The sequence below is a fragment of the Ovis canadensis genome, chromosome 8 (genome assembly GCF_042477335.2).
Source record: "Ovis canadensis isolate MfBH-ARS-UI-01 breed Bighorn chromosome 8, ARS-UI_OviCan_v2, whole genome shotgun sequence".
Classification (NCBI taxonomy): Eukaryota; Metazoa; Chordata; class Mammalia; order Artiodactyla; family Bovidae; genus Ovis; species Ovis canadensis.
Window position 1 is genome coordinate 3949780 of NC_091252.1, and position 70865 is coordinate 4020644.

Consider the following 70865-nt stretch of genomic DNA (forward strand, 5'->3'; position numbering starts at 1 on the left):
CATTTCCGCTGAGGCTTCTCGAGGCCAATCACATCTAACCACTGGAACTTCCAAAGGGTCCTTCACACCCTTGCTGCAACTCAAGAAGTTCCCCGACAGACCCGTCTCCACTCGAGAGGAAACACGTGGTGTCCCGCACACATCCAGGGGAGCCCCGTTTCCGCCTCCTAACTCGAGATAAGGGATCCTTTCCCTGTTTCGTAGGGAAAGAATTCCCGGCGTTCCAGTCGCATCTCAAGAGGAGGCGCTCTCCACAGGAAAGGCGAGAGGAACTCCAGGGTCGTGACACCATTCCAAGAGTCCCCCAGATGTGTCAGTCCATTCCAGAGGAACCTGTTTTCCCTGCACTGCCTTGACGTTCAAGCCGAGGATCGACTCCCACCACGTGTGCACGTGGGACAGCCCTGTGGGAAAGCCTCGTGGGAAAGCCTCGAGGGAAAACCATAGATCCTTGGATCCACGTGGCGGATTGCGTGACACTGCTGCTACCGCTCTGGAGGAAAGCGCAAGTGCATGCCCGCATTCGAGACGAGGACTGACTCCCCTGGGGAGACTCCAGAAGTACCCCAAGATCCATGTCAGCACTGGAGAGGAACCCTCAGGTTCCGGCCCCGACTCCACACAAGGTCTTAGGCCCCGGCATCGACGGGAGAGGAATCCCGAGAGGCCCCCGAGGAACTCGCATGGGGACGGGCCTTTCCTGAGGCCACCAGAGCGGGTCCCTGAGGTCCCCGTCGTAAGTCGAGAGCACCTGCCGCAACTCGAGAAAATCCAGGAGGTTTTGCCCTCTTGGCGAGATGAGGCCCATTTGCGCTGAGGCTTCTCGAGGCCAATAACATCTAACCACTGGAACTTCCAAAGGGTCCTTCACAATATTGCTGCAACTCAAGAAGTTCCCCGACATACCCGTCTCCACTCGAGAGGAAGCACTTGGGGTCCCGCACACATCCAGGGGAGCCCCGTTTCCGCCTCCTAGCTCGAGATGAGGGATCCTTTCCCTGTTTCGTAGGGAAAGAATTCCCGGCATTCTCGTCGCATCTCAAGAGGAGGCGCTCTCCACAGGAAAGGCGAGAGGAACTCCAGGGTCATGCCTCCATTCCAAGAGTCCCCCAGATGTGTCAGTCCATTCCAGAGGAACCTGTTTTCCCTGCACTGCCTTGACATTCAAGCCGAGGATCGACTCCCACCACGTGTGCACGTGGGACAGCCCTGTGGGAAAGCCTCGTGGGAAAGCCTCGTGGGAAAGACTCGAGGGAAAACCATAGATCCTTTGATCCACGCGGCGGACTGCGTGACACTGCTGCTACCGCTCTGGAGGAAAGCGCAAGTGCATGCCCGCATTCGAGACGAGGACTGACTCCCCTGGGGAGACTCCAGAAGTACCCCAAGATCCATGTCAGCACTGGAGAGGAATCCTCAGGTTCCGGCCCCGACTCCACACAAGGTCTTAGGCCCCGGCATCGACGGGAGAGGAATCACGAGAGGGCCCCGAGGAACTCGCATGGGGACTGGCCTTTCCTGAGGCCACCAGAGCGGGTCCCTGAGGTCCCCGTCGTAAGTCGAGAGCACCTGCCGCAACTCGAGAAAATCCAGGAGGTTTTGCCCTCCAGGCGAGATGAGGCCCATTTCCGCTGAGGCTTCTCGAGGCCAATCACATCTAACCACTGGAACTTCCAAAGGGTCCTTCACACCCTTGCTGCAACTCAAGAAGTTCCCCGACATACCCGTCTGCACTCGAGAGGAAGCACGTGGTGTCCCGCACACATCCAGGGGAGCCCCGTTTCCGCCTCCTATCTCGAGATGAGGGATCCTTTCCCTGTTTCGTAGGGAAAGAATTCCCGGCGTTCCAGTCGCATCTCAAGAGGAGGCGCTCTCCACAGAAAAGGCGAGAGGAACTCCAGGGTCGTGACACCATTCCAAGAGTCCCCCAGATGTGTCAGTCCATTCCAGAGGAACCTGTTTTCCCTGCACTGCCTTGACGTTCAAGCCAAGGATCGACTCCCACCACGTGTGCACGTGGGACAGCCCTGTGGGAAAGCCTCGTGGGAAAGCCTCGAGGGAAAACCATAGATCCTTGGATCCACGTGGCGGATTGCGTGACACTGCTGCTACCGCTCTGGAGGAAAGCGCAAGTGCATGCTCGCATTCGAGACGAAGACTGACTCCCCTGGGGAGACTCCAGAAGTACCCCAAGATCCATGTCAGCACTGGAGAGGAATCCTCAGGTTCCGGCCCGACTCCACACAAGGTCTTAGGCCCCGGCATCGACGGGAGAGGAATCCCGAGAGGCCCCCGAGGAACTCGCATGGGGACGGGCCTTTCCTGAGGCCACCAGAGCGGGTCCCGGAGGTCCCCGTCGTAAGTCGAGAGCACCTGCCGCAACTCGAGAAAATCCAGGAGGTTTTGCCCTCTTGGCGAGATGAGGCCCATTTCCGCTGAGGCTTCTCCAGGCCAATAACATCTAACCGCTGGAACTTCCAAAGGGTCCTTCACACCATTGCTGCAACTCAAGAAGTTCCCCGACATACCCGTCTCCACTCGAGAGGAAGCACGTGGGGTCCCGCACACATCCAGGGGAGCCCCGTTTCCGCCTCCTAGCTCGAGATGAGGGATCCTTTCCCTGTTTCGTAGGGAAAGAATTCCCGGCGTTCCCGTCGCATCTCAAGAGGAGGCGCTCTCCACAGAAAAGGCGAGAGGAACTCCAGGGTCATGCCACCATTCCAAGAGTCCCCCAGATGTGTCAGTCCATTCCAGAGGAACCTGTTTTCCCTGCACTGCCTTGACGTTCAAGCCGAGGATCGACTCCCACCACGTGTGCACGTGGGACAGCCCTGTGGGAAAGCCTCGTGGGAAAGCCTCGTGGGAAAGACTCGAGGGAAAACCATAGATCCTTTGATCCACGCGGCGGACTGCGTGACACTGCTGCTACCGTTCTGGAGGAAAGCGCAAGTGCATGCCCGCATTCGAGACGAGGACTGACTCCCCTGGGGAGACTCCAGAAGTACCCCAAGATCCATGTCAGCACTGGAGAGGAATCGTCAGGTTCCGGCCCCGACTCCACACAAGGTCTTAGGCCCCGGCATCGACGGGAGAGGAATCCCGAGAGGCCCCCGAGGAACTCGCATGGGGACTGGCCTTTCCTGAGGCCACCAGAGCGGGTCCCTGAGGTCCCCGTCGTAAGTCGAGAGCACCTGCCGCAACTCGAGAAAATCCAGGAGGTTTTGCCCTCCAGGCGAGATGAGGCCCATTTCCGCTGAGGCTTCTCGAGGACAATCACATCTAACCACTGGAACTTCCAAAGGTTCCTTCACACCCTTGCTGCAACTCAAGAAGTTCCCCGACATACCCGTCTCCACTCGAGAGGAAGCACGTGGTGTCCCGCACACATCCAGGGGAGCGCCGTTTCCGCCTCCTATCTCGAGATGAGGGATCCTTTCCCTGTTTCGTAGGGAAAGAATTCCCGGCGTTCCCGTCGCATCTCAAGAGGAGGCGCTCTCCACAGGAAAGGCGAGAGGTCCTCCAGGGTCGTGCCACCATTCCAAGAGTCCCCCAGATGTGTCAGTCCATTCCAGAGGAACCTGTTTTCCCTGCACTGCCTTGACGTTCAAGCCGAGAATCGAGTCCCACCACGTGTGAACGTGGGACAGCCCTGTGGAAAGCCTCGTGGGAAAGACTCGTGGGAAAGACTCGAGGGAAAACCATAGATCCTTTGATCCACGCGGCGGAGTGCGTGACACTGCTGCTACCGCTCTGGAGGAAAGCGCAAATGCATGCCCGCATTCGAGACGAGGACTGACTCCCCTGGGGAGACTCCAGAAGTACCCCAAGATCCATGTCAGCACTGGAGAGGAATCCTCAGGTTCTGGCCCCGACTCCACACAAGGTCTTAGGCCCCGGCATCGACGGGAGAGGAATCCCGAGAGGCCCCCGAGGAACTCGCATGGGGACTGGCCTTTCCTGAGGCCACCAGAGCGGGTCCCTGAGGTCCCCGTCGTAAGTCGAGAGCACCTGACGCAACTCGAGAAAATCCAGGAGGTTTTGCCCTCCAGGCGAGATGAGGCCCATTTCCGCTGAGGCTTCTCGAGGCCAATCACATCTAACCACTGGAACTTCCAAAGGGTCCTTCACACCCTTGCTGCAACTCAAGAAGTTCCCCGACATACCCGTCTGCACTCGAGAGGAAGCACGTGGTGTCCCGCACACATCCAGGGGAGCCCCGTTTCCGCCTCCTATCTCGAGATGAGGGATCCTTTCCCTGTTTCGTAGGGAAAGAATTCCCGGCGTTCCAGTCGCATCTCAAGAGGAGGCGCTCTCCACAGGAAAGGCGAGAGGAACTCCAGGGTCGTGACACCATTCCAAGAGTCCCCCAGATGTGTCAGTCCATTCCAGAGGAACCTGTTTTCCCTGCACTGCCTTGACGTTCAAGCCAAGGATCGACTCCCACCACGTGTGCACGTGGGACAGCCCTGTGGGAAAGCCTCGTGGGAAAGCCTCGAGGGAAAACCATAGATCCTTGGATCCACGTGGCGGATTGCGTGACACTGCTGCTACCGCTCTGGAGGAAAGCGCAAGTGCATGCTCGCATTCGAGACGAAGACTGACTCCCCTGGGGAGACTCCAGAAGTACCCCAAGATCCATGTCAGCACTGGAGAGGAATCCTCAGGTTCCGGCCCGACTCCACACAAGGTCTTAGGCCCCGGCATCGACGGGAGAGGAATCCCGAGAGGCCCCCGAGGAACTCGCATGGGGACGGGCCTTTCCTGAGGCCACCAGAGCGGGTCCCGGAGGTCCCCGTCGTAAGTCGAGAGCACCTGCCGCAACTCGAGAAAATCCAGGAGGTTTTGCCCTCTTGGCGAGATGAGGCCCATTTCCGCTGAGGCTTCTCCAGGCCAATAACATCTAACCGCTGGAACTTCCAAAGGGTCCTTCACACCATTGCTGCAACTCAAGAAGTTCCCCGACATACCCGTCTCCACTCGAGAGGAAGCACGTGGGGTCCCGCACACATCCAGGGGAGCCCCGTTTCCGCCTCCTAGCTCGAGATGAGGGATCCTTTCCCTGTTTCGTAGGGAAAGAATTCCCGGCGTTCCCGTCGCATCTCAAGAGGAGGCGCTCTCCACAGAAAAGGCGAGAGGAACTCCAGGGTCATGCCACCATTCCAAGAGTCCCCCAGATGTGTCAGTCCATTCCAGAGGAACCTGTTTTCCCTGCACTGCCTTGACGTTCAAGCCGAGGATCGACTCCCACCACGTGTGCACGTGGGACAGCCCTGTGGGAAAGCCTCGTGGGAAAGCCTCGTGGGAAAGACTCGAGGGAAAACCATAGATCCTTTGATCCACGCGGCGGACTGCGTGACACTGCTGCTACCGTTCTGGAGGAAAGCGCAAGTGCATGCCCGCATTCGAGACGAGGACTGACTCCCCTGGGGAGACTCCAGAAGTACCCCAAGATCCATGTCAGCACTGGAGAGGAATCGTCAGGTTCCGGCCCCGACTCCACACAAGGTCTTAGGCCCCGGCATCGACGGGAGAGGAATCCCGAGAGGCCCCCGAGGAACTCGCATGGGGACTGGCCTTTCCTGAGGCCACCAGAGCGGGTCCCTGAGGTCCCCGTCGTAAGTCGAGAGCACCTGCCGCAACTCGAGAAAATCCAGGAGGTTTTGCCCTCCAGGCGAGATGAGGCCCATTTCCGCTGAGGCTTCTCGAGGCCAATCATATCTAACCACTGGAACTTCCAAAGGTTCCTTCACACCCTTGCTGCAACTCAAGAAGTTCCCCGACATACCCGTCTGCACTCGAGAGGAAGCACGTGGGGTCCCGCACACATCCAGGGGAGCGCCGTTTCCGCCTCCTATCTCGAGATGAGGGATCCTTTCCCTGTTTCGTAGGGAAAGAATTCCCGGCGTTCCCGTCGCATCTCAAGAGGAGGCGCTCTCCACAGGAAAGGCGAGAGGTCCTCCAGGGTCGTGCCACCATTCCAAGAGTCCCCCAGATGTGTCAGTCCATTCCAGAGGAACCTGTTTTCCCTGCACTGCCTAGACGTTCAAGCCGAGAATCGAGTCCCACCACGTGTGAACGTGGGACAGCCCTGTGGAAAGCCTCGTGGGAAAGACTCTTGGGAAAGACTCGAGGGAAAACCATAGATCCTTTGATCCACGCGGCGGAGTGCGTGACACTGCTGCTACCGCTCTGGAGGAAAGCGCAAATGCATGCCCGCATTCGAGACGAGGACTGACTCCCCTGGGGAGACTCCAGAAGTACCCCAAGATCCATGTCAGCACTGGAGAGGAATCCTCAGGTTCTGGCCCCGACTCCACACAAGGTCTTAGGCCCCGGCATCGACGGGAGAGGAATCCCGAGAGGCCCCCGAGGAACTCGCATGGGGACTGGCCTTTCCTGAGGCCACCAGAGCGGGTCCCTGAGGTCCCCGTCGTAAGTCGAGAGCACCTGACGCAACTCGAGAAAATCCAGGAGGTTTTGCCCTCCAGGCGAGATGAGGCCCATTTCCGCTGAGGCTTCTCGAGGCCAATCACATCTAACCACTGGAACTTCCAAAGGGTCCTTCACACCCTTGCTGCAACTCAAGAAGTTCCCCGACATACCCGTCTGCACTCGAGAGGAAGCACGTGGTGTCCCGCACACATCCAGGGGAGCCCCGTTTCCGCCTCCTAGCTCGAGATGAGGGATCCTTTCCCTGTTTCATAGGGAAAGAATTCCCGGCGTTCCCGTCGCATCTCAAGAGGAGGCGCTCTCCACAGGAAAGGCGAGAGGAACTCCAGGGTCATGCCACCATTCCAAGAGTCCCCCAGATGTGTCAGTCCATTCCAGAGGAACCTGTTTTCCCTGCACTGCCTTGACGTTCAAGCCGAGGATCGACTCCCACCACGTGTGCACGTGGGACAGCCCTGTGGGAAAGCCTCGTGGGAAAGCCTCGTGGGAAAGACTCGAGGGAAAACCATAGATCCTTTGATCCACGCGGCGGACTGCGTGACACTGCTGCTACCGCTCTGGAGGAAAGCACAAGTGCATGCCCGCATTCGAGACGAGGACTGACTCCCCTGGGGAGACTCCAGAAGTACCCCAAGATCCATGTCAGCACTGGAGAGGAATCCTCAGGTTCCGGCCCCGACTCCACACAAGGTCTTAGGCCCCGGCATCGACGGGAGAGGAATCCCGAGACGCCCCCGAGGAACTCGCATGGGGACTGGCCTTTCCTGAGGCCACAAGAGCGGTTCCCTGAGGTCCCGGTCGTAAGTCGAGAGCACTTGCCGGAACTCGAGAAAATCCAGGAGGTTTTGCCCTCCAGGCGAGATGAGGCCCATTTCCGCTGAGGCTTCTCGAGGCCAATCACATCTAACCACTGGAACTTCCAAAGGGTCCTTCACACCATTGCTGCAACTCAAGAAGTTCCCCGACATACCCGTCTCCACTCGAGAGGAAGCACGTGGGGTCCCGCACACATCCAGGGGAGCCCCGTTTCCGCCTCCTAGCTCAAGATGAGGGATCCTTTCCCTGTTTCGTAGGGAAAGAATTCCCGGCGTTCCCGTCGCATCTCAAGAGGAGGCGCTCTCCACAGGAAACGCGAGAGGAACTCCAGGGTCGTGACACCATTCCAAGAGTCCCCCAGATGTGTCAGTCCATTCCAGAGGAACCTGTTTTCCCTGCACTGCCTTGACGTTCAAGCCGAGGATCGACTCCCACCACGTGTGCACGTGGGACAGCCCTGTGGGAAAGCCTCGTGGGAAAGCCTCGTGGGAAAGACTCGAGGGAAAACCATAGATCCTTTGATCCACGCGGCGGACTACGTGACACTGCTGCTACCGCTCTGGAGGAAAGCGCAAGTGCATGCCCGCATTCGAGACGAGGACTGGCTCCCCTGGGGAGACTCCAGAAGTACCCCAAGATCCATGTCAGCACTGGAGAGGAATCCTCAGGTTCCGGCCCCGACTCCACACAAGGTCTTAGGCCCCGGCGTCGACGGGAGAGGAATCCCGAGAGGCCCCCGAGGAACTCGCATGGGGACTGGCCTTTCCTGAGGCCACCAGAGCGGGTCCCTGAGGTCCCCGTCGAAAGTCGAGAGCACCTGCCGCAACTCGAGAAAATCCAGGAGGTTTTGCCCTCCAGGCGAGATGAGGCCCATTTCCGCTGAGGCTTCTCGAGGCCAATCACGTCTAACCACTGGTACTTCTAAAGGGTCCTTCACACCCTTACTGCAACTCAAGAAGTTCCCCGACATACCCGTCTCCACTCGAGAGGAAGCATGTGGTGTCCCGACACATCCAGGGGAGACCCGTTTCCGCCTCCTAGCTCGAGATGAGGGATCCTTTCCCTGTTTCGTAGGGAAAGAATTCCCGGCGTTCCCGTCGCATCTCAAGAGGAGGCGCTCTCCACAGGAAAGGCGAGAGGAACTCCAGGGTCGTGCCACCATTCCAAGAGTCCCCCAGATGTGTCAGTCCATTCCAGAGGAACCTGTTTTCCCTGCACTGCCTTGACGTTCAAGCCGAGGATCGACTCCCACCACGTGTGCACGTGGGACAGCCCTGTGGGAAAGCCTCGTGGGAAAGCCTCGTGGGAAAGACTCGAGGGAAAACCATAGATCCTTTGATCCACGCGGCGGACTGCGTGACACTGCTGCTACCGCTCTGGAGGAAAGCGCAAGTGCATGCCCGCATTCGAGACGAGGACTGACTCCCCTGGGGAGACTCCAGAAATACCCCAAGATCCATGTCAGCACTGGAGCGGAATCCTCAGGTTCCGGCCCCGACTCCACACAAGGTCTTAGGCCCCGGCATCGACGGAAGAGGAATCCCGAGACGACCCCGAGGAACTCGCATGGGGACTGGCCTTTCCTGAGGCCACCAGAGCGGGTCCCTGAGGTCCCCGTCGTAAGTCGAGAGCACCTGCCGCAACTCGAGAAAATCCAGGAGGTTTTGCCCTCCAGGCGAGATGAGGCCCATTTCCGCTGAGGCTTCTCGAGGCCAATCACGTCTAACCACTGGAACTTCCAAAGGGTCCTTCACACCCTTGCTGCAACTCAAGAAGTTCCCCGACATACCCGTCTCCACTCGAGAGGAAGCACGTGGGGTCCCGCACACATCCAGGGGAGCCCCGTTTCCGCCTCCTAGCTCAAGATGAGGGATCCTTTCCCTGTTTCGTAGGGAAAGAATTCCCGGCGTTCCCGTCGCATCTCAAGAGGAGGCGCTCTCCACAGGAAAGGCGAGAGGAACTCCAGGGTCGTGACACCATTCCAAGAGTCCCCCAGATGTGTCAGTCCATTCCAGAGGAACCTGTTTTCCCTGCACTGCCTTGACGTTCAAGCCGAGGATCGACTCCCACCACGTGTGCACGTGGGACAGCCCTGTGGGAAAGCCTCGTGGGAAAGCCTCGAGGGAAAACCATAGATCCTTGGATCCACGTGGCGGATTGCGTGACACTGCTGCTACCGCTCTGGAGGAAAGCGCAAGTGCATGCTCGCATTCGAGACGAAGACTGACTCCCCTGGGGAGACTCCAGAAGTACCCCAAGATCCATGTCAGCACTGGAGAGGAATCCTCAGGTTCCGGCCCCGACTCCACACAAGGTCTTAGGCCCCGGCATCGACGGGAGAGGAATCCCGAGAGGCCCCCGAGGAACTCGCATGGGGACGGGCCTTTCCTGAGGCCACAAGAGCGGGTCCCGGAGGTCCCCGTCGTAAGTCGAGAGCACCTGCCGCAACTCGAGAAAATCCAGGAGGTTTTGCCCTCTTGGCGAGATGAGGCCCATTTCCGCTGAGGCTTCTCCAGGCCAATAACATCTAACCGCTGGAACTTCTAAAGGGTCCTTCACACCATTGCTGCAACTCAAGAAGTTCCCCGACATACCCGTCTCCACTCGAGAGGAAGCACGTGGGGTCCCGCCCACATCCAGGGGAGCCCCGTTTCCGCCTCCTAGCTCGAGATGAGGGATCCTTTCCCTGTTTCGTAGGGAAAGAATTCCCGGCGTTCCCGTCGCATCTCAAGAGGAGGCGCTCTCCACAGAAAAGGCGAGAGGAACTCCAGGGTCATGCCACCATTCCAAGAGTCCCCCAGATGTGTCAGTCCATTCCAGAGGAACCTGTTTTCCCTGCACTGCCTTGACGTTCAAGCCGAGGATCGACTCCCACCACGTGTGCACGTGGGACAGCCCTGTGGGAAAGCCTCGTGGGAAAGCCTCGTGGGAAAGACTCGAGGGAAAACCATAGATCCTTTGATCCACGCGGCGGACTGCGTGACACTGCTGCTACCGTTCTGGAGGAAAGCGCAAGTGCATGCCCGCATTCGAGACGAGGACTGACTCCCCTGGGGAGACTCCAGAAGTACCCCAAGATCCATGTCAGCACTGGAGAGGAATCGTCAGGTTCCGGCCCCGACTCCACACAAGGTCTTAGGCCCCGGCATCGACGGGAGAGGAATCCCGAGAGGCCCCCGAGGAACTCGCATGGGGACTGGCCTTTCCTGAGGCCACCAGAGCGGGTCCCTGAGGTCCCCGTCGTAAGTCGAGAGCACCTGCCGCAACTCGAGAAAATCCAGGAGGTTTTGCCCTCCAGGCGAGATGAGGCCCATTTCCGCTGAGGCTTCTCGAGGCCAATCATATCTAACCACTGGAACTTCCAAAGGTTCCTTCACACCCTTGCTGCAACTCAAGAAGTTCCCCGACATACCCGTCTGCACTCGAGAGGAAGCACGTGGGGTCCCGCACACATCCAGGGGAGCGCCGTTTCCGCCTCCTATCTCGAGATGAGGGATCCTTTCCCTGTTTCGTAGGGAAAGAATTCCCGGCGTTCCCGTCGCATCTCAAGAGGAGGCGCTCTCCACAGGAAAGGCGAGAGGTCCTCCAGGGTCGTGCCACCATTCCAAGAGTCTCCCAGATGAATCAGTCCATTCCAGAGGAACCTGTTTTCCCTGCACTGCCTTGACGTTCAAGCCGAGGATCGACTCCCACCACGTGTGCACGTGGGACAGCCCTGTGGGAAAGCCTCGTGGGAAAGCCTCGTGGGAAAGACTCGAGGGGAAACCATAGATCCTTTGATCCAAGCGGCGGACTGCGTGACACGGCTGCTACCGCTCTGGAGGAAAGCGCAAGTGCATGCCCGCATTCGAGACGAGGACTGACTCCCCTGGGGAGACTCCAGAAGTACCCCAAGATCCATGTCAGCACTGGAGAGGAATCCTCAGGTTCCGGCCCCGACTCCACACAAGTTCTTAGGCCCCGGCATCGACGGGAGAGGAAACCCGAGAGGCCCCCGAGGAACTCGCATGGGGACGGGCCTTTCCTGAGGCCACCAGAGCGGTTCCCTGAGGTCCCGGTCGTAAATCGAGAGCACCTGCCGCAACTCGCGAAAATCCAGGAGGTTTTGCCCTCCAGGCGAGATGAGGCCCATTTCCGCTGAGGCTTCTCGAGGCCAATCACGTCTAACCACGGGAACTTCCAAAGGGTCCTTCACACCCTTGCTGCATCTCAAGAAGTTCCCCGACATACCCGTCTCCACTCGAGAGGAAGCACGTGGGGTCCCGCACACATCCAGGGGAGCCCCGTTTCCGCCTCCTAGCTCGAGATGAGGGATCCTTTCCCTGTTTCGTAGGGAAAGAATTCCCGGCGTTCCAGTCGCATATCAAGAGGACTCGTTCTCCACAGGAAAGGCGAGAGGAACTCCAGGGTCGTGCCACCATTCCAAGAGTCCCCCAGATGTGTCAGTCCATTCCAGAGGAACCTGTTTTCCCTGCACTGCCTTGACGTTCAAGCCGAGGATCGACTCCCACCACGTGTGCACGTGGGACAGCCCTGTGGGAAAGCCTCGTGGGAAAGCCTCGAGGGAAAACCATAGATCCTTTGATCCACGAGGCGGACTGCGTGACACTGCTGCTACCGCTCTGGAGGAAAGCGCAAGTGCATGCCCGCATTCGAGACGAGGACTGACTCCCCTGGGGAGACTCCAGAAGTACCCCAAGATCCATGTCAGCCCTGGAGAGGAATCCTCAGGTTCCGGCCCCCACTCCACACAAGGTCTTAGGCCCCGGCATCAACGTGAGAGGAATCCCGAGAGGACCCCGAGGAACTCGCATCGGGACTGGCCTTTCCTGAGGCCACCAGAGCGGGTCCCTGAGGTCCCCGTCGTAAGTCGAGAGCACCTGCCGCAACTCGAGAAAATCCAGGAGGTTTTGCCCTCCAGGCGAGATGAGGCCCATTTCCGCTGAGGCTTCTCGAGGCCAATCACATCTAACCACTGGAACTTCCAAAGGGTCCTTCACACCATTGCTGCAACTCAACAAGTTCCCCGACATACCCGTCTCCACTCGAGAGGAAGCACGTGGGGTCCCTCACACATCCAGGGGAGCCCCGTTTCCGCCTCCTAGCTCGAGATGAGGGATCCTTCCCTGTTTCGTAGGGAAAGAATTCCCGGCGTTCCCGTCGCATCTCAAGAGGAGGCGCTCTCCACAGGAAAGGCGAGAGGAACTCCAGGGTCGTGCCACCATTCCAAGAGTCCCCCAGATGTGTCAGTCCATTCCAGAGGAACCTGTTTTCCCTGCACTGCCTTGACGTTCAAGCCGAGGATCGACTCCCACCACGTGTGCACGTGGGACAGCCCTGTGGGAAAGCCTCGTGGGAAAGCCTCGTGGAAAGACTCGAGGGAAAACCATAGATCCTTTGATCCACGCGGCGGACTGCGTGACACTGCTGCTACCGCTCTGGAGGAAAGCGCAAGTGCATGCCCGCATTCGAGACGAGGACTGACTCCCCTGGGGAGACTCCAGAAGTACCCCAAGATCCATGTCAGCACTGGAGAGGAATCTTCAGGTTCCGGCCCCGACTCCACACAAGGTCTTAGGCCCCGGCATCGACGGGAGAGGATTCCCGAGAGGCCCCGGAGGAACTCGCATGGGGACTGGCCTTTCCAGAGGCCACCAGAGCGGGTACCTGAGGTCCCCGTCGTAAGTCGAGAGCACCTGCCGCAACTCGCGAAAATCCAGGAGGTTTTGCCCTCCAGGCGAGATGAGGCCCATTTCCGCTGAGGCTTCTCGAGGCCAATCACGTCTAACCACTGGTACTACCAAAGGGTCCTTCTCACCATTGCTGCAACTCAAGAAGTTCCCCGACATACCCGTCTCCACTCGAGAGGAAGCACGTGGTGTCCCGCACACATCCAGGGGAGCCCCGTTTCTGCCTCCTAGCTCGAGATGAGGGATCCTTTCCCTGTTTCGTAGGGAAAGAATTCCCGGCGTTCCCGTCGCATCTCAAGAGGAGGCCCTCTCCACAGGAAAGGCGAGAGGAACTCCAGGGTCGTGCCACCATTCCAAGAATCCCACAGATGGGTCAGTCCATTCCAGAGGAACCAGTTTTCCCTGCACTGCCTTGACGTTCAAGCCGAGGATCGACTCCCACCACGTGTGCACGTGGGACAGCCCTGTGGGAAAGCCTCGTGGGAAAGCCTCGTGGGAAAGACTCGAGGGAAAACCATAGATCCTTTGATCCACGTGGCGGACTGCGTGACACTGCTGCTACCGCTCTGGAGGAAAGCGCAAGTGCATGCCCGCATTCGAGACGAGGACTGACTCCCCTGGGGAGACTCCAGAAGTACCCCAAGATCCATGTCAGCACTGGAGAGGAATCCTCAGGTTCCGGCCCGACTCCACACAAGGTCTTAGGCCCCGGCATCGACGGGAGAGGAATGCCGAGAGGCCCCCGAGGAACTCGCATGGGGACTGGCCTTTCCTGAGGCCACCAGAGCGGGTCCCTGAGGTCCCCGTCGTAAGTCGAGAGCACCTGCCGCAACTCGAGAAAATCCAGGAGGTTTTGCCCTCCAGGCGAGATGAGGCCCATTTCCGCTGAGGCTTCTCGAGGCTAATCACGTCTAACCACTGGAACTTCCAAAGGGTCATTCACACCCTTGCTGCAACTCAAGAACTTCCCCGACATACCCGACTCCACTCGAGAGGAAGCACGTGGGGTCCCGCACACATCCAGGGGAGCCCCGTTTCCGCCTCCTAGCTCGAGATGAGGGATCCTTTCCCTGTTTCGTAGGGAAAGAATTCCCGGCGATCCCGTCGCATCTCAAGAGGAAGCGCTCTCCACAGGAAAGGGGAGAGGAACTCCAGGGTCGTGCCACCATTCCAAGAGTCCCCCAGATGTGTCAGTCCATTGCAGAGGAACCTGTTTTCCCTGCACTGCCTTGACGTTCAAGCCGAGGATCGACTCCCACCACGTGTGCACGTGAGACAGCCCTGTGGGAAAGCCTCGTGGGAAAGCCTCGTGGGAAAGACTCGAGGGAAATCCATAGATCCTTTGATCCACGCGGCGGACTGCGTGACACTGCTGCTACCGCTCTGGAGGGAAGCGCAAGTGCATGCCCGCATTCGAGACGAGGACTGACTCCCCTGGGGAGACTCCAGAAGTACCCCAAGATCCATGTCAGCACTGGAGAGGAATCCTCAGGTTCCGGCCCCGACTCCACACAAGGTCTTAGGCCCCGGCATCGACGGGATAGGGATCCCGAGAGGCCCCCGAGGAACTCGCATGGGGACTGGCTTTTCCTGAGGCCACCAGAGCGGGTCCCTGAGGTCCCCATCGTCAGACGAGATCACCTGCCGCAACTCGAGAAAATCCAGGAGGCTTTGCCCTCCAGGCTAGATGAGGCTCATTTCCGCTGAGGCTTCTCGAGGCTAATCACGTCTAAACACTGGAACTTCCAAAGGGTCCTTCACACCCTTGCTGCAACTCAAGAAGTTTCCCGACATACCCGTCTCCACTCGAAAGGAAGCACGTGGTGTCCCGCACACAACCAGGGGAGCCCCGTTTCCGCCTCCTAGCTCGAGATGAGGGATCCTTTCCCTGTTTCGTAGGGAAAGAATTCCCGGCGTTCCCGTCGCATCTCAAGAGGAGGCGCTCTCCACAGGAAAGGCGAGAGGAACTCCAGGGTCGTGCCACCATTCCAAGAGTTCCCCAGATGTGTCAGTCCATTCCAGAGGAACCTGTTTTCCCTGCACTGCCTTGACGTTCAAGCCAAGGATCGACTCCCACCACGTGTGCACGTGGGACAGCCCTGTGGGAAAGCCTCGTGGGAAAGCCTCGTGGGAAAGACTCGAGGGAAAACCATGGATCCTTTGATCCATGCGGCGGACTGCGTGACACTGTTGCTACCGCCTGGAGGAAAGCGCAAGTGCATGCCCGCATTCGAGACGAGGACTGACTCCCCTGGGGAGACTCCAGAAGTACCCCAAGATCCATGTCAGCACTGGAGAGGAATCCTCAGGTTCCGGCCCCGACTCCACACAAGGTCTTAGGCCCCGGCATCGACGGGAGAGGAATCCCCAGAGGAACTCGCATGGGGACTGGCCTTTCCTGAGGCCACCAGAGCGGGTCCCTGAGGTCCTTGTCCTAAGTCGAGAGCACCTGCCGCAACTCGAGAAAATCCAGGCGGTTTTGCCCTCCAGGCGAGATGAGGCCCATTTCCGCTGAGGCTTCTCGAGGCCAATCACATCTAACCACTGGAACTTCCAAAGGGTCCTTCTCACCATTGCTGCAACTCAAGAAGTTCCCCGACATACCCGTCTCCACTCGAGAGGAAGCACGTGGTGTCCCGCACACATCCAGGGGAGCCCCGTTTCCGCCTCCTAGCTCGAGATGAGGGATCCTTCCCTGTTTCGTAGGGAAAGAATTCCCGGCGTTCCCGTCGCATCTCAAGAGGAGGCGCTCTCCACAGGAAAGGCGAGAGGAACTCCAGGGTCGTGCCACCATTCCAAGAGTCCCCCAGATGTGTCAGTCCATTCCAGAGGAACCTGTTTTCCCTGCACTGCCTTGACGTTCAAGCCGAGGATCGACTCCCACCACGTGTGCACGTGGGACAGCCCTGTGGGAAAGCCTCGTGGGAAAGCCTCGTGGGAAAGACTCGAGGGAAAACCATAGATCCTTTGATCCACGCGGCGGACTGCGTGACACTGCTGCTACCGCTCTGGAGGAAAGCGCAAGTGCATGCCCGCATTCGACACGAGGACTGACTCCCGTGGGGAGACTCCAGAAGTACCCCAAGATCCATGTCAGCACTGGAGAGGAATCCTCAGGTTCCGGCCCCGACTCCACACAAGGTCTTAGGCCCCGGCATCGACGGGAGAGGAATCCCGAGAGGCCCCCGAGGAACTCGCATGGGGACTGGCCTTTCCTGAGGCCACCAGAGCGGGTCCTTGAGGTCCCGGTCCTAAGTCGAGAGCACCTGCCGCAACTCGAGAAAATCCAGGAGGTTTTGCCCTCCAGGCGAGATGAGGTCCATTTCCGCTGAGGCTTCTCGAGGCCAATCACATCTAACCACTGGAGCTTCCAAAGGGTCCTTCACACCATTGCTGCAACTCAAGAAGTTCCCCGACATACCCGTCTCCACTCGAGAGGAAGCACGTGGGGTCCCTCACACATCCAGGGGAGCCCCGTTTCCGCCTCCTAGCTCGAGATGAGGGATCCTTCCCTGTTTCGTAGGGAAAGAATTCCCGGCGTTCCCGTCGCATCTCAAGAGGAGGCGCTCTCCACAGGAAAGGCGAGAGGAACTCCAGGGTCGTGCCACCATTCCAAGAGTCCCCCAGATGTGTCAGTCCATTCCAGAGGAACCTGTTTTCCCTGCACTGCCTTGACATTCAAGCCGAGGATCGACTCCCACCACGTGTGCACGTGGGACAGCCCTGTGGGAAAGCCTCGTGGGAAAGCCTCGTGGGAAAGACTCGAGGGAAAACCATAGATCCTTTGATCCACGCGGCGGACTGCGTGACACTGCTGCTACCGCTCTGGAGGAAAGCGCAAGTGCATGCCCGCATTCGAGACGAGGACTGACTCCCCTGGGGAGACTCCAGAAGTACCCCAAGATCCATGTCAGCACTGGAGAGGAATCCTCAGGTTTCGGCCCGACTCCACACAAGGTCTTAGGCCCCGGCACCGACGGGAGAGGAATCCCGAGAGGCCCCCGAGGAACTCGCATGGGGACTGGCCTTTCCTGAGGCCACCAGAGCGGGTCCCTGAGGTCCCCGTCGTAAGTCGAGAGCACCTGCCGCAACTCGAGAAAATCCATGAGGTTTTGCCCTCCAGGCGAGATGAGGCCCATTTCCGCTGAGGCTTCTCGAGGCCAATCACGTCTAACCACTGGAACTTCCAAAGGGTCCTTCACACCCTTGCTGCAACTCAAGAAGTTCCCCGACATACCCGTCTCCACTCGAGAGGAAGCACGTGGGGTCCCGCACACATCCAGGGGAGCCCCGTTTCCGCCTCCTAGCTCAAGATGAGGGATCCTTTCCCTGTTTCGTAGGGAAAGAATTCCCGGCGTTCCCGTCGCATCTCAAGAGGAGGCGCTCTCCACAGGAAAGGCGAGAGGAACTCCAGGGTCGTGACACCATTCCAAGAGTCCCCCAGATGTGTCAGTCCATTCCAGAGGAACCTGTTTTCCCTGCACTGCCTTGACGTTCAAGCCGAGGATCGACTCCCACCACGTGTGCACGTGGGACAGCCCTGTGGGAAAGCCTCGTGGGAAAGCCTCGAGGGAAAACCATAGATCCTTGGATCCACGTGGCGGATTGCGTGACACTGCTGCTACCGCTCTGGAGGAAAGCGCAAGTGCATGCTCGTATTCGAGACGAAGACTGACTCCCCTGGGGAGACTCCAGAAGTACCCCAAGATCCATGTCAGCACTGGAGAGGAATCCTCAGGTTCCGGCCCCGACTCCACACAAGGTCTTAGGCCCCGGCATCGAAGGGAGAGGAATCCCGAGAGGCCCCCGAGGAACTCGCATGGGGACGGGCCTTTCCTGAGGCCACAAGAGCGGGTCCCTGAGGTCCCCGTCGTAAGTCGAGAGCACCTGCCGCAACTCGAGAAAATCCAGGAGGTTTTGCCCTCTTGGCGAGATGAGGCCCATTTCCGCTGAGGCTTCTCCAGGCCAATAACATCTAACCGCTGGAACTTCTAAAGGGTCCTTCACACCATTGCTGCAACTCAAGAAGTTCCCCGACATACCCGTCTCCACTCGAGAGGAAGCACGTGGGGTCCCGCCCACATCCAGGGGAGCCCCGTTTCCGCCTCCTAGCTCGAGATGAGGGATCCTTTCCCTGTTTCGTAGGGAAAGAATTCCCGGCGTTCCCGTCGCATCTCAAGAGGAGGCGCTCTCCACAGAAAAGGCGAGAGGAACTCCAGGGTCATGCCACCATTCCAAGAGTCCCCCAGATGTGTCAGTCCATTCCAGAGGAACCTGTTTTCCCTGCACTGCCTTGACGTTCAAGCCGAGGATCGACTCCCACCACGTGTGCACGTGGGACAGCCCTGTGGGAAAGCCTCGTGGGAAAGCCTCGTGGGAAAGACTCGAGGGAAAACCATAGATCCTTTGATCCACGCGGCGGACTGCGTGACACTGCTGCTACCGTTCTGGAGGAAAGCGCAAGTGCATGCCCGCATTCGAGACGAGGACTGACTCCCCTGGGGAGACTCCAGAAGTACCCCAAGATCCATGTCAGCACTGGAGAGGAATCGTCAGGTTCCGGCCCCGACTCCACACAAGGTCTTAGGCCCCGGCATCGACGGGAGAGGAATCCCGAGAGGCCCCCGAGGAACTCGCATGGGGACTGGCCTTTCCTGAGGCCACCAGAGCGGGTCCCTGAGGTCCCCGTCGTAAGTCGAGAGCACCTGCCGCAACTCGCGAAAATCCAGGAGGTTTTGCCCTCCAGGCGAGATGAGGCCCATTTCCGCTGAGGCTTCTCGAGGCCAATCACGTCTAACCACGGGAACTTCCAAAGGGTCCTTCACACCCTTGCTGCATCTCAAGAAGTTCCCCGACATACCCGTCTCCACTCGAGAGGAAGCACGTGGGGTCCCGCACACATCCAGGGGAGCCCCGTTTCCGCCTCCTAGCTCGAGATGAGGGATCCTTTCCCTGTTTCGTAGGGAAAGAATTCCCGGCGTTCCAGTCGCATATCAAGAGGACTCGTTCTCCACAGGAAAGGCGAGAGGAACTCCAGGGTCGTGCCACCATTCCAAGAGTCCCCCAGATGTGTCAGTCCATTCCAGAGGAACCTGTTTTCCCTGCACTGCCTTGACGTTCAAGCCGAGGATCGACTCCCACCACGTGTGCACGTGGGACAGCCCTGTGGGAAAGCCTCGTGGGAAAGCCTCGTGGAAAGACTCGAGGGAAAACCATAGATCCTTTGATCCACGCGGCGGACTGCGTGACACTGCTGCTACCGCTCTGGAGGAAAGCGCAAGTGCATGCCCGCATTCGAGACGAGGACTGACTCCCCTGGGGAGACTCCAGAAGTACCCCAAGATCCATGTCAGCACTGGAGAGGAATCCTCAGGTTCCGGCCCCGACTCCACACAAGGTCTTAGGCCCCGGCATCGATGGGAGAGGAATCCCGAGAGGCCCCCGAGGAACTCGCATGGCGACTGGCCTTTCCTGAGGCCACCAGAGCGGGTCCCTGAGGTCCCCGTCGTAAGTTGAGAGCACCTGCCGCAACTCGAGAAAATCCAGGAGGTTTTGCCCTCCAGGCGAGATGAGGCCCATTTCCGCTGAGGCTTCTCGAGGCCAATCACATCTAACCACTGGAACTTCCAAAGGGTCCTTCTCACCATTGATGCAACTCAAGCAGTTCCGCGACATACCCGTCTCCACTCGAGAGGAAGCACGTGGTGTCCCGCACACATCCAGGCGAGCCCCGTTTCTGCCTCCAAGCTCGAGATGAGGGATCCTTTCCCTGTTTCGTAGAGAAAGAATTCCCGGCGTTCCCGTCGCATCTCAAGAGGAGACCCTCTCCGCAGGAAAGGCGAGAGGAACTCCAGGGTCGTGCCACCATTCCAAGAATCCCACAGATGGGTCAGTCCATTCCAGAGGAACCTGTTTTCCCTGCACTGCCTTGACGTTCAAGCCGAGGATCGACTCCCACCACGTGTGCACGTGGGACAGCCCTGTGGGAAAGCCTCATGGGAAAGCCTCGTGGAAAGACTCGAGGGAAAACCATAGATTCTTTGATCCACGCGGCGGACTGCGTGACACTGCTGCTACCGGTCTGGAGGAAAGCGCAAGTGCATGCCCGCATTCGAGACGAGGACTGACTCCCCTGGGGAGACTCCAGAAGTACCCCAAGATCCATGTCAGCACTGGAGAGGAATCCTCAGGTTCCGGCCCGACTCCACACAAGGTCTTAGGCCCCGGCATCGACGGGAGAGGAATCCCGAGAGGCCCCCGAGGAACTCGCATGGGGACTGGCCTTTCCTGAGGCCACCAGAGCGGTTCCCTGAGGTCCCCGTCGTAAGTCGAGAGCACCTGCCGCAACTAGAGAAAATCAATGAGGTTTTGCCCTCCAGGCGAGATGAGGCCCATTTCCGCTGAGGCTTCTCGAGGCCAATCTCATCTAACGACTGGAACTTCCTAAGGGTCCTTCACACCATTGCTGCAACTCAAGAAGTTCCCCAACATACCCGTCTCCACTCGAGAGGAAGCACGTCTGGTCCCTCACACATCCAGGGGAGCCCCGTTTCCGCCTCCTAGCTCGAGATGTGGGATCTTTCCCTGTTTCGTAGGGAAAGAATTCCCGGCGTTCCCGTCGCATCTCAAGAGGAGGCGCTCTCCACAGGAAAGGCGAGAGGAACTCCAGGGTCGTGACACCATTCCAAGAGTCCCCCAGATGTGTCAGTCCATTCCAGAGGAACCTGTTTTCCCTGCACTGCCTTGACGTTCAAGCCGAGGATCGACTCCCACCACGTGTGCACGTGGAACAGCCCTGTGGGAAAGCCTCGTTGGAAAGCCTCGTGGGAAAGACTCGAGGGAAAATTATAGATCCTTTGATCCACGCGGCGGACTGCGTGGCACTGCTGCTACCGCTCTGGAGGAAAGCGCAAGTGCATGCCCGCATTCGAGACGAGGACTGATTCCCCTGGGGAGACTCCAGAAGTACCCCAAGATCCATGTCAGCACTGGAGAGGAATCCTCAGGTTCCGGCCCCGACTCCACACAAGGTCTTAGGCCCCGGCATCGACGGGAGAGGATTCCCGAGAGGCCCCGGAGGAACTCGCATTGGGACTGGCCTTTCCAGAGGCCACCAGAGCGGGTACCTGAGGTCCCCGTCGTAAGTCGAGAGCACCTGCCGCAACTCGCGAAAATCCAGGAGGTTTTGCCCTCCAGGCGAGATGAGGCCCATTTCCGCTGAGGCTTCTCGAGGCCAATCACGTCTAACCACTGGTACTACCAAAGGGTCCTTCTCACCATTGCTGCAACTCAAGAAGTTCCCCGACATACCCGTCTCCACTCGAGAGGAAGCACGTGGTGTCCCGCACACATCCAGGGGAGCCCCGTTTCTGCCTCCTAGCTCGAGATGAGGGATCCTTTCCCTGTTTCGTAGGGAAAGAATTCCCGGCGTTCCCGTCGCATCTCAAGAGGAGGCCCTCTCCACAGGAAAGGCGAGAGGAACTCCAGGGTCGTGCCACCATTCCAAGAATCCCACAGATGGGTCAGTCCATTCCAGAGGAACCAGTTTTCCCTGCACTGCCTTGACGTTCAAGCCGAGGATCGACTCCCACCACGTGTGCACGTGGGACAGCCCTGAGGGAAAGCCTCGTGGGAAAGCCTCGTGGGAAAGACTCGAGGGAAAACCATAGATCCTTTGAACCACGTGGCGGACTGCGTGACACTGCTGCTACCGCTCTGGAGGAAAGCGCAAGTGCATGCCCGCATTCGAGACGAGGACTGACTCCCCTGGGGAGACTCCAGAAGTACCCCAAGATCCATGTCAGCACTGGAGAGGAATCCTCAGGTTCCGGCCCGACTCCACACAAGGTCTTAGGCCCCGGCATCGACGGGAGAGGAATGCCGAGAGGCCCCCGAGGAACTCGCATGGGGACTGGCCTTTCCTGAGGCCACCAGAGCGGGTCCCTGAGGTCCCCGTCGTAAGTCGAGAGCACCTGCCGCAACTCGAGAAAATCCAGGAGGTTTTGCCCTCCAGGCGAGATGAGGCCCATTTCCGCTGAGGCTTCTCGAGGCTAATCACGTCTAACCACTGGAACTTCCAAAGGGTCATTCACACCCTTGCTGCAACTCAAGAACTTCCCCGACATACCCGACTCCACTCGAGAGGAAGCACGTGGGGTCCCGCACACATCCAGGGGAGCCCCGTTTCCGCCTCCTAGCTCGAGATGAGGGATCCTTTCCCTGTTTCGTAGGGAAAGAATTCCCGGCGATCCCGTCGCATCTCAAGAGGAAGCGCTCTCCACAGGAAAGGGGAGAGGAACTCCAGGGTCGTGCCACCATTCCAAGAGTCCCCCAGATGTGTCAGTCCATTGCAGAGGAACCTGTTTTCCCTGCACTGCCTTGACGTTCAAGCCGAGGATCGACTCCCACCACGTGTGCACGTGAGACAGCCCTGTGGGAAAGCCTCGTGGGAAAGCCTCGTGGGAAAGACTCGAGGGAAATCCATAGATCCTTTGATCCACGCGGCGGACTGCGTGACACTGCTGCTACCGCTCTGGAGGGAAGCGCAAGTGCATGCCCGCATTCGACACGAGGACTGACTCCCCTGGGGAGACTCCAGAAGTACCCCAAGATCCATGTCAGCACTGGAGAGGAATCCTCAGGTTCCGGCCCCGACTCCACACAAGGTCTTAGGCCCCGGCATCGACGGGATAGGGATCCCGAGAGGCCCCCGAGGAACTCGCATGGGGACTGGCTTTTCCTGAGGCCACCAGAGCGGGTCCCTGAGGTCCCCATCGTCAGACGAGATCACCTGCCGCAACTCGAGAAAATCCAGGAGGCTTTGCCCTCCAGGCTAGATGAGGCTCATTTCCGCTGAGGCTTCTCGAGGCTAATCACGTCTAAACACTGGAACTTCCAAAGGGTCCTTCACACCATTGCTGCAACTCAAGAAGTTTCCCGACATACCCGTCTCCACTCGAAAGGAAGCACGTGGTGTCCCGCACACAACCAGGGGAGCCCCGTTTCCGCCTCCTAGCTCGAGATGAGGGATCCTTTCCCTGTTTCGTAGGGAAAGAATTCCCGGCGTTCCCGTCGCATCTCAAGAGGAGGCGCTCTCCACAGGAAAGGCGAGAGGAACTCCAGGGTCGTGCCACCATTCCAAGAGTTCCCCAGATGTGTCAGTCCATTCCAGAGGAACCTGTTTTCCCTGCACTGCCTTGACGTTCAAGCCAAGGATCGACTCCCACCACGTGTGCACGTGGGACAGCCCTGTGGGAAAGCCTCGTGGGAAAGCCTCGTGGGAAAGACTCGAGGGAAAACCATGGATCCTTTGATCCATGCGGCGGACTGCGTGACACTGCTGCTACCGCCTGGAGGAAAGCGCAAGTGCATGCCCGCATTCGAGACGAGGACTGACTCCCCTGGGGAGACTCCAGAAGTACCCCAAGATCCATGTCAGCACTGGAGAGGAATCCTCAGGTTCCGGCCCCGACTCCACACAAGGTCTTAGGCCCCGGCATCGACGGGAGAGGAATCCCCAGAGGAACTCGCATGGGGACTGGCCTTTCCTGAGGCCACCAGAGCGGGTCCCTGAGGTCCTTGTCCTAAGTCGAGAGCACCTGCCGCAACTCGAGAAAATCCAGGCGGTTTTGCCCTCCAGGCGAGATGAGGCCCATTTCCGCTGAGGCTTCTCGAGGCCAATCACATCTAACCACTGGAACTTCCAAAGGGTCCTTCTCACCATTGCTGCAACTCAAGAAGTTCCCCGACATACCCGTCTCCACTCGAGAGGAAGCACGTGGTGTCCCGCACACATCCAGGGGAGCCCCGTTTCCGCCTCCTAGCTCGAGATGAGGGATCCTTCCCTGTTTCGTAGGGAAAGAATTCCCGGCGTTCCCGTCGCATCTCAAGAGGAGGCGCTCTCCACAGGAAAGGCGAGAGGAACTCCAGGGTCGTGCCACCATTCCAAGAGTCCCCCAGATGTGTCAGTCCATTCCAGAGGAACCTGTTTTCCCTGCACTGCCTTGACGTTCAAGCCGAGGATCGACTCCCACCACGTGTGCACGTGGGACAGCCCTGTGGGAAAGCCTCGTGGGAAAGCCTCGTGGGAAAGACTCGAGGGAAAACCATAGATCCTTTGATCCACGCGGCGGACTGCGTGACACTGCTGCTACCGCTCTGGAGGAAAGCGCAAGTGCATGCCCGCATTCGACACGAGGACTGACTCCCGTGGGGAGACTCCAGAAGTACCCCAAGATCCATGTCAGCACTGGAGAGGAATCCTCAGGTTCCGGCCCCGACTCCACACAAGGTCTTAGGCCCCGGCATCGACGGGAGAGGAATCCCGAGAGGCCCCCGAGGAACTCGCATGGGGACTGGCCTTTCCTGAGGCCACCAGAGCGGGTCCCTGAGGTCCCGGTGTAAGTCGAGAGCACCTGCCGCAACTCGAGAAAATCCAGGAGGTTTTGCCCTCCAGGCGAGATGAGGTCCATTTCCGCTGAGGCTTCTCGAGGCCAATCACATCTAACCACTGGAGCTTCCAAAGGGTCCTTCACACCATTGCTGCAACTCAAGAAGTTCCCCGACATACCCGTCTCCACTCGAGAGGAAGCACGTGGGGTCCCTCACACATCCAGGGGAGCCCCGTTTCCGCCTCCTAGCTCGAGATGAGGGATCCTTCCCTGTTTCGTAGGGAAAGAATTCCCGGCGTTCCCGTCGCATCTCAAGAGGAGGCGCTCTCCACAGGAAAGGCGAGAGGAACTCCAGGGTCGTGCCACCATTCCAAGAGTCCCCCAGATGTGTCAGTCCATTCCAGAGGAACCTGTTTTCCCTGCACTGCCTTGACATTCAAGCCGAGGATCGACTCCCACCACGTGTGCACGTGGGACAGCCCTGTGGGAAAGCCTCGTGGGAAAGCCTCGTGGGAAAGACTCGAGGGAAAACCATAGATCCTTTGATCCACGCGGCGGACTGCGTGACACTGCTGCTACCGCTCTGGAGGAAAGCGCAAGTGCATGCCCGCATTCGAGACGAGGACTGACTCCCCTGGGGAGACTCCAGAAGTACCCCAAGATCCATGTCAGCACTGGAGAGGAATCCTCAGGTTCCGGCCCGACTCCACACAAGGTCTTAGGCCCCGGCACCGACGGGAGAGGAATCCCGAGAGGCCCCCGAGGAACTCGCATGGGGACTGGCCTTTCCTGAGGCCACCAGAGCGGGTCCCTGAGGTCCCCGTCGTAAGTCGAGAGCACCTGCCGCAACTCGAGAAAATCCATGAGGTTTTGCCCTCCAGGCGAGATGAGGCCCATTTCCGCTGAGGCTTCTCGAGGCCAATCACATCTAACGACTGGAACTTCCAAAGGGTTCTTCACACCATTGCTGCAACTCAAGAAGTTCCCCAACATACCCGTCTCCACTCGAGAGGAAGCACGTGGGGTCCCTCACACATCCAGGGGAGCCCCGTTTCCGCCTCCTAGCTCGAGATGAGGGATCCTTCCCTGTTTCGTAGGGAAAGAATTCCCGGTGTTCCCGTCGCATCTCAAGAGGAGGCGCTCTCCACAGGAAAGGCGAGAGGAACTCCAGGGTCGTGCCACCATTCCAAGAGTCCCCCAGATGTGTCAGTCCATTCCAGAGGAACCTGTTTTCCCTGCACTGCCTTGACGTTCAAGCCGAGGATCGACTCCCACCACGTGTGCACGTGGGACAGCCCTGTGGGAAAGCCTCGTGGGAAAGCCTCGTGGGAAAGACTCGAGGGAAAACCATAGATCCTTTGATCCACGCGGCGGACTGCGTGACACTGCTGCTACCGCTCTGGAGGAAAGCGCAAGTGCATGCCCGCATTCGACACGAGGACTGACTCCCGTGGGGAGACTCCAGAAGTACCCCAAGATCCATGTCAGCACTGGAGAGGAATCCTCAGCTTCCGGCCCCGACTCCACACAAGGTCTTAGGCCCCGGCATCGACGGGAGAGGATTCCCGAGAGGCCCCGGAGGAACTCGCATGGGGACTGGCCTTTCCAGAGGCCACCAGAGCGGGTACCTGAGGTCCCCGTCGTAAGTCGAGAGCACCTGCCGCAACTCGCGAAAATCCAGGAGGTTTTGCCCTCCAGGCGAGATGAGGCCCATTTCCGCTGAGGCTTCTCGAGGCCAATCACGTCTAACCACTGGTACTACCAAAGGGTCCTTCTCACCATTGCTGCAACTCAAGAAGTTCCCCGACATACCCGTCTCCACTCGAGAGGAAGCACGTGGTGTCCCGCACACATCCAGGGGAGCCCCGCTTCTGCCTCCTAGCTCGAGATGAGGGATCCTTTCCCTGTTTCGTAGGGAAAGAATTCCCGGCGTTCCCGTCGCATCTCAAGAGGAGGCCCTCTCCACAGGAAAGGCGAGAGGAACTCCAGGGTCGTGCCACCATTCCAAGAATCCCACAGATGGGTCAGTCCATTCCAGAGGAACCAGTTTTCCCTGCACTGCCTTGACGTTCAAGCCGAGGATCGACTCCCACCACGTGTGCACGTGGGACAGCCCTGTGGGAAAGCCTCGTGGGAAAGCCTCGTGGGAAAGACTCGAGGGAAAACCATAGATCCTTTGATCCACGTGGCGGACTGCGTGACACTGCTGCTACCGCTCTGGAGGAAAGCGCAAGTGCATGCCCGCATTCGAGACGAGGACTGACTCCCCTGGGGAGACTCCAGAAGTACCCCAAGATCCATGTCAGCACTGGAGAGGAATCCTCAGGTTCCGGCCCGACTCCACACAAGGTCTTAGGCCCCGGCATCGACGGGAGAGGAATGCCGAGAGGCCCCCGAGGAACTCGCATGGGGACTGGCCTTTCCTGAGGCCACCAGAGCGGGTCCCTGAGGTCCCCGTCGTAAGTCGAGAGCACCTGCCGCAACTCGAGAAAATCCAGGAGGTTTTGCCCTCCAGGCGAGATGAGGCCCATTTCCGCTGAGGCTTCTCGAGGCTAATCACGTCTAACCACTGGAACTTCCAAAGGGTCATTCACACCCTTGCTGCAACTCAAGAACTTCCCCGACATACCCGACTCCACTCGAGAGGAAGCACGTGGGGTCCCGCACACATCCAGGGGAGCCCCGTTTCCGCCTCCTAGCTCGAGATGAGGGATCCTTTCCCTGTTTCGTAGGGAAAGAATTCCCGGCGATCCCGTCGCATCTCAAGAGGAAGCGCTCTCCACAGGAAAGGGGAGAGGAACTCCAGGGTCGTGCCACCATTCCAAGAGTCCCCCAGATGTGTCAGTCCATTGCAGAGGAACCTGTTTTCCCTGCACTGCCTTGACGTTCAAGCCGAGGATCGACTCCCACCACGTGTGCACGTGAGACAGCCCTGTGGGAAAGCCTCGTGGGAAAGCCTCGTGGGAAAGACTCGAGGGAAATCCATAGATCCTTTGATCCACGCGGCGGAATGCGTGACACTGCTGCTACCGCTCTGGAGGGAAGCGCAAGTGCATGCCCGCATTCGAGACGAGGACTGACTCCCCTGGGGAGACTCCAGAAGTACCCCAAGATCCATGTCAGCACTGGAGAGGAATCCTCAGGTTCCGGCCCCGACTCCACACAAGGTCTTAGGCCCCGGCATCGACGGAATAGGGATCCCGAGAGGCCCCCGAGGAACTCGCATGGGGACTGGCTTTTCCTGAGGCCACCAGAGCGGGTCCCTGAGGTCCCCATCGTCAGACGAGATCACATGCCGCAACTCGAGAAAATCCAGGAGGCTTTGCCCTCCAGGCGAGATGAGGCTCATTTCCGCTGAGGCTTCTCGAGGCTAATCACGTCTAAACACTGGAACTTCCAAAGGGTCCTTCACACCCTTGCTGCAACTCAAGAAGTTTCCCGACATACCCGTCTCCACTCGAAAGGAAGCACGTGGTGTCCCGCACACAACCAGGGGAGCCCCGTTTCCGCCTCCTAGCTCGAGATGAGGGATCCTTTCCCTGTTTCGTAGGGAAAGAATTCCCGGCATTCCCGTCGCATCTCAAGAGGAGGCGCTCTCCACAGGAAAGGCGAGAGGAACTCCAGGGTCGTGCCACCATTCCAAGAGTTCCCCAGATGTGTCAGTCCATTCCAGAGGAACCTGTTTTCCCTGCACTGCCTTGACGTTCAAGCCAAGGATCGACTCCCACCACGTGTGCACGTGGGACAGCCCTGTGGGAAAGCCTCGTGGGAAAGCCTCGTGGGAAAGACTCGAGGGAAAACCATGGATCCTTTGATCCATGCGGCGGACTGCGTGACACTGCTGCTACCGCCTGGAGGAAAGCGCAAGTGCATGCCCGCATTCGAGACGAGGACTGACTCCCCTGGGGAGACTCCAGAAGTACCCCAAGATCCATGTCAGCACTGGAGAGGAATCCTCAGGTTCCGGCCCCGACTCCACACAAGGTCTTAGGCCCCGGCATCGACGGGAAAGGGATTCCCGAGAGGCCCCGGAGGAACTCGCATGGGGACTGGCCTTTCCAGAGGCCACCAGAGCGGGTACCTGAGGTCCCCGTCGTAAGTCGAGAGCACCTGCCGCAACTCGCGAAAATCCAGGAGGTTTTGCCCTCCAGGCGAGATGAGGCCCATTTCCGCTGAGGCTTCTCGAGGCCAATCACGTCTAACCACTGGTACTACCAAAGGGTCCTTCTCACCATTGCTGCAACTCAAGAAGTTCCCCGACATACCCGTCTCCACTCGAGAGGAAGCACGTGGTGTCCCGCACACATCCAGGGGAGCCCCGTTTCCGCCTCCTAGCTCAAGATTAGGGATCCTTCCCTGTTTCGTAGGGAAAGAATTCCCGGCGTTCCCGTCGCATCTCAAGAGGAGGCGCTCTCCACAGGAAAGGCGAGAGGAACTCCAGGGTCGTGCCACCATTCCAAGAGTCCCCCAGATGTGTCAGTCCATTCCAGAGGAACCTGTTTTCCCTGCACTGCCTTGACGTTCAAGCCGAGGATCGACTCCCACCACGTGTGCACGTGGGACAGCCCTGTGGGAAAGCCTCGTGGGAAAGCCTCGTGGGAAAGACTCGAGGGAAAACCATAGATCCTTTGATCCACGCGGCGGACTGCGTGACACTGCTGCTACCGCTCTGGAGGAAAGCGCAAGTGCATGCCCGCATTCGACACGAGGACTGACTCCCGTGGGGAGACTCCAGAAGTACCCCAAGATCCATGTCAGCACTGGAGAGGAATCCTCAGGTTCCGGCCCCGACTCCACACAAGGTCTTAGGCCCCGGCATCGACGGGATAGGGATCCCGAGAGGCCCCCGAGGAACTCGCATGGGGACTGGCTTTTCCTGAGGCCACCAGAGCGGGTCCCTGAGGTCCCCATCGTCAGACGAGATCACCTGCCGCAACTCGAGAAAATCCAGGAGGCTTTGCCCTCCACGCGAGATGAGGCTCATTTCCGCTGAGGCTTCTCGAGGCTAATCACGTCTAAACACTGGAACTTCCAAAGGGTCCTTCACACCCTTGCTGCAACTCAAGAAGTTTCCCGACATACCCGTCTCCACTCGAAAGGAAGCACGTGGTGTCCCGCACACAACCAGGGGAGCCCCGTTTCCGCCTCCTAGCTCGAGATGAGGGATCCTTTCCCTGTTTCGTAGGGAAAGAATTCCCGGCATTCCCGTCGCATCTCAAGAGGAGGCGCTCTCCACAGGAAAGGCGAGAGGAACTCCAGGGTCGTGCCACCATTCCATGAGTCCCCCAGATGTGTCAGTCCATTCCAGAGGAACCTGTTTTCCCTGCACTGCCTTGACGTTCAAGCCAAGGATCGACTCCCACCACGTGTGCACGTGGGACAGCCCTGTGGGAAAGCCTCGTGGGAAAGCCTCGTGGGAAAGACTCGAGGGAAAACCATGGATCCTTTGATCCATGCGGCGGACTGCGTGACACTGCTGCTACCGCCTGGAGGAAAGCGCAAGTGCATGCCCGCATTCGAGACGAGGACTGACTCCCCTGGGGAGACTCCAGAAGTACCCCAAGATCCATGTCAGCACTGGAGAGGAATCCTCAGGTTCCGGCCCCGACTCCACACAAGGTCTTAGGCCCCGGCATCGACGGGAGAGGAATCCCCAGAGGAACTCGCATGGGGACTGGCCTTTCCTGAGGCCACCAGAGCGGGTCCCTGTGGTCCTTGTCCTAAGTCGAGAGCACCTGCCGCAACTCGAGAAAATCCAGGCGGTTTTGCCCTCCAGGCGAGATGAGGCCCATTTCCGCTGAGGCTTCTAGAGGCTAATCACGTCTAACCACTGGAATTTCCAAAGGGTCCTTCACACCCTTGCTGCAACTCAAGAAGTTCCCCGACATACCCGTCTCCACTCGAGAGGAAGCACGTGGGTCCCGCACACATCCAGGGGAGCCCCGTTTCCGCCTCCTAGCTCGAGATGAGAGATCCTTTCCCTGTTTCATAGGGAAAGAATTCCCGGCGTTCCCGTCGCATCTCAAGAGGAGGCGCTCTCCACAGGAAAGGCGAGAGGAACTCCAGGGTCGTGCCACCATTCCAAGAGTCCCCCAGATGTGTCAGTCCATTCCAGAGGAACCTGTTTTCCCTGCACTGCCTTGACGTTCAAGCAGAGGATCGACTCCCACCACGTGTGCACGTGGGACAGCCCTGTGGGAAAGCCTCGTGGGAAAGCCTCGTGGGAAAGATTCGAGGGAAAACCATGGATCCTTTGATCCATGCGGCGGACTGCGTGACACTGCTGCTACCGCCTGGAGGAAAGCGCAAGTGCATGCCCGCATTCGAGACGAGGACTGACTCCCCTGGGGAGACTCCAGAAGTACCCCAAGATCCATGTCAGCACTGGAGAGGAATCCTCAGGTTCCGGCCCCGACTCCACACAAGGTCTTAGGCCCCGGCATCGACGGGAGAGGGATTCCCGAGAGGCCCCGGAGGAACTCGCATGGGGACTGGCCTTTCCAGAGGCCACCAGAGCGGGTACCTGAGGTCCCCGTCGTAAGTCGAGAGCACCTGCCGCAACTCGAGAAAATCCAGGAGGTTTTGCCCTCCAGGCGAGATGAGGCCCATTTCCGCTGAGGCTTCTCGAGGCCAATCACGTCTAACCACTGGTACTACCAAAGGGTCCTTCTCACCATTGCTGCCACTCAAGAAGTTCCCCGACATACCCGTCTCCACTCGAGAGGAAGCACGTGGTGTCCCGCACACATCCAGGGGAGCCCCGTTTCCGCCTCCTAGCTCGAGATTAGGGATCCTTCCCTGTTTCGTAGGGAAAGAATTCCCGGCGTTCCCGTCGCATCTCAAGAGGAGGCGCTCTCCACAGGAAAGGCGAGAGGAACTCCAGGGTCGTGCCACCATTCCAAGAGTCCCCCAGATGTGTCAGTCCATTCCAGAGGAACCTGTTTTCCCTGCACTGCCTTGACGTTCAAGCCGAGGATCGACTCCCACCACGTGTGCACGTGGGACAGCCCTGTGGGAAAGCCTCGTGGGAAAGCCTCGTGGGAAAGACTCGAGGGAAAACCATAGATCCTTTGATCCACGCGGCGGACTGCGTGACACTGCTGCTACCGCTCTGGAGGAAAGCGCAAGTGCATGCCCGCATTCGACACGAGGACTGACTCCCGTGGGAAGACTCCAGAAGTACCCCAAGATCCATGTCAGCACTGGAGAGGAATCCTCAGGTTCCGGCCCCGACTCCACACAAGGTCTTAGGCCCCGGCATCGACGGGAGAGGAATTCCAAGAGGCCCCCGAGGAACTCGCATGGGGACTGGCCTTTCCTGAGGCCACCAGAGCGGGTCCCTGAGGTCCCGGTCCTAAGTCGAGAGCACCTGCCGCAACTCGAGAAAATCCAGGAGGTTTTGCCCTCCAGGCGAGATGAGGTCCATTTCCGCTGAGGCTTCTCGAGGCCAATCACATCTAACCACTGGAGCTTCCAAAGGGTCCTTCACACCATTGCTGCAACTCAAGAAGTTCCCCGACATACCCGTCTCCACTCGAGAGGAAGCACGTGGGGTCCCTCACACATCCAGGGGAGCCCCGTTTCCGCCTCCTAGCTCGAGATGAGGGATCCTTCCCTGTTTCGTAGGGAAAGAATTCCCGGCGTTCCCGTCGCATCTCAAGAGGAGGCGCTCTCCACAGGAAAGGCGAGAGGAACTCCAGGGTCGTGCCACCATTCCAAGAGTCCCCCAGATGTGTCAGTCCATTCCAGAGGAACCTGTTTTCCCTGCACTGCCTTGACATTCAAGCCGAGGATCGACTCCCACCACGTGTGCACGTGGGACAGCCCTGTGGGAAAGCCTCGTGGGAAAGCCTCGTGGGAAAGACTCGAGGGAAAACCATAGATCCTTTGATCCACGCGGCGGACTGCGTGACACTGCTGCTACCGCTCTGGAGGAAAGCGCAAGTGCATGCCCGCATTCGAGACGAGGACTGACTCCCCTGGGGAGACTCCAGAAGTACCCCAAGATCCATGTCAGCACTGGAGAGGAATCCTCAGGTTCCGGCCCGACTCCACACAAGGTCTTAGGCCCCGGCACCGACGGGAGAGGAATCCCGAGAGGCCCCCGAGGAACTCGCATGGGGACTGGCCTTTCCTGAGGCCACCAGAGCGGGTCCCTGAGGTCCCCGTCGTAAGTCGAGAGCACCTGCCGCAACTCGAGAAAATCCATGAGGTTTTGCCCTCCAGGCGAGATGAGGCCCATTTCCGCTGAGGCTTCTCGAGGCCAATCACATCTAACGACTGGAACTTCCAAAGGGTTCTTCACACCATTGCTGCAACTCAAGAAGTTCCCCAACATACCCGTCTCCACTCGAGAGGAAGCACGTGGGGTCCCTCACACATCCAGGGGAGCCCCGTTTCCGCCTCCTAGCTCGAGATGAGGGATCCTTCCCTGTTTCGTAGGGAAAGAATTCCCGGCGTTCCCGTCGCATCTCAAGAGGAGGCGCTCTCCACAGGAAAGGCGAGAGGAACTCCAGGGTCGTGCCACCATTCCAAGAGTCCCCCAGATGTGTCAGTCCATTCCAGAGGAACCTGTTTTCCCTGCACTGCCTTGACGTTCAAGCCGAGGATCGACTCCCACCACGTGTGCACGTGGGACAGCCCTGTGGGAAAGCCTCGTGGGAAAGCCTCGTGGGAAAGACTCGAGGGAAAACCATAGATCCTTTGATCCACGCGGCGGACTGCGTGACACTGCTGCTACCGCTCTGGAGGAAAGCGCAAGTGCATGCCCGCATTCGACACGAGGACTGACTCCCGTGGGGAGACTCCAGAAGTACCCCAAGATCCATGTCAGCACTGGAGAGGAATCCTCAGGTTCCGGCCCCGACTCCACACAAGGTCTTAGGCCCCGGCATCGACGGGAGAGGATTCCCGAGAGGCCCCGGAGGAACTCGCATGGGGACTGGCCTTTCCAGAGGCCACCAGAGCGGGTACCTGAGGTCCCCGTCGTAAGTCGAGAGCACCTGCCGCAACTCGCCAAAATCCAGGAGGTTTTGCCCTCCAGGCGAGATGAGGCCCATTTCCGCTGAGGCTTCTCGAGGCCAATCACGTCTAACCACTGGTACTACCAAAGGGTCCTTCTCACCATTGCTGCAACTCAAGAAGTTCCCCGACATACCCGTCTCCACTCGAGAGGAAGCACGTGGTGTCCCGCACACATCCAGGGGAGCCCCGTTTCCGCCTCCTAGCTCGAGATGAGGGATCCTTTCCCTGTTTCGTAGGGAAAGAATTCCCGGCGTTCCCGTCGCATCTCAAGAGGAGGCCCTCTCCACAGGAAAGGCGAGAGGAACTCCAGGGTCGTGCCACCATTCCAAGAATCCCACAGATGGGTCAGTCCATTCCAGAGGAACCAGTTTTCCCTGCACTGCCTTGACGTTCAAGCCGAGGATCGACTCCCACCACGTGTGCACGTGGGACAGCCCTGTGGGAAAGCCTCGTGGGAAAGCCTCGTGGGAAAGACTCGAGGGAAAACCATAGATCCTTTGATCCACACGGCGGACTGCGTGACACTGCTGCTACCGCTCTGGAGGAAAGCACAAGTGCATGCCGGCATTCGAGACGAGGATTGACTCCCCTGGGGAGACTCCAGAAGTACCCCAAGATCCATGTCAGCACTGGAGAGGAATCCTCAGGTTCCGGCCCCGACTCCACACAAGGTCTTAGGCCCCGGCAACGACGGGAGAGGAATCCCGAGAGGCCCCCGTGGAACTTGCATGGGGACTGGCCTTTCCTGAGGCCACCAGAGCGGTTCCCTGATGTCCCCGTCGTAAGTCGAGAGCACCTGTCGCAACTCGAGAAAATCCAGGAGGATTTGCCCTCCAGGCGAGATGAGGCCCATTTCCGCTGAGGCTTCTAGAGGCCAATCACATCTAACCACTGGAACTTCCAAAGGGTCCTTCACACGCTTGCTGCAACTCAAGAAGTTCCCCGACATACCCGTCTCCACTCGAGAGGAAGCACGTGGTGTCCCGCACACATCCAGGGGAGCCCCGTTTCCGCCTCCTAGCTCGAGATGAGGGATCCTTTCCCTGTTTCGAAGGGAAAGAATTCCCGGCGTTCCCGTCGCATCTCAAGAGGAGGCGCTCTCCACAGGAAAGGCGAGAGGAACTCCAGGGTCGTGACACCATTCCAAGAGTCCACCAGTTGTGTCAGTCCATTCCAGAGGAACCTGTTTTCCCTGCACTGCCTTGACGTTCAAGCCGAGGATCGACTCCCACCACTTGTGCACGTGGGACAGACCTGTGGGAAAGCCGCGTGGGAAAGCCTCGTGGGAAAGACTCGAGGGAAAACCATAGATCCTTTGATACACGCGGCGGAGTGCGTGACACTGCTGCTACCGCTCTGGAGGAAAGCCCAAGTGCATGCCCGCATTCGAGACGAGGACTGACTCCCCTGGGGAGACTCCAGAAGTACCCCAAGATCCATGTCAGCACTGGAGAGGAATCCTCAGGTTCCAGCCCCGACTCCACACAAGGTCTTAGGCCCCGGCATCGACGGGAGAGGAATCCCGAGAGGCCCCCGAGGAACTCGCATGGGGACTGGCCTTTCCTGAGGCCACCAGAGCGGGTCCCTGAGGTCCCCGTCGTAAGTCGAGAGCACCTGCCGGAACTCGAGAAAATCCAGGAGGTTTTGCCCTCCAGGCGAGATGAGGCCCATTTCCGCTGAGGCTTCTCGAGGCCAATCACATCTAACCACTGGAACTTCCAAAGGGTCCTTCACACCCTTGCTGCAACTCAAGAAGTTCCCCGACATACCCGTCTCCACTCGAGAGGAAGCACGTGGTGTCCCGCACACATCCAGGGGAGCTCCGTTTCCGCCTCCTAGCTCGAGATGAGGGATACTTTCCCTGTTTCGTAGGGAAAGAATTCCCGGCGTTCCCGTCGCATCTCAAGAGGAGGCGCTCTCCACAGGAAAGGCGAGAGGAACTCCAGGGTCGTGCCACCATTCCAAGAGTCCCCCAGATGTGTCAGTCCATTCCAGAGGAACCTGTTTTCCCTGCACTGCCTTGACGTTCAGGCCGAGGATCGACTCCCACCACGTGTGCACGTGGGACAGCCCTGTGGGAAAGCCTCGTGGGAAAGCCTCGTGGGAAAGACTCGAGGGAAAACCATAGATCCTTTGATCCACGCGGCGGACTGCGTGACACTGCTGCTACGGCTCTGGAGGAAAGCGCAAGTGCATGCCCGCATTCGAGACTAGGACTGACTCCCCTGGGGAGACTCCAGAAGTACCCCAAGATCCATGTCAGCACTGGAGAGGAATCCTCAGGTTCCGGCCCCGACTCCACACAAGGTCTTAGGCCCCGGCATCGACGGGAGTGGAATCCTGAGAGGCCCCCGAGGAACTCGCATGGGGACTGGCCTTTCCTGAGGCCACCAGAGCGGGTCCCTGAGGTCCCCGTCGTAAGTCGAGAGCACCTGCCGCAACTCGAGAAAATCCATGAGGTTTTGCCCTCCAGGCGAGATGAGGCCCATTTCCGCTGAGGCTTCTCGAGGCCAATCACATCTAACCACTGGAACTTCCAAAGGGTCCTTCACACCATTGCTGCAACTCAAGAAGTTCCCCGACATACCGTCTCTACTCGAGAGGAAGCACGTGGGGTCCCGCACACATCCAGGGGAGCTCCGTTTCCGCCCCCTAGCTCGAGATGAGGGATCCTTTCCCTGTTTCGAAGGGAAAGAATTCCCGGCGTTCCCGTCGCATCTCAAGAGGAGACGCTCTCCACAGGAAAGGCTAGAGGAACTCCAGGGTCGTGACACCATTCCAAGAGTCCCCCAGATGTGTCAGTCCATTCCAGAGGAACCTGTTTTCCCTGCACTGCCTTGACGTTCAAGCCGAGGATCGACTCCCACCACGTGTGCACGTGGGACAGCCCTGTGGGAAAGCCTCATGGGAAAGCCTCGTGGGAAAGACTTGAGGGAAAACCATAGATCCTTTGATCCACGCGGCGGACTGCGTGACACTGCTGCTACCGCTCTGGAGGAAAGCGCAAGTGCATGCCCGCATTCGAGACGAGGACTGACTCCCCTGGGGAGACTCCAGAAGTACCCCAAGATCCATGTCAGCACTGGAGAGGAATCCTCAGGTTCCGGCCCCGACTCCACACAAGGTCTTAGGCCCCGGCATCGACGGGAGAGGAATCCCGAGAGGCCCCCGAGGAACTCGCATGGGGACTGGCCTTTCCTGAGGCCACCAGAGCGGGTCCCTGAGGTCCCCGTCGTAAGTCGAGAGCACCTGCCGCAACTCGAGAAAATCCAGGAGGTTTTGCCCTCCAGGCGAGATGAGGCCCATTTCCGTTGAGGCTTCTCGAGGCCAATCACATCTAACCACTGGAACTTCCAAAGGGTCCTTCACACCATTGCTGCAACTCAAGAAGTTCCCCGACATACCCGTCTCCACTCGAGAGGAAGCACGTGGTGTCCCGCACACATCCAGGGGAGCCCCGTTTCCGCCTCCTAGCTCGAGATGAGGGATCCTTTCCCTGTTTCGTAGGGAAAGAATTCCCGGCGTTCCCGTCGCATCTCAAGAGGAGGCGCTCTCCACAGGAAAGGCGAGAGGAACTCCAGGGTCGTGCCACCATTCCAAGAGTCCCCCAGATGTGTCAGTCAATTCCAGAGGAACCTGTTTTCCCTGCACTGCCTTGACGTTCAGGCCGATGATCGACTCCCACCACGTGTGCACGTGGGACAGCCCTGTGGGAAAGCCTCGTGGGAAAGCCTCGTGGGAAAGACTCGAGGGAAAACCATAGATCCTTTGATCCACGCGGCGGACTGTGTGACACTGCTGCTACCGCTCCGGAGGAAAGCGCAAGTGCATGCCCGCATTCAAGACGAGGACTGACTCCCCTGGGGAGACTCCAGAAGTACCCCAAGATCCATGTCAGCACTGGAGAGGAATCCTCAGGTTCCGGCCCCGACTCCACACAAGGTCTTAGGCCCCGGCATCGACGGGAGAGGAATCCCGAGAGGCCCCCGAGGAACTCGCATGGGGACTGGCCTTTCCTGAGGCCACCAGAGCGGGTCCCTGAGGTCCCGGTCCTAAGTCGAGAGCACCTGCCGCAACTCGAGAAAATCCAGGAGGTTTTGCCCTCCAGGCGAGATGAGGTCCATTTCCGCTGAGGCTTCTCGAGGCCAATCACATCTAACCACTGGAGCTTCCAAAGGGTCCTTCACACCATTGCTGCAACTCAAGAAGTTCCCCGACATACCCGTCTCCACTCGAGAGGAAGCACGTGGGGTCCCTCACACATCCAGGGGAGCCCCGGTTCCGCCTCCTAGCTCGAGATGAGGGATCCTTCCCTGTTTCGTAGGGAAAGAATTCCCGGCGTTCCCGTCGCATCTCAAGAGGAGGCGCTCTCCACAGGAAAGGCGAGAGGAACTCCAGGGTCGTGCCACCATTCCAAGAGTCCCCCAGATGTGTCAGTCCATTCCAGAGGAACCTGTTTTCCCTGCACTGCCTTGACATTCAAGCCGAGGATCGACTCCCACCACGTGTGCACGTGGGACAGCCCTGTGGGAAAGCCTCGTGGGAAAGCCTCGTGGGAAAGACTCGAGGGAAAATCATAGATCCTTTGATCCACGCGGCGGACTGCGTGACACTGCTGCTACCGCTCTGGAGGAAAGCGCAAGTGCATGCCCGCATTCGAGACGAGGACTGACTCCCCTGGGGAGACTCCAGAAGTACCCCAAGATCCATGTCAGCACTGGAGAGGAATCCTCAGGTTCCGGCCCGACTCCACACAAGGTCTTAGGCCCCGGCACCTACGGGAGAGGAATCCCGAGAGGCCCCCGAGGAACTCGCATGGGGACTGGCCTTTCCTGAGGCCACCAGAGCGGGTCCCTGAGGTCCCCGTCGTAAGTCGAGAGCACCTGCCGCAACTCGAGAAAATCCATGAGGTTTTGCCCTCCAGGCGAGATGAGGCCCATTTCCGCTGAGGCTTCTCGAGGCCAATCACATCTAACGACTGGAACTTCCAAAGGGTTCTTCACACCATTGCTGCAACTCAAGAAGTTCCCCAACATACCCGTCTCCACTCGAGAGGAAGCACGTGGGGTCCCTCACACATCCAGGGGAGACCCGTTTCCGCCTCCTAGCTCGAGATGAGGGATCCTTCCCTGTTTCGTAGGGAAAGAATTCCCGGCGTTCCCGTCGCATCTCAAGAGGAGGCGCTCTCCACAGGAAAGGCGAGAGGAACTCCAGGGTCGTGCCACCATTCCAAGAGTCCCCCAGATGTGTCAGTCCATTCCAGAGGAACCTGTTTTCCCTGCACTGCCTTGACGTTCAAGCCGAGGGTCGACTCCCACCACGTGTGCACGTGGGACAGCCCTGTGGGAAAGCCTCGTGGGAAAGCCTCGTGGGAAAGACTCGAGGGAAAACCATAGATCCTTTGATCCACGCGGCGGACTGCGTGACACTGCTGCTACCGCTCTGGAGGAAAGTGCAAGTGCATGCCCGCATTCGACACGAGGACTGACTCCCGTGGGGAGACTCCAGAAGTACCCCAAGATCCATGTCAGCACTGGAGAGGAATCCTCAGGTTCCGGCCCCGACTCCACACAAGGTCTTAGGCCCCGGCATCGACGGGAGAGGATTCCCGAGAGGCCCCGGAGGAACTCGCATGGGGACTGGCCTTTCCAGAGGCCACCAGAGCGGGTACCTGAGGTCCCCGTCGTAAGTCGAGAGCACCTGCCGCAACTCGCCAAAATCCAGGAGGTTTTGCCCTCCAGGCGAGATGAGGCCCATTTCCGCTGAGGCTTCTCGAGGCCAATCACGTCTAACCACTGGTACTACCAAAGGGTCCTTCTCACCATTGCTGCAACTCAAGAAGTTCCCCGACATACCCGTCTCCACTCGAGAGGAAGCACGTGGTGTCCCGCACACATCCAGGGGAGCCCCGTTTCTGCCTCCTAGCTCGAGATGAGGGATCCTTTCCCTGTTTCGTAGGGAAAGAATTCCCGGCGTTCCCGTCGCATCTCAAGAGGAGGCCCTCTCCACAGGAAAGGCGAGAGGAACTCCAGGGTCGTGCCACCATTCCAAGAATCCCACAGATGGGTCAGTCCATTCCAGAGGAACCAGTTTTCCCTGCACTGCCTTGACGTTCAAGCCGAGGATCGACTCCCACCACGTGTGCACGTGGGACAGCCCTGTGGGAAAGCCTCGTGGGAAAGCCTCGTGGGAAAGACTCGAGGGAAAACCATAGATCCTTTGATCCACGTGGCGGACTGCGTGACACTGCTGCTACCGCTCTGGAGGAAAGCGCAAGTGCATGCCCGCATTCGAGACGAGGACTGACTCCCCTGGGGAGACTCCAGAAGTACCCCAAGATCCATGTCAGCACTGGAGAGGAATCCTCAGGTTCCGGCCCGACTCCACACAAGGTCTTAGGCCCCGGCATCGACGGGAGAGGAATGCCGAGAGGCCCCCGAGGAACTCGCATGGGGACTGGCCTTTCCTGAGGCCACCAGAGCGGGTCCCTGAGGTCCCCGTCGTAAGTCGAGAGCACCTGCCGCAACTCGAGAAAATCCAGGAGGTTTTGCCCTCCAGGCGAGATGAGGCCCATTTCCGCTGAGGCTTCTCGAGGCTAATCACGTCTAACCACTGGAACTTCCAAAGGGTCCTTCACACCCTTGCTGCAACTCAAGAAGTTCCCCGACATACCCGTCTCTACTCGAGAGGAAGCACGTGGGGTCCCGCACACATCCAGGGGAGCCCCGTTTCTGCCTCCTAGCTCGAGATGAGGGATCCTTTCCCTGTTTCGTAGGGAAAGAATTCCGGCGTTCCCGTCGCATCTCAAGAGGAGGCGCTCTCCACAGGAAAGGCGAGAGGAACTCCAGGGTCGTGACACCATTCCAAGAGTCCCCCAGATGTGTCAGTCCATTCCAGAGGAACCTGTTTTCCCTGCACTGCCTTGACGTTCAAGCCGAGGATCGACTCCCACCACGTGTGCACGTGGGACAGCCCTGTGGGAAAGCCTCGTGGGAAAGCCTCGTGGGAAAGACTCGAGGGAAAACCATAGATCCTTTGATCCACGCGGCGGACTGCGTGACACTGCTGCTACCGCTCTGGAGGAAAGCGCAAGTGCATGCCCGCATTCGAGACGAGGACTGACTCCCCTGGGGAGACTCCAGAAGTACCCCAAGATCCATGTCAGCACTGGAGAGGAATCCTCAGGTTCCGGCCCCGACTCCACACAAGGTCTTAGGCCCCGGCATCGACGGGAGAGTAATGCCGAGAGGCCACCGAGGAACTCGCATGGGGACTGGCCTTTCCTGAGGCCACCAGAGCGGGTCCCTGAGGTCCCCATCGTAAGTCGAGAGCACCTGCCGCAACTCGAGAAAATCCAGGAGGTTTTGCCCTCCAGGCGAGATGAGGCCCATTTCCGCTGAGGCTTCTCGAGGCCAATCACATCTAACCACTGGAACTTCCAAAGGGTCCTTCACACCCTTGCTGCAACTCAAGAAGTTCCCCGACATATTCGTCTCCACTCGAGAGGAAGCACGTGGTGTCCCGCACACATCCAGGGGAGCCCCGTTTCCGCCTCCTAGCTCGAGATGAGGGATCCTTTCCCTGTTTCGTAGGGAAAGAATTCCCGGCGTTCCCGTCGCATCTCAAGAGGAGGCGCTCTCCACAGGAAAGGCGAGAGGAACTCCAGGGTCGTGCCACCATTCCAAGAGTCCCCCAGATGTGTCAGTCCATTCCAGAGGAACCTGTTTTCCCTGCACTGCCTTGACGTTCAAGCCGAGGATCGACTCCCAACACGTGTGCACGTGGGACAGCCCTGTGGGAAAGCCTCGTGGGAAAGCCTCGTGGGAAAGACTCGAGGGAAAACCATAGATCCTTTGATCCACGCGGCGGACTGCGTGAAACTGCTGCTACCGCTCTGGAGGAAAGCGCAAGTGCATGCCCGCATTCGAGACGAGGACTGACTCCCCTGGGGAGACTCCAGAACTACCCCAAGATCCATGTCAGCACTGGAGAGGAATCCTCAGGTTCCGGCCCCGACTCCACACAAGGTCTTAGGCCCCGGCATCGACGGGAGAGGAATCCCGAGAGGCCCCCGAGGAACTCGCATGGGGACTGGCCCTTCCTGAGGCCACCAGAGCGTGTCCCTGAGGTCCCCGTCGTAAGTCGAGAGCACCTGCCGCAACTCGAGAAAATCCAGGAGGTTTTGCCCTCCAGGCGAGATGAGGCCCATTTCCGCTGAGGATTCTCGAGGCCAATCACATCTAACCACTGGAACTTCCAAAGGGTCCTTCACACCCTTGCTGCAACTCAAGTAGTTCCCCGACATACCCGTCTCCACTCGAGAGGAAGCACGTGGGGTCCCGCACACATCCAGGGGAGCTCCGTTTCCGCCTCCTAGCTCGAGATGAGGGATCCTTTCCCTGTTTCGTAGGGAAAGAATTCCCGGCGTTCCCGTCGCATCTCAAGAGGAGGCGCTCTCTACAGGAAAGGCGAGAGGAACTCCAGGGTCGTGCCACCATTCCAAGAGTCCCCCAGATGTGTCACTCCATTCCAGAGGAACCTGTTTTCCCTGCACTGCCTTGACGTTCAGGCCGAGGATCGACTCCCACCACGTGTGCACGTGGGACAGCCCTGTGGGAAAGCCTCGTGGGAAAGCCTCGTGGGAAAGACTCGAGGGAAAACCATAGATCCTTTGATCCACGCGGCGGACTGCGTGACACTGCTGCTACCGCTCTGGAGGAAAGCGCAAGTGCATGTCCGCATTCGAGACGAGGACTGACTCCCCTGGGGAGACTCCAGAAGTACCCCAAGATCCATATCAGCACTGGAGAGGAATCCTCAGGTTCCGGCCCCGACTCCACACAAGGTCTTAGGCCCCGGCATCGACGGGAGAGGAATCCCGAGAGGCCCCCGAGGAACTCGCATGGGGACTGGCCTTTCCTGAGGCCACCATAGCGGGTCCCTGTGGTCCCTGTCGTAAGTCGAGAGCACCTGCCGCAACTTGAGGAAATCCAGGAGGTTTTGCCCTCCAGGCGAGATGAGGCCCATTTCCGCTGAGGCTTCTCGAGGCCAATCACATCTAACCACTGGAACTTCCAAAGGGTCCTTCACACCCTTGCTGCAACTCAAGAAGTTCCCCGACATACCCGTCTCCACTCGAGAGGAAGCACGTGGGGTCCCGCACACATCCAGGGGAGCTCCGTTTCCGCCTCCTAGCTCGAGATGAAGGATCCTTTCCCTGTTTCGTAGGGAAAGAATTCCCGGCGTTCCCGTCGCATCTCAAGAGGAGGCGCTCTCTACAGGAAAGGCGAGAGGAACTCCAGGGTCGTGCCACCATTCCAAGAGTCCCCCAGATGTGTCAGTCCATTCCAGAGGAACCTGTTTTCCCTGCACTGCCTTGACGTTCAAGCCGAGGATCGACTCCCACCACGTGTGCACGTGGGACAGCCCTGTGGGAAAGCCTCGTGGGAAAGCCTCGTGGGAAAGACTCGAGGGAAAACCATAGATCCTTTGATCCACGCGGCGGACTGCGTGACACTGCTGCTACTGCTCTGGAGGAAAGCGCAAGTGCATGCCCGCATTCGAGACAAGGACTGACTCCCCTGGGGAGACTCCAGAAGTACCCCAAGATCCATGTCAGCACTGGAGAGGAATCCTCAGGTTCCGGCCCCGACTCCACACAAGGTCTTAGGCCCCAGCATCGACGGGAGAGGAATCCCGAGAGGCCCCCGAGGAACTCGCATGGGGACTGGCCTTTCCTGAGGCCACCAGAGCGGGTCCCTGAGGTCCCCGTCGTAAGTCGAGAGCACCTGCCGCAACTCGAGAAAATCCAGGAGGTTTTGCCCTCCAGGCGAGATGAGGCCCATTTCCGCTGAGGCTTCTCGAGGCTAATCACGTCTAACCACTGGAACTTCCAAAGGGTCCTTCACACCCTTGCTGCAACTCAAGAAGTTCCCCGACATACCCGTCTCCACTCGAGAGGAAGCACGTGGGTCTCGCACACATCCAGGGGAGCCCCGTTTCCGCCTCCTAGCTCGAGATGAGGGATCCTTTCCCTGTTTCGTAGGGAAAGAATTCCCGGCGTTCCGGTCGCATCTCAAGAGGAGGCGCTCTCCACAGGAAAGGCGAGAGGAACTGAAGGGTCGTGCCACCATTCCAAGAGTCCCCCAGATGTGTCAGTCCATTCCAGAGGAACCTGTTTTCCCTGCACTGCCTTGACGTTCAAGCCGAGGATCGACTCCCACCACTTGTGCACGTGGGACAGCCCTGTGGGAAAGCCTCGTGGGAAAGCCTCGTGGGAAAGACTCGAGGGAAAACCATAGATCCTTTGATCCACGCGGCGGACTGCGTGACACTGCTGCTACCGCTCTGGAGGAAAGCGCAAGTGCATGCCCGCATTCGAGACGAGGACTGACTCCCCTGGGGAGACTCCAGAAGTACCCCAAATCCATGTCAGCACTGGAGAGGAATCCTCAGGTTCCGGCCCTGACTCCACACAAGGTCTTAGGCCCCGGCATCGACGGGAGAGGAATCCCGAGAGGCCCACGAGGAACTCGCATGGGGACTGGCCTTTCCTGAGGCCACCAGAGCGGTTCCCTGAGGTCCCCGTCGTAAGTCGAGAGCACCTGCCGCAACTCGAGAAAATCCAGGAGGTTTTGCCCTCCAGGCGAGATGAGGCCCTTTTCCGCTGAGGCATCTCGAGGCCAATCACATCTAACCACTGGAACTTCCAAAGGGTCCTTCACACCATTGCTGCAACTCAAGAAGTTCCCCGACATACCCGTCTCCACTCGAGAGGAAGCACGTGGGTTCCCGCACAAATCCAGGGGAGCCCCGTTTCCGCCTCCTAGCTCGAGATGAGGGATCCTTTCCCTGTTTCGTAGGGAAAGAATTCCCGGCGTTCGCATCTCAAGAGGAGGCGCTCTCCACAGGAAAGGCGAGAGGAACTCCAGGGTCGTGCCACCATTCCAAGAGTCCCCCAGATGTGTCAGTCCATTCCAGAGGAACCTGTTTTCCCTGCACTGCCTTGACGTTCAAGCCGAGGATCGACTCCCACCACGTGTGCACGTGGGACAGCCCTGTGGGAAAGCCTCGTGGGAAAACCTCGTGGGAAAGACTCGAGGGAAAACCATAGATGCTTTGATCCACGCGGCGGACTGCGTGACACTGCTGCTACCGCTCTGGAGGAAAGCGCAAGTGCATGCCCGCATTCGAGACGAGGACTGACTCCCCTGGGGAGACTCCAGAAGTACCCCAAGATCCACGTCAGCACTGGAGAGGAATCCTCAGGTTCCGGCCCCGACTCCACACAAGGTCTTAGGCCCCGGCATCGACGGGAGAGGAATCCCGAGAGGCCCCCGAGGAACTCGCATGGGGACTGGCCTTTCCTGAGGCCACCAGAGCGTGTCCCTGAGGTCCCCGTCGTAAGTCGAGAGCACCTGCCGCAACTCGAGAAAATCCAGGAGGTTTTGCCCTCCAGGCGAGATGAGGCCCATTTCCGCTGAGGCTTCTCGAGGCCAATCACATCTAACCACTGGAACTTCCAAAGGGTCCTTCACACCCTTGCTGCAACTCAAGAAGTTCCCCGACATACCCGTCTGCACTCCAGAGTAAGCACGATGTGTCCCGCACACATCCAGGGGAGCCCCGTTTCCGCCTCCTAGCTCGAGATGAGGGATCCTTTCCCTGTTTCGTAGGGAAAGAATTCCCGGCGTTCCCGTCGCATCTCAAGAGGAGGCGCTCTCTACAGGAAAGGCGAGAGGAACTCCAGGGTCGTGCCACCATTCCAAGAGTCCCCCAGATGTGTCAGTCCATTCCAGAGGAACCTGTTTTCCCTGCACTGCCTTGACGTTCAAGCCGAGGATCGACTCCCACCACGTGTGCACGTGGGACAGCCCTGTGGGAAAGCCTCGTGGGAAAGCCTCGTGGGAAAGACTCGAGGGAAAACCATAGATCCTTTGATCCACGCGGCGGACTGCGTGACACTGCTGCTACCGCTCTGGAGGAAAGCGCAAGTGCATGTCCGCATTCGAGACGAGGACTGACTCCCCTGGGGAGACTCCAGAAGTACCCCAAGATCCATATCAGCACTGCAGAGGAATCCTCAGGTTCCGGCCCCGACTCCACACAAGGTCTTAGGCCCCGGCATCGACGGGAGAGGAATCCCGAGAGGCCCCCGAGGAACTCGCATGGGGACTGGCCTTTCCTGAGGCCACGATAGCGGGTCCCTGTGGTCCCTGTCGTAAGTCGAGAGCACCTGCAGCAACTTGAGAAAATCCAGGAGGTTTTGCCCTCCAGGCGAGATGAGGCCCATTTCCGCTGAGGCTTCTCGAGGCCAATCACATCTAACCACTGGAACTTCCAAAGGGTCCTTCACACCCTTGCTGCAACTCAAGAAGTTCCCCGACATACCCGTCTCCACTCGAGAGGAAGCACGTGGGGTCCCGCACACATCCAGGGGAGCTCTGTTTCCGCCTCCTAGCTCGAGATGAAGGATCCTTTCCCTGTTTCGTAGGGAAAGAATTCCCGGCGTTCCCGTCGCATCTCAAGAGGAGGCGCTCTCTACAGGAAAGGCGAGAGGAACTCCAGGGTCGTGCCACCATTCCAAGAGTCCCCCAGATGTGTCAGTCCATTCCAGAGGAACCTGTTTTCCCTGCACTGCCTTGACGTTCAAGCCGAGGATCGACTCCCACCACGTGTGCACGTGGGACAGCCCTGTGGGAAAGCCTCGTGGGAAAGACTCGAGGGAAAACCATAGATCCTTTGATTCACGCGGCGGACTGCGTGACACTGCTGCTACCGCTCTGGAGGAAAGCGCAAGTGCATGCCCGCATTCGAGACGAGGACTGACTCCCCTGGGGAGACTCCAGAAGTACCCCAAGATCCATGTCAGCACTGGAGAGGAATCCTCAGGTTCCGGCCCCGACTCCACACAAGGTCTTAGGCCCCAGCATCGACGGGAGAGGAATCCCGAGAGGCCGCCGAGGAACTCGCATGGGGACTGGCCTTTCCTGAGGCCACCAGAGCGGGTCCCTGAGGTCCCCGTCGTAAGTCGAGAGCACCTGCCGCAACTCGAGAAAATCCAGGAGGTTTTGCCCTCCAGGCGAGATGAGGCCCATTTCCGCTGAGGCTTCTCGAGGCTAATCACGTCTAACCACTGGAACTTCCAAAGGGTCCTTCACACCCTTGCTGCAACTCAAGAAGTTCCCCGACATACCCGTCTCCACTCGAGAGGAAGCACGTGGGTCTCGCACACATCCAGGGGAGCCCCGTTTCCGCCTCCTAGCTCGAGATGAGGGATCCTTTCCCTGTTTCGTAGAGAAAGAATTCCCGGCGTTCCGGTCGCATCTCAAGAGGAGGCGCTCTCCACAGGAAAGGCGAGAGGAACTCCAGGGTCGTGCCACCATTCCAAGAGTCCCCCAGATGTGTCAGTCTATTCCAGAGGAGCCGGTTTTCCGTGCACTGCCTTGACGTTCAAGCCGAGAATCGACTCCCACCACGTGTGCACGTGGGACAGCCCTGTGGGAAAGCCTCGTGGGAAAGCCTCGTGGGAAAGACTCGAGGGAAAACCATAGATCCTTTGATCCACGCGGCGGACTGCGTGACACTGCTGCTACCGCTCTGGAGGAAAGCGCAAGTGCATGCCCGCATTCGAGACGAGGACTGACTCCCCTGGGGAGACTCCAGAAGTACCCCAAGATCCATGTCAGCACTGGAGAGGAATCCTCAGGTTCCGGCCCCGACTCCACACAAGGTCTTAGGCCCCGGCATCGACGGGAGAGGAATCCCGAGAGGCCCCCGAGGAACTCACATGGGGACTGGCCTTTCCTGAGGCCACCAGAGCGGGTCCCTGAGGTCCCCGTCGTAAGTCGCGAGCACCTGCCGCAACTCGAGAAAATCCAGGAGGTTTTGCCCTCCAGGCGAGATGAGGCCCATTGCCGCTGAGGCTTCTCGAGGCCAATCACATCTAACCACTGGAACTTCCAAAGGGTCCTTCACACCATTGCTGCAACTCAAGAAGTTCCCCGACATAACCGTCTCCACTCGAGAGGAAGCACGTGGGGTCCCGCACACATCCAGGGGAGCCCCGTTTCCGCCTCCTAGCTCGAGATGAGGGATCCTTTCCCTGTTTCGTAGGGAAAGAATTCCCGGCGTTCCCGTCGCATCTCAAGAGGAGGCGCTCTCCACAGGAAAGGCGAGAGGAACTCCAGGGTCGTGCCACCATTCCAAGAGTCCCCCAGATGTGTCAGTCCATTCCAGAGGAACCTGTTTTCCCTGCACTGCCTTGACGTTCAAGCCGAGGATCGACTCCCACCACGTGTGCACGTGGGACAGCCCTGTGGGAAAGCCTCGTGGGAAAGCCTCGTGGGAAAGACTCGAGGGAAAACCATAGATCCTTTGATCCACGCGGCGGACTGCGTGACACTGCTGCTACCGCTCTGGAGGAAAGCGCAAGTGCATGCCCGCATTCGAGACGAGGACTGACTCCCCTGGGGAGACTCCAGAAATACCCCAAGATCCACGTCAGCACTGGAGAGGAATCCTCAGGTTCCGGCCCCGACTCCACACAAGGTCTTAGGCCCCGGCATCGACGGGAGAGGAATCCCGAGAGGCCCCCGAGGAACTCGCATGGGGACTGGCCTTTCCTGAGGCCACCAGAGCGTGTCCCTGAGGTCCCCGTCGTAAGTCGAGAGCACCTGCCGCAACTCGAGAAAATCCAGGAGGTTTTGCCCTCCAGGCGAGATGAGGCCCATTTCCGCTGAGGCTTCTCGAGGCCAATCACATCTAACCACTGGAACTTCCAAAGGGTCCTTCACACCCTTGCTGCAACTCAAGAAGTTCCCCGACATACCCGTCTCCACTCGAGAGGAAGCACGTGGGGTCCCGCACACATCCAGGGGAGCTCCGTTTCCGCCTCCTAGCTCGAGATGAAGGATCCTTTCCCTGTTTCGTAGGGAAAGAATTCCCGGCGTTCCCGTCGCATCTCAAGAGGAGGCGCTCTCTACAGGAAAGGCGAGAGGAACTCCAGGGTCGTGCCACCATTCCAAGAGTCCCCCAGATGTGTCAGTCCATTCCAGAGGAACCTGTTTTCCCTGCACTGCCTTGACGTTCAAGCCGAGGATCGACTCCCACCACGTGTGCACGTGGGACAGCCCTGTGGGAAAGCCTCGTGGGAAAGCCTCGTGGGAAAGACTCGAGGGAAAACCATAGATCCTTTGATTCACGCGGCGGACTGCGTGACACTGCTGCTACCGCTCTGGAGGAAAGCGCAAGTGCATGCCCGCATTCGAGACGAGGACTGACTCCCCTGGGGAGACTCCAGAAGTACCCCAAGATCCATGTCAGCACTGGAGAGGAATCCTCAGGTTCCGGCCCCGACTCCACACAAGGTCTTAGGCCCCAGCATCGACGGGAGAGGAATCCCGAGAGGCCGCCGAGGAACTCGCATGGGGACTGGCCTTTCCTGAGGCCACCAGAGCGGGTCCCTGAGGTCCCCGTCGTAAGTCGAGAGCACCTGCCGCAACTCGAGAAAATCCAGGAGGTTTTGCCCTCCAGGCGAGATGAGGCCCATTTCCGCTGAGGCTTCTCGAGGCTAATCACGTCTAACCACTGGAACTTCCAAAGGGTCCTTCACACCCTTGCTGCAACTCAAGAAGTTCCCCGACATACCCGTCTCCACTCGAGAGGAAGCACGTGGGTCTCGCACACATCCAGGGGAGCCCCGTTTCCGCCTCCTAGCTCGAGATGAGGGATCCTTTCCCTGTTTCGTAGAGAAAGAATTCCCGGCGTTCCGGTCGCATCTCAAGAGGAGGCGCTCTCCACAGGAAAGGCGAGAGGAACTCCAGGGTCGTGCCACCATTCCAAGAGTCCCCCAGATGTGTCAGTCTATTCCAGAGGAGCCGGTTTTCCGTGCACTGCCTTGACGTTCAAGCCGAGAATCGACTCCCACCACGTGTGCACGTGGGACAGCCCTGTGGGAAAGCCTCGTGGGAAAGCCTCGTGGGAAAGACTCGAGGGAAAACCATAGATCCTTTGATCCACGCGGCGGACTGCGTGACACTGCTGCTACCGCTCTGGAGGAAAGCGCAAGTGCATGCCCGCATTCGAGACGAGGACTGACTCCCCTGGGGAGACTCCAGAAGTACCCCAAGATCCATGTCAGCACTGGAGAGGAATCCTCAGGTTCCGGCCCCGACTCCACACAAGGTCTTAGGCCCCGGCATCGACGGGAGAGGAATCCCGAGAGGCCCCCGAGGAACTCACATGGGGACTGGCCTTTCCTGAGGCCACCAGAGCGGGTCCCTGAGGTCCCCGTCGTAAGTCGCGAGCACCTGCCGCAACTCGAGAAAATCCAGGAGGTTTTGCCCTCCAGGCGAGATGAGGCCCATTGCCGCTGAGGCTTCTCGAGGCCAATCACATCTAACCACTGGAACTTCCAAAGGGTCCTTCACACCATTGCTGCAACTCAAGAAGTTCCCCGACATAACCGTCTCCACTCGAGAGGAAGCACGTGGGGTCCCGCACACATCCAGGGGAGCCCCGTTTCCGCCTCCTAGCTCGAGATGAGGGATCCTTTCCCTGTTTCGTAGGGAAAGAATTCCCGGCGTTCCCGTCGCATCTCAAGAGGAGGCGCTCTCCACAGGAAAGGCGAGAGGAACTCCAGGGTCGTGCCACCATTCCAAGAGTCCCCCAGATGTGTCAGTCCATTCCAGAGGAACCTGTTTTCCCTGCACTGCCTTGACGTTCAAGCCGAGGATCGACTCCCACCACGTGTGCACGTGGGACAGCCCTGTGGGAAAGCCTCGTGGGAAAGCCTCGTGGGAAAGACTCGAGGGAAAACCATAGATCCTTTGATCCACGCGGCGGACTGCGTGACACTGCTGCTACCGCTCTGGAGGAAAGCGCAAGTGCATGCCCGCATTCGAGACGAGGACTGACTCCCCTGGGGAGACTCCAGAAATACCCCAAGATCCACGTCAGCACTGGAGAGGAATCCTCAGGTTCCGGCCCCGACTCCACACAAGGTCTTAGGCCCCGGCATCGACGGGAGAGGAATCCCGAGAGGCCCCCGAGGAACTCGCATGGGGACTGGCCTTTCCTGAGGCCACCAGAGCGTGTCCCTGAGGTCCCCGTCGTAAGTCGAGAGCACCTGCCGCAACTCGAGAAAATCCAGGAGGTTTTGCCCTCCAGGCGAGATGAGGCCCATTTCCGCTGAGGCTTCTCGAGGCCAATCACATCTAACCACTGGAACTTCCAAAGGGTCCTTCACACCCTTGCTGCAACTCAAGAAGTTCCCCGACATACCCGTCTCCACTCGAGAGGAAGCACGTGGGGTCCCGCACACATCCAGGGGAGCTCCGTTTCCGCCTCCTAGCTCGAGATGAAGGATCCTTTCCCTGTTTCGTAGGGAAAGAATTCCCGGCGTTCCCGTCGCATCTCAAGAGGAGGCGCTCTCTACAGGAAAGGCGAGAGGAACTCCAGGGTCGTGCCACCATTCCAAGAGTCCCCCAGATGTGTCAGTCCATTCCAGAGGAACCTGTTTTCCCTGCACTGCCTTGACGTTCAAGCCGAGGATCGACTCCCACCACGTGTGCACGTGGGACAGCCCTGTGGGAAAGCCTCGTGGGAAAGCCTCGTGGGAAAGACTCGAGGGAAAACCATAGATCCTTTGATTCACGCGGCGGACTGCGTGACACTGCTGCTACCGCTCTGGAGGAAAGCGCAAGTGCATGCCCGCATTCGAGACGAGGACTGACTCCCCTGGGGAGACTCCAGAAGTACCCCAAGATCCATGTCAGCACTGGAGAGGAATCCTCAGGTTCCGGCCCCGACTCCACACAAGGTCTTAGGCCCCAGCATCGACGGGAGAGGAATCCCGAGAGGCCGCCGAGGAACTCGCATGGGGACTGGCCTTTCCTGAGGCCACCAGAGCGGGTCCCTGAGGTCCCCGTCGTAAGTCGAGAGCACCTGCCGCAACTCGAGAAAATCCAGGAGGTTTTGCCCTCCAGGCGAGATGAGGCCCATTTCCGCTGAGGCTTCTCGAGGCTAATCACGTCTAACCACTGGAACTTCCAAAGGGTCCTTCACACCCTTGCTGCAACTCAAGAAGTTCCCCGACATACCCGTCTCCACTCGAGAGGAAGCACGTGGGTCTCGCACACATCCAGGGGAGCCCCGTTTCCGCCTCCTAGCTCGAGATGAGGGATCCTTTCCCTGTTTCGTAGAGAAAGAATTCCCGGCGTTCCGGTCGCATCTCAAGAGGAGGCGCTCTCCACAGGAAAGGCGAGAGGAACTCCAGGGTCGTGCCACCATTCCAAGAGTCCCCCAGATGTGTCAGTCTATTCCAGAGGAGCCGGTTTTCCGTGCACTGCCTTGACGTTCAAGCCGAGAATCGACTCCCACCACGTGTGCACGTGGGACAGCCCTGTGGGAAAGCCTCGTGGGAAAGCCTCGTGGGAAAGACTCGAGGGAAAACCATAGATCCTTTGATCCACGCGGCGGACTGCGTGACACTGCTGCTACCGCTCTGGAGGAAAGCGCAAGTGCATGCCCGCATTCGAGACGAGGACTGACTCCCCTGGGGAGACTCCAGAAGTACCCCAAGATCCATGTCAGCACTGGAGAGGAATCCTCAGGTTCCGGCCCCGACTCCACACAAGGTCTTAGGCCCCGGCATCGACGGGAGAGGAATCCCGAGAGGCCCCCGAGGAACTCACATGGGGACTGGCCTTTCCTGAGGCCACCAGAGCGGGTCCCTGAGGTCCCCGTCGTAAGTCGCGAGCACCTGCCGCAACTCGAGAAAATCCAGGAGGTTTTGCCCTCCAGGCGAGATGAGGCCCATTGCCGCTGAGGCTTCTCGAGGCCAATCACATCTAACCACTGGAACTTCCAAAGGGTCCTTCACACCATTGCTGCAACTCAAGAAGTTCCCCGACATAACCGTCTCCACTCGAGAGGAAGCACGTGGGGTCCCGCACACATCCAGGGGAGCCCCGTTTCCGCCTCCTAGCTCGAGATGAGGGATCCTTTCCCTGTTTCGTAGGGAAAGAATTCCCGGCGTTCCCGTCGCATCTCAAGAGGAGGCGCTCTCCACAGGAAAGGCGAGAGGAACTCCAGGGTCGTGCCACCATTCCAAGAGTCCCCCAGATGTGTCAGTCCATTCCAGAGGAACCTGTTTTCCCTGCACTGCCTTGACGTTCAAGCCGAGGATCGACTCCCACCACGTGTGCACGTGGGACAGCTATGTGGGAAAGCCTCGTGGGAAAGCCTCGTGGGAAAGACTCGAGGGAAAACCATAGATCCTTTGATCCACGCGGCGGACTGCGTGACACTGCTGCTACCGCTCTGGAGGAAAGCGCAAGTGCATGCCCGCATTCGAGACGAGGACTGACTCCCCTGGGGAGACTCCAGAAATACCCCAAGATCCACGTCAGCACTGGAGAGGAATCCTCAGGTTCCGGCCCCGACTCCACACAAGGTCTTAGGCCCCGGCATCGACGGGAGAGGAATCCCGAGAGGCCCCCGAGGAACTCGCATGGGGACTGGCCTTTCCTGAGGCCACCAGAGCGTGTCCCTGAGGTCCCCGTCGTAAGTCGAGAGCACCTGCCGCAACTCGAGAAAATCCAGGAGGTTTTGCCCTCCAGGCGAGATGAGGCCCATTTCCGCTGAGGCTTCTCGAGGCCAATCACATCTAACCACTGGAACTTCCAAAGGGTCCTTCACACCCTTGCTGCAACTCAAGAAGTTCCCCGACATACCCGTCTGCACTCCAGAGTAAGCACGATGTGTCCCGCACACATCCAGGGGAGCCCCGTTTCCGCCTCCTAGCTCGAGATGAGGGATCCTTTCCCTGTTTCGTACGGAAAGAATTCCCGGCGTTCCCGTCGCATCTCAAGAGGAGGCGCTCTCTACAGGAAAGGCGAGAGGAACTCCAGGGTCGTGCCACCATTCCAAGAGTCCCCCAGATGTGTCAGTCCATTCCAGAGGAACCTGTTTTCCCTGCACTGCCTTGACGTTCAAGCCGAGGATCGACTCCCACCACGTGTGCACGTGGGACAGCCCTGTGGGAAAGCCTCGTGGGAAAGCCTCGTGGGAAAGACTCGAGGGAAAACCATAGATCCTTTGATCCACGCGGCGGACTGCGTGACACTGCTGCTACCGCTCTGGAGGAAAGCGCAAGTGCATGTCCGCATTCGAGACGAGGACTGACTCCCCTGGGGAGACTCCAGAAGTACCCCAAGATCCATATCAGCACTGCAGAGGAATCCTCAGGTTCCGGCCCCGACTCCACACAAGGTCTTAGGCCCCGGCATCGACGGGAGAGGAATCCCGAGAGGCCCCCGAGGAACTCGCATGGGGACTGGCCTTTCCTGAGGCCACGATAGCGGGTCCCTGTGGTCCCTGTCGTAAGTCGAGAGCACCTGCCGCAACTTGAGAAAATCCAGGAGGTTTTGCCCTCCAGGCGAGATGAGGCCCATTTCCGCTGAGGCTTCTCGAGGCCAATCACATCTAACCACTGGAACTTCCAAAGGGTCCTTCACACCCTTGCTGCAACTCAAGAAGTTCCCCGACATACCCGTCTCCACTCGAGAGGAAGCACGTGGGGTCCCGCACACATCCAGGGGAGCTCCGTTTCCGCCTCCTAGCTCGAGATGAAGGATCCTTTCCCTGTTTCGTAGGGAAAGAATTCCCGGCGTTCCCGTCGCATCTCAAGAGGAGGCGCTCTCTACAGGAAAGGCGAGAGGAACTCCAGGGTCGTGCCACCATTCCAAGAGTCCCCCAGATGTGTCAGTCCATTCCAGAGGAACCTGTTTTCCCTGCACTGCCTTGACGTTCAAGCCGAGGATCGACTCCCACCACGTGTGCACGTGGGACAGCCCTGTGGGAAAGCCTCGTGGGAAAGCCTCGTGGGAAAGACTCGAGGGAAAACCATAGATCCTTTGATTCACGCGGCGGACTGCGTGACACTGCTGCTACCGCTCTGGAGGAAAGCGCAAGTGCATGCCCGCATTCGAGACGAGGACTGACTCCCCTGGGGAGACTCCAGAAGTACCCCAAGATCCATGTCAGCACTGGAGAGGAATCCTCAGGTTCCGGCCCCGACTCCACACAAGGTCTTAGGCCCCAGCATCGACGGGAGAGGAATCCCGAGAGGCCCCCGAGGAACTCGCATGGGGACTGGCCTTTCCTGAGGCCACCAGAGCGGGTCCCTGAGGTCCCCTTCGTAAGTCGAGAGCACCTGCCGCAACTCGAGAAAATCCAGGAGGTTTTGCCCTCCAGGCGAGATGAGGCCCTTTTCCGCTGAGGCATCTCGAGGCCAATCACATCTAACCACTGGAACTTCCAAAGGGTCCTTCACACCATTGTTGCAACTCAAGAAGTTCCCCGACATACCCGTCTCCACTCGAGAGGAAGCACGTGGGTTCCCGCACAAATCCAGGGGAGCCCCGTTTCCGCCTCCTAGCTCGAGATGAGGGATCCTTTCCCTGTTTCGTAGGGAAAGAATTCCCGGCGTTCCGGTCGCATCTCAAGAGGAGGCGCTCTCCACAGGAAAGGCGAGAGGAACTGAAGGGTCGTGCCACCATTCCAAGAGTCCCCCAGATGTGTCAGTCCATTCCAGAGGAACCTGTTTTCCCTGCACTGCCTTGACGTTCAAGCCGAGGATCGACCCCACCACGTGTGCACGTGGGACAGCCCTGTGGGAAAGCCTCGTGGGAAAGCCTCGTGGGAAAGACTCGAGGGAAAACCATAGATCCTTTGATCCACGCGGCGGACTGCGTGACACTGCTGCTACCGCTCTGGAGGAAAGCGCAAGTGCATGCCAGCATTCGAGACGAGGACTGACTCCCCTGGGGAGACTCCAGAAGTACCCCAAGATCCATGTCAGCACTGGAGAGAAATCCTCAGGTTCCGGCCCCGACTCCACACAAGGTCTTAGGCCCCGGCATCGACGGGAGAGGAATCCCGAGAGGCCCCCGAGGAACTCGCATGGGGACTGGCCTTTCCTGAGGCCACCAGAGCGGGTCCCTGAGGTCCCCGTCGTAAGTCGAGAGCACCTGCCGCAACTCGAGAAAATCCAGGAGGTTTTGCCCTCCAGGCGAGATGAGGCCCATTTCCGCTGAGGCTTCTCGAGGCCAATCACGTCTAACCACTGGAACTTCCAATGGGTTCTTCACACCCTTGCTGCAACTCAAGAAGTTCCCCGACATACCCGTCTCCACTCGAGAGGAAGCACGTGGGGTCCCGCACAAATCCAGGGGAGCCCCATTTCCGCCTCCTAGCTCGAGATGAGGGATCCTTTCAGTGTTTCGTAGGGAAAGAATTCCCGGCGTTCCCGTCGCATCTCAAGAGGAGGCGCTCTCCACAGGAAAGGCGAGAGGAACTCCAGGGTCGTGCCACCATTCCAAGAGTCCCCCAGATGTGTCAGTCTGTTCCAGAGGAGCCGGTTTTCCGTGCACTGCCTTGACGTTCAAGCCGAGAATCGACTCCCACCACGTGTGCACGTGGGACAGCCCTGTGGGAAAGCCTCGTGGGAAAGCCTCGTGGGAAAGACTCGAGGGAAAACCATAGATCCTTTGATCCACGCGGCGGACTGCGTGACACTGCTGCTACCGCTCTGGAGGAAAGCGCAAGTGCATGCCCGCATTCGAGACGAGGACTGACTCCCCTGGGGAGACTCCAGAAGTACCCCAAGATCCATGTCAGCACTGGAGAGGAATCCTCAGGTTCCGGCCCCGACTCCACAAAAGGTCTTAGGCCCCGGCATCGACGGGAGAGGAATCCCGAGAGGCCCCCGAGGAACTCGCATGGGGACTGGCCTTTCCTGAGGCCATCAGAGCGTGTCCCTGAGGTCCCCGTCGTAAGTCGAGAGCACCTGCCGCAACTCGAGAGAATCCAGGAGGTTTTGCCCTCCAGGCGAGATGCGGCCCATTTCCGCTGAGGCTTCTCGAGGCCAATCACATCTAACCACTGGAACTTCCAAAGGGTCCTTCACACCCTTGCTGCAACTCAAGAAGTTCCCCGACATACCCGTCTGCACTCGAGAGGAAGCACGTGGTGTCCCGCACACATCCAGGGGAGCCCCGTTTCCGCCTCCAAGCTCGAGATGAGGGATCCTTTCCCTGTTTCGTAGGGAAAGAATTCCCGGCGTTCCCGTCGCATCTCAAGAGGAGGCGCTCTCCACAGGAAAGGCGAGAGGAACTCCAGGGTCGTGACAACATTCCAAGAGTCCCCCAGATGTGTCAGTCCATTCCAGAGGAACCTGTTTTCCCTGCACTGCCTTGACGTTCAAGCCGAGGATCGAATCCTACCACGCGTGCACGTGGGACAGCCCTGTGGGAAAGCCTCGTGGGAAAGCCTTGTGGGAAAGACTCGAGGGAAAACCATAGATGCTTTGATCCACGCGGCGGACTGCGTGACACTGCTGCTACCGCTCTGGAGGAAAGCGCAAGTGCATGCCCGCATTCGAGACGAGGACTGACTCCCCTGGGGAGACTCCAGAATTACCCCAAGATCCATGTCAGCACTGGAGAGGAATCCTCAGGTTCCGGCCCCGACTCCACACAAGGTCTTAGGCCCCGGCATCGACGGGAGAGGAATCCCGAGAGGCCCCCGAGGAACTCGCATGGGGACTGGCCTTTCCTGAGGCCACCAGAGCGGGTCCCTGAGGTCCCCGTCGTAAGTCGAGAGCACCTGCCGCAACTCGAGAAAATCCAGGAGGTTTTGCCCTCCAGGCGAGATGAGGCCCATTTCCGCTGAGGCTTCTTGAGGCCAATCACATCTAACCACTGGAACTTCCAAAGGGTCCTTCACACCCTTGCTGCTACTCAAGAAGTTCCCCGACATACCCGTCTGCACTCGAGAGGAAGCACGAGGTGTCCCGCACACATCCAGGGGAGCCCCGTTTCCGCCTCCTAGCTCGAGATGAGGGATCCTTTCCCTGTTTCGTAGGGAAAGAATTCCCGGCGTTCCCGTCGCATCTCAAGAGGAGGCGCTCTCCACAGGAAAGGCGAGAGGAACTCCAGGGTCATGCCACCATTCCAAGAGTCCCCCAGATGTGTCAGTCCATTCCAGAGGAACCTGTTTTCCCTGCACTGCCTTGACGTTCAAGCCGAGGATCGACTCCCACCACGTGTGCACGTGGGACAGCCCTGTGGGAAAGCCTCGTGCGAAAGCCTCGTGGGAAAGACTCGAGGGAAAACCATAGATCCTTTGATCCACGCGGCGGACTGCGTGACACTGCTGCTACCGCTCTGGAGGAAAGCGCAAGTGCATGCCCGCATTCGAGACTAGGACTGACTCCCCTGGGGAGACTCCAGAAGTACCCCAAGATCCATGTCAGCACTGGAGCGGAATCCTCAGGTTCCGGCCCCGACTCCACACAAGGTCTTAGGCCCCGGCATCGACGGGAGAGGAATCCCGAGAGGCCCCCGAGGAACTCGCATGGGGACTGGCCTTTCCTGAGGCCACCAGAGCGGGTCCCTGTGGTCCCCGTCGTAAGTCAAGAGCACCTGCAGCAACTTGAGAAAATCCAGGAGGTTTTGCCCTCCAGGCGAAATGAGGCCCATTTCCGCTGAGGCTTCTCGAGGCCAATCACATCTAACCACTGGAACTTCCAAAGGGTCCTTCACACCATTGCTGCAACTCAAGAAGTTCCCCGACATACCCATCTCCACTCTAGAGGAAGCACGTGGGGTCCCGCACACATCCAGGGGAGCTCCGTTTCCGCCTCCTAGCTCGAGATGAGGGATCCTTTCCCTGTTTCGTAGGGAAAGAATTCCCGGCGTTCCCGTCGCATCTCAAGAGGAGGCGCTCTCTACAGGAAAGGCGAGAGGAACTCCAGGGTCGTGCCACCATTCCAAGATTCCCCCAGATGTGTCAGTCCATTCCAGAGGAACCTTTTTTCCCTGCACTGCCTTGACGTTCAAGCCGAGGATCGACTCCCACCACGTGTGCACGTGGGACAGCCCTGTGGGAAAGCCTCGTGGGAAAGCCTCGTGGGAAAGACTCGAGGGAAAACCATAGATCCTTTGATCCACGCGGCGGACTGCGTGACACTGCTGCTACCGCTCTGGAGGAAAGCGCAAGTGCATGCCCGCATTCGAGACGAGGACTGACTCCCCTGGGGAGACTCCAGAAGTACCCCAAGGTCCATGTCAGCACTGGAGAGGAATCCTCAGGTTCCGGCCCCGACTTCACACAAGGTCTTAGGCCACGGCATCGACGGGAGAGGAATCCCGAGAGGCCCCCGAGGAACTCGCATGGGGACTGGCCTTTCCTGAGGTCACCAGAGCGGGTCCCTGAGGTCCCCGTCGTAAGTCGAGAGCACCTGCCGAACTCGAGAAAATCCAGGAGGTTTTGCCCTCCAGGCGAGATGAGGCCCATTTCCGCTGAGGCTTCTCGAGGCTAATCACGTCTAACCACTGGAACTTCCAAAGGGTCCTTCACACCCTTGCTGCAACTCAAAAAGTTCCCCGACATACCCGTCTCCAAACGAGAGGAAGCACGTGGGGTCCCGCACACATCCACGGGAGCCCCGTTTCCACCTCCTAGCTCGAGATGAGGGATCCTTTCCCTGTTTCGTAGGGAAAGAATTCCCGGCGTTCCCGTCGCATCTCAAGAGGAGGCACTCTCCACAGGAAAGGCGAGAGGAACTCCAGGGTCGTGCCACCATTCCAAGAGTCCCCCAGATGTGTCAGTCCATTCCAGAGGAAACTGTTTTCCCTGCACTGCCTTGACGTTCAAGCCGAGGATCGACTCCCACCACGTGTGCACGTGGGACAGCCCTGTGGGAAAGCCTCGTGGGAAAGCCTCGTGGGAAAGACTCGAGGGAAAACCATAGATCCTTTGATCCACGCAGCGGACTGCGTGACACTGCTGCTACCGCTCTGGAGGAAAGCGCAAGTGCATGTCCGCATTCGAGACGAGGACTGACTCCCCTGGGGAGACTCCAGAAGTACCCCAAGATCCATATCAGCACTGCAGAGGAATCCTCAGGTTCCGGCCCCGACTCCACACAAGGTCTTAGGCCCCGGCATCGACGGGAGAGGAATCCCGAGAGGCCCCCGAGGAACTCGCATGGGGACTGGCCTTTCCTGAGGCCACGATAGCGGGTCCCTGTGGTCCCTGTCGTAAGTCGAGAGCACCTGCCGCAACTTGAGAAAATCCAGGAGGTTTTGCCCTCCAGGCGAGATGAGGCCCATTTCCGCTGAGGCTTCTCGAGGCCAATCACATCTAACCACTGGAACTTCCAAAGGGTCCTTCACACCCTTGCTGCAACTCAAGTAGTTCCCCGACATACCCGTCTCCACTCGAGAGGAAGCACGTGGGGTCCCGCACACATCCAGGGGAGCTCCGTTTCCGCCTCCTAGCTCGAGATGAAGGATCCTTTCCCTGTTTCGTAGGGAAAGAATTCCCGGCGTTCCCGTCGCATCTCAAGAGGAGGCGCTCTCTACAGGAAAGGCGAGAGGAACTCCAGGGTCGTGCCACCATTCCAAGAGTCCCCCAGATGTGTCAGTCCATTCCAGAGGAACCTGTTTTCCCTGCACTGCCTTGACGTTCAAGCCGAGGATCGACTCCCACCACGTGTGCACGTGGGACAGCCCTGTGGGAAAGCCTCGTGGGAAAGCCTCGTGGGAAAGACTCGAGGGAAAACCATAGATCCTTTGATTCACGCGGCGGACTGCGTGACATTGCTGCTACCGCTCTGGAGGAAAGCGCAAGTGCATGCCCGCATTCGAGACGAGGACTGACTCCCCTGGGGAGACTCCAGAAGTACCCCAAGATCCATGTCAGCACTGGAGAGGAATCCTCAGGTTCCGGCCCCGACTCCACACAAGGTCTTAGGCCCCAGCATCGACGGGAGAGTAATCCCGAGAGGCCGCCGAGGAACTCGCATGGGGACTGGCCTTTCCTGAGGCCACCAGAGCGGGTCCCTGAGGTCCCCGTCGTAAGTCGAGAGCACCTGCCGCAACTCGAGAAAATCCAGGAGGTTTTGCCCTCCAGGCGAGATGAGGCCCATTTCCGCTGAGGCTTCTCGAGGCTAATCACGTCTAACCACTGGAACTTCCAAAGGGTCCTTCACACCCTTGCTGCAACTCAAGAAGTTCCCCGACATACCCGTCTCCACTCGAGAGGAAGCACGTGGGTCTCGCACACATCCAGGGGAGCCCCGTTTCCGCCTCCTAGCTCGAGATGAGGGATCCTTTCCCTGTTTCGTAGGGAAAGAATTCCCGGCGTTCCGGTCGCATCTCAAGAGGAGGCGCTCTCCACAGGAAAGGCGAGAGGAACTCCAGGGTCGTGCCACCATTCCAAGAGTCCCCCAGATGTGTCAGTCTATTCCAGAGGAGCCGGTTTTCCGTGCACTGCCTTGACGTTCAAGCCGAGAATCGACTCTCACCACGTGTGCACGTGGGACAGCCCTGTGGGAAAGCCTCGTGGGAAAGCCTCGTGGGAAAGACTGGAGGGAAAACCATAGATCCTTTGATCCACGCGGCGGACTGCGTGACACTGCTGCTACCGCTCTGGAGGAAAGCGCAAGTGCATGCCCGCATTCGAGACGAGGACTGACTCCCCTGGGGAGACTCCAGAAGTACCCCAAGATCCATGTCAGCACTGGAGAGGAATCCTCAGGTTCCGGCCCCGACTCCACACAAGGTCTTAGGCCCCGGCATCGACGGGAGAGGAATCCCGAGAGGCCCCCGAGGAACTCACATGGGGACTGGCCTTTCCTGAGGCCACCAGAGCGGGTCCCTGAGGTCCCCGTCGTAAGTCGCGAGCACCTGCCGCAACTCGAGAAAATCCAGGAGGTTTTGCCCTCCAGGCGAGATGAGGCCCATTGCCGCTGAGGCTTCTCGAGGCCAATCACATCTAACCACTGGAACTTCCAAAGGGTCCTTCACACCCTTGCTGCAACTCAAGAAGTTCCCCGACATACCCGTCTCCACTCGAAAGGAAGCACGTGGGGTCCCGCACACATCCAGGGGAGCCCCGTTTCCGCCTCCTAGCTCGAGATGAGGGATCCTTTCCCTGTTTCGTAGGGAAAGAATTCCCGGCGTTCCCGTCGCATCTCAAGAGGAGGCGCTCTCCACAGGAAAGGCGAGAGGAACTCCAGGGTCGTGCCACCATTCAAAGAGTCCCCCAGATGTGTCAGTCCGTTCCAGAGAAACCTGTTTTCCCTGCACTGCCTTGACGTTCAAGCCGAGGATCGTCTCCCACCACGTGTGAACGTGGGACAGCCCTGTGGGAAAGCCTCGTGGGAAAGCCTCGTGGGAAAGACTCGAGGGAAAACCATAGATCCTTTGATCCACGCGGCGGACTGGGTGACACTGCTGCTACCGCTCTGGAGGAAAGCGCAACTGCATGCCCGCATTCGAGACGAGGACTGACTCCCCTGGGGAGACTCCAGAATTACCCCAAGATCCATGTCAGCACTGGAGAGGAATCCTCAGGTTCCGGCCCCGACTCCACACAAGGTCTTAGGCCCCGGCATCGACGGGAGAGGAATCCCGAGAGGCCCCCGAGGAACTCGCATGGGGACTGGCCTTTCCTGAGGCCACCAGAGCGGGTCCCTGAGGTCCCCGTCGTAAGTCGAGAGCACCTGCCGCAACTCGAGAAAATCCAGGAGGTTTTGCCCTCCAGGCGAGATGAGGCCCATTTCCGCTGAGGCTTCTCGAGGCCAATCACATCTAACCACTGGAACTTCCAAAGGGTCCTTCACACCATTGCTGCAACTCAAGAAGTTCCCCGACATACCCGTCTCCACTCGAGAGGAAGCACGTGGGGTCCCGCACACATCCAGGGGAGCCCCGTTTCCGCCTCCTAGCTCGAGATGAGGGATCCTTTCCCTGTTTCGTAGGGAAAGAATTCCCGGCGTTCCCGTCGCATCTCAAGAGGAGGCGCTCTCCACAGGAAAGGCGAGAGGAACTCCAGGGTCGTGCCACCATTCCAAGAGTCCCCCAGATGTGTCAGTCCATTCCAGAGGAACCTGTTTTCCCTGCACTGCCTTGACGTTCAAGCCGAGGATCGACTCCCACCACGTGTGCACGTGGGACAGCTATGTGGGAAAGCCTCGTGGGAAAGCCTCGTGGGAAAGACTCGAGGGAAAACCATAGATCCTTTGATCCACGCGGCGGACTGCGTGACACTGCTGCTACCGCTCTGGAGGAAAGCGCAAGTGCATGCCCGCATTCGAGACGAGGACTGACTCCCCTGGGGAGACTCCAGAAATACCCCAAGATCCACGTCAGCACTGGAGAGGAATCCTCAGGTTCCGGCCCCGACTCCACACAAGGTCTTAGGCCCCGGCATCGACGGGAGAGGAATCCCGAGAGGCCCCCGAGGAACTCGCATGGGGACTGGCCTTTCCTGAGGCCACCAGAGCGTGTCCCTGAGGTCCCCGTCGTAAGTCGAGAGCACCTGCCGCAACTCGAGAAAATCCAGGAGGTTTTGCCCTCCAGGCGAGATGAGGCCCATTTCCGCTGAGGCTTCTCGAGGCCAATCACATCTAACCACTGGAACTTCCAAAGGGTCCTTCACACCCTTGCTGCAACTCAAGAAGTTCCCCGACATACCCGTCTGCACTCCAGAGTAAGCACGATGTGTCCCGCACACATCCAGGGGAGCCCCGTTTCCGCCTCCTAGCTCGAGATGAGGGATCCTTTCCCTGTTTCGTAGGGAAAGAATTCCCGGCGTTCCCGTCGCATCTCAAGAGGAGGCGCTCTCTACAGGAAAGGCGAGAGGAAGTCCAGGGTCGTGCCACCATTCCAAGAGTCCCCCAGATGTGTCAGTCCATTCCAGAGGAACCTGTTTTCCCTGCACTGCCTTGACGTTCAAGCCGAGGATCGACTCCCACCACGTGTGCACGTGGGACAGCCCTGTGGGAAAGCCTCGTGGGAAAGCCTCATGGGAAAGACTCGAGGGAAAACCATAGATCCTTTGATCCACGCGGCGGACTGCGTGACACTGCTGCTACCGCTCTGGAGGAAAGCGCAAGTGCATGTCCGCATTCGAGACGAGGACTGACTCCCCTGGGGAGACTCCAGAAGTACCCCAAGATCCATATCAGCACTGCAGAGGAATCCTCAGGTTCCGGCCCCGACTCCACACAAGGTCTTAGGCCCCGGCATCGACGGGAGAGGAATCCCGAGAGGCCCCCGAGGAACTCGCATGGGGACTGGCCTTTCCTGAGGCCACGATAGCGGGTCCCTGTGGTCCCTGTCGTAAGTCGAGAGCACCTGCCGCAACTTGAGAAAATCCAGGAGGTTTTGCCCTCCAGGCGAGATGAGGCCCATTTCCGCTGAGGCTTCTCGAGGCCAATCACATCTAACCACTGGAACTTCCAAAGGGTCCTTCACACCCTTGCTGCAACTCAAGAAGTTCCCCGACATACCCGTCTCCACTCGAGAGGAAGCACGTGGGGTCCCGCACACATCCAGGGGAGCTCCGTTTCCGCCTCCTAGCTCGAGATGAAGGATCCTTTCCCTGTTTCGTAGGGAAAGAATTCCCGGCGTTCCCGTCGCATCTCAAGAGGAGGCGCTCTCTACAGGAAAGGCGAGAGGAACTCCAGGGTCGTGCCACCATTCCAAGAGTCCCCCAGATGTGTCAGTCCATTCCAGAGGAACCTGTTTTCCCTGCACTGCCTTGACGTTCAAGCCGAGGATCGACTCCCACCACGTGTGCACGTGGGACAGCCCTGTGGGAAAGCCTCGTGGGAAAGCCTCGTGGGAAAGACTCGAGGGAAAACCATAGATCCTTTGATTCACGCGGCGGACTGCGTGACACTGCTGCTACCGCTCTGGAGGAAAGCGCAAGTGCATGCCCGCATTCGAGACGAGGACTGACTCCCCTGGGGAGCCTCCAGAAGTACCCCAAGATCCATGTCAGCACTGGAGAGGAATCCTCAGGTTCCGGCCCCGACTCCACACAAGGTCTTAGGCCCCAGCATCGACGGGAGAGGAATCCCGAGAGGCCCCCGAGGAACTCGCATGGGGACTGGCCTTTCCTGAGGCCACCAGAGCGGGTCCCTGAGGTCCCCGTCGTAAGTCGAGAGCACCTGCCGCAACTCGAGAAAATCCAGGAGGTTTTGCCCTCCAGGCGAGATGAGGCCCATTTCCGCTGAGGCTTCTCGAGGCTAATCACGTCTAACCACTGGAACTTCCAAAGGGTCCTTCACACCCTTGCTGCAACTCAAGAAGTTCCCCGACATACCCGTCTCCACTCGACAGGAAGCACGTGGGTCTCGCACACATCCAGGGGAGCCCCGTTTCCGCCTCCTAGCTCGAGATGAGGGATCCTTTCCCTGTTTCGTAGGGAAAGAATTCCCGGCGTTCCGGTCGCATCTCAAGAGGAGGCGCTCTCCACAGGAAAGGCGAGAGGAACTCCAGGGTCGTGCCACCATTCCAAGAGTCCCCCAGATGTGTCAGTCCATTCCAGAGGAACCTGTTTTCCCTGCACTGCCTTGACGTTCAAGCCGAGGATCGACTCCCACCACGTGTGCACGTGGGACAGCCCTGTGGGAAAGCCTCGTGGGAAAGCCTCGTGGGAAAGACTCGAGGGAAAACCATAGATCCTTTGATCCACGCGGCGGACTGCGTGACACTGCTGCTCTCGCTCTGGAGGAAAGCGCAAGTGCATGCCCGCATTCGAGACGAGGACTGACTCCCCTGGGGAGACTCCAGAAGTACCCCAAATCCATGTCAGCACTGGAGAGGAATCCTCAGGTTCCGGCCCTGACTCCACACAAGGACTTAGGCCCCGGCATCGACGGGAGAGGAATCCCGAGAGGCCCACGAGGAACTCGCATGGGGACTGGCCTTTCCTGAGGCCACCAGAGCGGTTCCCTGAGGTCCCCTTCGTAAGTCGAGAGCACCTGCCGCAACTCGAGAAAATCCAGGAGGTTTTGCCCTCCAGGCGAGATGAGGCCCTTTTCCGCTGAGGCATCTCGAGGCCAATCACATCTAACCACTGGAACTTCCAAAGGGTCCTTCACACCATTGTTGCAACTCAAGAAGTTCCCCGACATACCCGTCTCCACTCGAGAGGAAGCACGTGGGTTCCCGCACAAATCCAGGGGAGCCCCGTTTCCGCCTCCTAGCTCGAGATGAGGGATCCTTTCCCTGTTTCGTAGGGAAAGAATTCCCGGCGTTCCCGTCGCATCTCAAGAGGAGGCGCTCTCCACAGGAAAGGCGAGAGGAACTCCAGGGTCGTGCCACCATTCCAAGAGTCCCCCAGATGTGTCAGTCCATTCCAGAGGAACCTGTTTTCCCTGCACTGCCTTGACGTTCAAGCCGAGGATCGACTCCCACCACGTGTGCACGTGGGACAGCCCTGTGGGAAAGCCTCGTGGGAAAGCCTCGTGGGAAAGACTCGAGGGAAAACCATAGATGCTTTGATCCACGCGGCGGACTGCGTGACACTGCTGCTACCGCTCTGGAGGAAAGCGCAAGTGCATGCCAGCATTCGAGACGAGGACTGACTCCCCTGGGGAGACTCCAGAAGTACCCCAAGATCCATGTCAGCACTGGAGAGAAATCCTCAGGTTCCGGCCCCGACTCCACACAAGGTCTTAGGCCCCGGCATCGACGGGAGAGGAATCCCGAGAGGCCCCCGAGGAACTCGCATGGGGACTGGCCTTTCCTGAGGCCACCAGAGCGGGTCCCTGAGGTCCCCGTCGTAAGTCGAGAGCACCTGCCGCAACTCGAGAAAATCCAGGAGGTTTTGCCCTCCAGGCGAGATGAGGCCCATTTCCGCTGAGGCTTCTCGAGGCCAATCACATCTAACCACTGGAACTTCCAATGGGTTCTTCACACCCTTGCTGCAACTCAAGAAGTTCCCCGAAATACCCGTCTCCACTCGAGAGGAAGCACGTGGGGTCCCGCACAAATCCAGGGGAGCCCCATTTCCGCCTCCTAGCTCGAGATGAGGGATCCTTTCAGTGTTTCGTAGGGAAAGAATTCCCGGCGTTCCCGTCGCATCTCAAGAGGAGGCGCTCTCCACAGGAAAGGCGAGAGGAACTCCAGGGTCGTGCCACCATTCCAAGAGTCCCCCAGATGTGTCAGTCTATTCCAGAGGAGCCGGTTTTCCGTGCACTGCCTTGACGTTCAAGCCGAGAATCGACTCCCACCACGTGTGCACGTGGGACAGCCCTGTGGGAAAGCCTCGTGGGAAAGCCTCGTGGGAAAGACTCGAGGGAAAACCATAGATCCTTTGATCCACGCGGCGGACTGCGTGACACTGCTGCTACCGCTCTGGAGGAAAGCGCAAGTGCATGCCCGCATTCGAGGAGAAGGACTGACTCCCCTGGGGAGACTCCAGAATTACCCCAAGATCCATGTCAGCACTGGAGAGGAATCCTCAGGTTCCGGCCCCGACTCCACACAAGGTCTTAGGCCCCGGCATCGACGGGAGAGGAATCCCGAGAGGCCCCCGAGGAACTCGCATGGGGACTGGCCTTTCCTGAGGCCACCAGAGCGGGTCCCTGAGGTCCCCGTCGTAAGTCGAGAGCACCTGCCGCAACTCGAGAAAATCCAGGAGGTTTTGCCCTCCAGGCGAGATGAGGCCCATTTCCGCTGAGGCTTCTTGAGGCCAATCACATCTAACCACTGGAACTTCCAAAGGGTCCTTCACACCCTTGCTGCAACTCAAGAAGTTCCCCGACATACCCGTCTGCACTCGAGAGGAAGCACGAGGTGTCCCGCACACATCCAGGGGAGCCCCGTTTCCGCCTCCTAGCTCGAGATGAGGGATCCTTTCCCTGTTTCGTAGGGAAAGAATTCCCGGCGTTCCCGTCGCATCTCAAGAGGAGGCGCTCTCCACAGCAAAGGCGAGAGGAACTCCAGGGTCATGCCACCATTCCAAGAGTCCCCCAGATGTGTCAGTCCATTCCAGAGGAACCTGTTTTCCCTGCACTGCCTTGACGTTCAAGCCGAGGATCGACTCCCACCACGTGTGCACGAGGGACAGCCCTGTGGGAAAGCCTCGTGCGAAAGCCTCGTGGGAAAGACTCGAGGGAAAACCATAGATCCTTTGATCCACGCGGCGGACTGCGTGACACTGCTGCTACCGCTCTGGAGGAAAGCGCAAGTGCATGCCCGCATTCGAGACTAGGACTGACTCCCCTGGGGAGACTCCAGAAGTACCCCAAGATCCATGTCAGCACTGGAGCGGAATCCTCAGGTTCCGGCCCCGACTCCACACAAGGTCTTAGGCCCCGGCATCGACGGGAGAGGAATCCCGAGAGGCCCCCGAGGAACTCGCATGGGGACTGGCCTTTCCTGAGGCCACCAGAGCGGGTCCCTGTGGTCCCCGTCGTAAGTCAAGAGCACCTGCTGCAACTTGAGAAAATCCAGGAGGTTTTGCCCTCCAGGCGAAATGAGGCCCATTTCCGCTGAGGCTTCTCGAGGCCAATCACATCTAACCACTGGAACTTCCAAAGGGTCCTTCACACCATTGCTGCAACTCAAGAAGTTCCCCGACATACCCATCTCCACTCGAGAGGAAGCACGTGGGGTCCCGCACACATCCAGGGGAGCTCCGTTTCCGCCTCCTAGCTCGAGATGAGGGATCCTTTCCCTGTTTCGTAGGGAAAGAATTCCCGGCGTTCCCGTCGCATCTCAAGAGGAGGCGCTCTCTACAGGAAAGGCGAGAGGAACTCCAGGGTCGTGCCACCATTCCAAGATTCCCCCAGATGTGTCAGTCCATTCCAGAGGAACCTTTTTTCCCTGCACTGCCTTGACGTTCAAGCCGAGGATCGACTCCCACCACGTGTGCACGTGGGACAGCCCTGTGGGAAAGCCTCGTGGGAAAGCCTCGTGGGAAAGACTCGAGGGAAAACCATAGATCCTTTGATCCACGCGGCGGACTGCGTGACACTGCTGCTACCGCTCTGGAGGAAAGCGCAAGTGCATGCCCGCATTCGAGACGAGGACTGACTCCCCTGGGGAGACTCCAGAAGTACCCCAAGGTCCATGTCAGCACTGGAGAGGAATCCTCAGGTTCCGGCCCCGACTCCACACAAGGTCTTAGGCCCCGGCATCGACGGGAGAGGAATCCCGAGAGGCCCCCGAGGAACTCGCATGGGGACTGGCCTTTCCTGAGGCCACCAGAGCGGGTCCCTGAGGTCCCCGTCGTAAGTCGAGAGCACCTGCCGAACTCGAGAAAATCCAGGAGGTTTTGCCCTCCAGGCGAGATGAGGCCCATTTCCGCTGAGGCTTCTCGAGGCTAATCACGTCTAACCACTGGAACTTCCAAAGGGTCCTTCACACCCTTGCTGCAACTCAAAAAGTTCCCCGACATACCCGTCTCCAAACGAGAGGAAGCACGTGGGGTCCCGCACACATCCAGGGGAGCCCCGTTTCCACCTCCTAGCTCGAGATGAGGGATCCTTTCCCTGTTTCGAAGGGAAAGAATTCCCGGCGTTCCCGTCGCATCTCAAGAGGAGGCACTCTCCACAGGAAAGGCGAGAGGAACTCCAGGGTCGTGCCACCATTCCAAGAGTCCCCCAGATGTGTCAGTCCATTCCAGAGGAAACTGTTTTCCCTGCACTGCCTTGACGTTCAAGCCGAGGATCGACTCCCACCACGTGTGCACGTGGGACAGCCCTGTGGGAAAGCCTCGTGGGAAAGCCTCGTGGGAAAGACTCGAGGGAAAACCATAGATCCTTTGATCCACGCAGCGGACTGCGTGACACTGCTGCTACCGCTCTGGAGGAAAGCGCAAGTGCATGCCCGCATTCGAGGCGAGGACTGACTCCCCTGGGGAGACTCCAGAAGTACCCCAAGATCCATGTCAGCACTGGAGAGGAATCCTCAGGTTCCGGCCCCGACTCCACACAAGGTCTTAGGCCCAGGCATCGACGGGAGAGGAATCCCGAGAGACCCCCGAGGAACTCGCATGGGGTCTGGCCTTTCCTGAGGCCATCAGAGCGTGTCCCTGAGGTCCCCGTCGTAAGTCGAGAGCACCTGCCGCAACTCGAGAAAATCCAGGAGGTTTTGCCCTCCAGGCGAGATGAGGCCCATTTCCGCTGAGGCTTCTCGAGGCCAATCACATCTAACCACTGGAACTTCCAAAGGGTCCTTCACACCCTTGCTGCAACTCAAGAAGTTCCCCGACATACCCGTCTCCACTCGAGAGGAAGCACGTGGGGTCCCGCACAAATCCAGGGGAGCCCCATTTCCGCCTCCTAGCTCGAGATGAGGGATCCTTTCCCTGTTTCGTAGGGAAAGAATTCCCGGCGTTCCCGTCGCATCTCAAGAGGAGGCGCTCTCCACAGGAAAGGCGAGAGGAACTCCAGGGTCGTGCCACCATTCCAAGAGTCCCCCAGATGTGTCAGTCTATTGCAGAGGAGCCTGTTTTCCCTGCACTGCCTTGACGTTCAAGCCGAGAATCGACTCCCACCACGTGTGCACGTGGGACAGCCCTGTGGGAAAGCCTCGTGGGAAAGCCTCGTGGGAAAGATTCGAGGGAAAACCATAGATCCTTTGATCCACGCGGCGGACTGCGTGACACTGCTGCTACCGCTCTGGAGGAAAGCGCAAGTGCATGCCCGCATTCGAGACGAGGACTGACTCCCCTGGGGAGACTCCAGAAGTACCCCAAGATCCACGTCAGCACTGGAGAGGAATCCTCAGGTTCCGGCCCCGACTCCACACAAGGTCTTAGGCCCCGGCATCGACGGGAGAGGAATCCCGAGAGGCCCCTGAGGAACTCGCATGGGGACTGGCCCTTCCTGAGGCCACCAGAGCGTGTCCCTGAGGTCCCCGTCGTAAGTCGAGAGCACCTGCCGCAACTCGAGAAAATCCAGGAGGTTTTGCCCTCCAGGCGAGATGAGGCCCATTTCCGCTGAGGCTTCTCGAGGCCAATCACATCTAACCACTGGAACTTCCAAAGGGTCCTTCACACCCTTGCTGCAACTCAAGAAGTTCCCCGACATACCCGTCTGCACTCCAGAGGAAGCACGATGTGTCCCGCACACATCCAGGGGAGCCCCGTTTCAGCCTCCTAGCTCGAGATGAGGGATCCTTTCTCTGTTTCGTAGGGAAAGAATTCCCGGCGTTCCCGTCGCATCTCAAGAGGAGGCGCTCTCCCCCGGAAAGGCGAGAGGAACTCCAGGGTCGTGCCACCATTCCAAGAGTCCCCCAGATGTGTCAGTCCATTCCAGAGGAACCTGTTTTCCCTGCACTGCCTTGACGTTCAAGCCGAGGATCGACTCCCACCACGTGTGCACGTGGGACAGCCCTGTGGGAAAGCCACGTGGGAAAGCCTCGTGGGAAAGACTCGAGGGAAAACCATAGATCCTTTGATCCACGCGGCGGACTGCGTGACACTGCTGCTACCGCTCTGGAGGAAAGCGCATGTGCATGCCCGCATTCGAGACGAGCACTGTCTCCCCTGGGGAGACTCCAGAAGTACCCCAAGATCCATGTAAGCACTGGAGAGGAATCCTCAGGTTCCGGCCCCGACTCCACACAAGGTCTTAGGCCCCGGCATCGACGGGAGAGGAATCCCGAGAGGCCCCCGA